At 39.7% G+C, this 72,089-nt stretch overlaps 1 protein-coding gene and 1 non-coding gene across 7 annotated transcripts; one reads left to right on the plus strand and one right to left on the minus strand.

Annotated features, from left to right (window-relative positions):
- Positions 1-11,470: 11,470 nt before the first annotated feature.
- On the plus strand, positions 11,471-45,567 carry MYB (MYB proto-oncogene, transcription factor). Of its 6 annotated transcripts, XR_011258823.1 has the most exons (17): positions 11,526-11,780; positions 16,153-16,270; positions 17,981-18,052; positions 19,551-19,643; positions 19,885-20,105; positions 21,784-22,018; positions 23,246-23,326; positions 23,768-23,872; positions 25,168-25,422; positions 26,336-26,698; positions 28,170-28,312; positions 29,327-29,441; positions 29,532-29,657; positions 30,544-30,654; positions 33,593-33,700; positions 44,440-44,566; positions 45,152-45,567. XR_011258823.1 is itself a non-coding variant. In XM_069599279.1 (16 exons), exons 1-16 carry the CDS (start codon positions 11,758-11,760, stop codon positions 45,266-45,268), a joined length of 2,286 nt encoding a protein of 761 aa, XP_069455380.1. In that variant the 5' UTR covers positions 11,526-11,757; the 3' UTR covers positions 45,269-45,567. The 6 variants fall into 6 exon arrangements, 5 of the variants coding, with proteins under 5 accessions (XP_069455384.1, XP_069455380.1, XP_069455382.1 ...); XM_069599279.1 differs by lacking the exon at positions 44,440-44,566; XM_069599280.1 differs by lacking the exon at positions 44,440-44,566 and having other exon boundaries at positions 11,680-13,540.
- A 7,816-nt stretch (positions 45,568-53,383) lies between these two features.
- TRNAE-CUC (transfer RNA glutamic acid (anticodon CUC)) lies at positions 53,384-53,456 on the minus strand. The gene has a single exon. It is a non-coding gene; the product is annotated as a tRNA-Glu (tRNA).
- Between the last annotated feature and the right edge of the window lie 18,633 nt (positions 53,457-72,089).

Below are 72,089 nucleotides of genomic sequence, written 5' to 3' on the forward strand. Positions count from 1 at the left end.
AAAAATTCAACATGTGAATTGCGATGTTATACCAAAAATGAATGTAAAATATCTTCATAACAATTGTTAATATTGATTTTGCACTGAAATTATAATATTTAGCTATATTAGGTTAAGTAAAGATATTGTTGCAATTAGGTTGTCAGTTTCTTTTTAAAAATATGGCCATGAAAAATTTTGAGTAGACACATGTGGCTGGCATTAAATTTTGTCAGCACTTTCTGAAGGAAGTCAGCCCTGGGATTTCTTTGGAAGGAAAGATGCTAAAGCTGAAACTCCAGTACTTTGGCCACCTCATGCGAAGAGTTGACTCATTGGAAAAGAGTGTGATGCTGGGAGGGGTTGGGGGCAGGAAGAGAAGGGGACAACAGAGGATGAGATGGCTGGATGGCATCACTGACTCGATGGACGTGAGTCTGAGTGAACTCCGGGAGTTGGTGATGGACAGAGAGGCCTGGTGTGCTGCGATTCATGGGGTCGCAAAGAGTCAGACACGACTGAGCAACTGAACTGAACTGAATCTATAGAAAATTCAATTATCTGTGTATCTGGGAAAAGTTATAGATATACAGAAAATATTTCTCTTCATTTTACTGATATATTTTAATTTTGACTGGACTGAATCTCAGATCATTGATTACTAAGACCTTTCAGGGATGCTGCTTTCTCTGAAAGATGCTACTCTTTGAGACAGCCAGACACAGGGCAAGAATGTGGTTTTTTATTTGTTTGCATTGTGTGTGTGTGTGTGAGAGAGAGAGAGAGAGAGAGGTTGGAATGGAAAGACAGGCCTAAAATCCTGAAATTGACATAACTCTTGAATTACAGGCTATGTTCAGTCTTATTCAGTGCTCAAATATTTATGAAATATCTACAAAGTGAAAGTGACCTGTTACATGCAGTTTCTTAGAAACCAAAATGCTGGTCTCTGAAGTGCTTATCATAAACCATCGAATCAGCATCATCAGATTCTGCCTATTAAAAATGCAGATTCCTGGATTCCAGTGAGGCCTATTGAATTAGAATCTATTAAAACTCTGGATATGTTACTTAGGAATATACATGTTGAATGGCAATCCTTAAGCCACTAAAACATGAGACCCACTGTTCCAGAGGACCGGACAGAATGAAACAAAGGTTAAACATAAAGAAAACTCTCTGATGGCTTTGCAGGTGGCTCAGTAGGTAAAGATTGATTCACCATGTGCCATGGAAGGTTTTCTTGAATAGAAGTCTTCTAATCTGAGGCTGGAATGACAAGCAGAAGTTAGTCACCAAAGAGGGATGAGAGGAGAGTCATAAGCAGAGGATCAGAATGAACAAGGTACCTAGGCATAGATTGTCCCTGCACATGTGGGACAGATGAACAGTGGACTGTTAGGAGGGCACAGGAAGATACGAGGCCACAAAGAGTCTTACATAAAATGCTAAGGATTTCTATCTCTACCCTGTAGGTAGGTTGCTTTTTAGGGTGTAGAGCACATTGGTGGATGTGGTAGGAGAGGCATGTGTAGGGGGAAACAGTTTCCAGATGGCACTGATATTCTGGCCCAGAGATACTGCTATAAGCAGGATTTTAAGCAAATGTGAATTAATGAGACTGAAGCCATCCTAACTCTAACTCAGCACAGGAAGCTGACAAGTGTCTAAACTGAAGTGGTGGTAGAAGGGATAAAAAGATGGGAAACTATTGAACAAAGGTTAAAGACGTGCATTTATCAGGAATTTGTGTTTGATTGAATGCCAGGATTGAGTTTGATTAAGAGAGCCTAGGATGACTTCCAAGTGCCTGGTTTGTCTAACTGAAATGGAGATGATGCCTTTCACTGAGAGAGAACACCAACATTTAGCCTATTCTGATTTCAAAACTTTGCTTGGCATGTTCTTTGGAATGAGTCTGTGTGAAACCTGTTGACAGTCTTCAAAAGAAACCAATAAATCCATAACACGGCACAAAATTGTATATGACTAGGCCAGAAATGCATCAGGTTTTGCATTAATAAATTGTTCCCACATTATGTTTTCAGAGAAACCTATCTACTGTGAAATGCTTTTAGGATATGAATCAACATTATCATCATGAAAATTCTGATGTTTACATACTGAAAAGTATCTTTGAATACATAGCAGTGAGTTTTTAAAAAACTTTTTAAACATTAGTAACACCTACTTCAGAGAAAGCAATGGCAACCCACTCCAGTACTCTTGCCTGGAAAATCCCATGGACAGAGGACCCTGGTAGGCTGCAGTCCATGGGGTCGCGAAGAGTCGGACACGACTGAAGCGACTTAGCAGCAGCAGCAGCAGCAGCGGCAACACCTACTTCATATATTGATTTATAGGAAACTGTGAATTTTAAAAAACAATAGTCTGAATATATGAAGTATCTTCTTTCTAAAAGTATTTGCATGAATACTGTTCTTTAATTACCCTATGAGGATGCCATTTCTTTTACTTATTTAAAAGAAAGAAAAAGCATCAATAGGGCTTTCAGAAAAGAAACTACATGTAATCTAAACTAAAACATAAATTAGAATTTTTATACACTAACTTTTGTGTACTTAACATTTTTCAAACAAAATATTGCCTTTCAGTTGCAAAAGTGTTCTCCATCAAGCTCTAAACTAAAATAGAATCAGATGAGCCTTCCAAAGCTCCAAGCAAAGCTAGCACTTTGGAACTTCCTCATAATTGTAGTACAAAAGATTATAAATTATTTGATATAGTTTCTTTAGAAGTTATTTTCTTTATAAAAAGTAAAATATTTGCTTGACAGAACTATTTAAACTAAAGTAAGATAATTCTGGGAACTGATATTTTTCAAAAGCCAAGTGACTATTTTCACCTATTTCTTTAGAACCATTACTAACACCAAAAAGTAAATTAGAATAAATCATCTCTATAGATGTCATGACTTTTGTAATATTAGTTTTATACTTCCACAAATTTTTATATTAATATTTATAGCAATAAATCTAAATGGAAAGAGTAGAGTGATGGTATACTTTATCCCAACAGGGTTCACATTTTAAATTATGTAGCCCACTTAATTTAAAGGACCAAAGAAAATAACAGCTACCTTAAAGCTATTACCTTGTCCTCGTTCTGGTGAAGGAAAGAACTTCATTTTCTCAGACTATGGGTTCAGATAGAAAGTAGGAAGGAAGGGAATGAGGGAGGGAAGAAGTAAGAGAGGAGGAAAGGAAAGGAAAGGAGAGGAAAGACATACTAGTGATTAGAAAAGATGCCAGTTCTTACCAAATGGTTTTCACAAAGACTAAGAAGGCTTTTCAAATTTGCAGGAATTAAGCATTCACTCACTCACTGAGTTTATGAATAATTTCAAAATGAACAACTCCTTGAGGTAAAAGAGTAGAATTCAATATTGCATAAAGATATATTAAAGTAGTACCTCATAAGAAACTCTGGGCTGGATGAAGCACAAGCTGGAATCAAGATGGCCAGGAGAAATATCAATAATCTCAGATATGCAGATGACATCACCCTTATGGCAGAAAGTGAAGAAGAACTAAAGAGCCTCTTGATGAAAGTGAAAGAGGAGAGTGAAAAATTTGGCTTAAAGCTCAACATTCAGAAAACTAAGATCATGGTATCTGATCCCATCACTTCATGGCAAATAGTTGGAGAAACAGTGGAAAACAGTGACAGACTTTATTTTTGGAGGCTCCAAAATCACTGCAGATGGTTACTGCAGCTATGAAATTAAAAGATGCTTGCTCCTTGGAAGAAAAGTTATGACCAATCTAGACAGTATATTAAAAAGCAGAGACATTACTTTGCCAACAAAGGTCCGTCTAGTCAAGGCTATGGTTTTTCCAGTGGTCATGTATGGATGTGAGAGTTGGACTACAAAGAAAGCCAAGAGCCAAAGAACTGATGCTTTTGAACTGTGGTGTTGGAGAAGATTCTTGAGAGTCCCTTGGGCTGTAAGAAGATCCAACCAGTCCATTGGCCACCTGATGGGAAGAACTGACTTATATGAAAAGACCCTGATGCTGGGAAAGACTGAAGGCAGGAGGAGAAGGGGATGACAGAGGATGAGATGGTTGGATGGCATCACCAACTTAATGGACATGACTTTGAGTAAACTCCGGGAGTTGGGGATGGACAGGGGAGCCTGGTGTGCTGCAAAAAGTCAGACATGTCTGAGTGACTGAACTGAACTGAACTGATATTAGAGTAAATAAATAAAGATAAATATACAATAGTAGAGTAGAAATGGAAGAAATAAAATTTAGAGACACAATATGTGAACAAAACAGCTTGAAAGAGCTCCAGAATCAAGTTACCCAAAGGACAATAAACTATACAAACACTAGAAATAAAGCATCACTACTAAGATTAGAACGATGGTATCGATACAGTTTGTGAGGTTATCAGCCTTTACTTGAGCACAGAATTTAATCTATGTAATGGAATCCAATTTGAGAAGAATTGCAGGAATTTAAAGAGGAGGGGTGGGAATTAAAAGTTGGAGGCTATCATACAGTAGTAGAAAGAACTCAGAATTTGGAATAAAGAATCTGGGTTTAATTAATCCCAGCTCTTCAATTCATTATCTGTGTGCCCTTGAACAAATCACTTCACATCTCTCAACCTCAGTTGCCCCCCACCTGAAAATGGGGAAAATAATATTTAGGAGGGGAAAAACACAGGCAGAAAGATAAGAACTGCTATTCAAAGTGATAATATATGGCAAAGCCTTTTGTAAACTCTAAAACCCAAATACAAGGCATAAATATATATATATATATATATATTTTTAAAGCAACACATACACACTCAACAGCTCCAGCTAATTCCTCATCAATTGTCAACATTTATGTGCATCCTTATGCTCAAGATCCTGCTTCATTAATTGAGTATATAGAAAGGCAGAGGATACATGCCTCTACTCTAGTTTATAATCAAAACTCAAGATGAGATAAGGCATATTATAAAAAATAAAGACAGAGAAAAAAGATAAGTAAATAAATAGCAGAGGGAAGACAATGCAGGCCATATGTTCAATAAAAGGCATGAACACAAGTCACAGGTGGGCAGGATGACTGTGGATTAGGGAAGTCTAAGAGGACTTCAGAAGAAAGGCTGGGCTTCAGTGGGGCTTGAGGGATAGAGGCGGGCCCTTATGTAAGCAGAAAGGAGGAAGGAAAGCATTGCAGGCAGGAGGCATGGTGTAAGCAAAGGCCCTGAGATTGCCAATGGTTTTATGAGGAGGAAGTGGAGTGAACCTAACACCAGGAGATAAGGTTGGAAAGGTGGTGTGTTGTAAAGCATGACACTCAGCCAGTGCACCCCACTGGAGCTACATAGGTTGGGCTTAGCCGGGCCCGGTCTGATCGGTTGGTACACGAGCCATCCTCATTATTAAATACCATCACCCTGGGGGTAGGCTGTGTAGGCACAGAGGCCAGAGCAAGCCCAAGGCAGGGAATGCCAAGTGAAGGAGTTCAGATCTTATCTTCTCAACATTAGGGAGCCAGTGCTGGGATCATAACATATGACTAGTTAGAGTGAGGCTGATCCAGCGATGAGGTGAGAATGGATGGGGGAGAGAGATCATAGAGGGGAAAATTAGTTGGTTGGTAGATCATGGTGAAGGCAGGATGCTCTAGGAGAAGGTGGGGGCAATAGGACTAGAACAGAGGCTGAAAATGAGCAAAAATCATCTAGCAAAAGGGCCCACCCTTTCTGCAAGCTCATGGCCTCGCAGAGTGCAATAACAACAAACGGTGGAAACATTGTCAGGCGTATAAAGGTAAAATGGGAGACCTAAGCATTTTGGGGAAAAACAATATTAAAGACTGGAAGCATCTTTCAAGCTCTCTCTTGCAATCTCTGCCTTTTGAAGGTTTAGAATTCGGGGCTCAGAAAAGTTGCCAACTGCTGTACATTTGATGAACCTGCCTTGCCCACTTTGTCATTTCATTACTCCAAGAAGCCCCTAAGTGTTATTGTTGTTGTTTTGGTTACAATTTCTGTTAATAAACCTTGCTATTTTGTTGACTGACTCTGAAAGCTGCTATTTTACATTTGTTACACATGTAGGGGAAGTACGGAAAAGAAGCAAGAACTGGCCAAGAATAGATGTGAGAAGAAATGGGAGAAAAATTACTTCTGTAAACTGGTTTGGGGGACTTTTCCCCAAAAGCTTTGGAAACATAGGACTGTCACTTGGGGAAAAGTTAGTGATTCCATAGAGCAGATTTTTCTGAAGCAGAAAGAGGTGAGGCCTTTGTCTTTTCAACAGTGATTTTCAATCATGTCATTCAGTACCTAGGAGCAAGGCAGAAAAACAACATGGTGTCCCTGACCAGGATGTGTTTAGAATAGAATGGAATAGAATAAATGGAATAATTCATTGATCCAAAATGTTTGAAAGTCACTTCCTAATAATTTTTTTTTTCTCAAAGTAAAGGAAAACCTTTCAAAATCAGTTGACAAAAAACAGAATTCTATCATAAAGGAAGAAAACACGAAAACATTTATATATATATATATATATATCTAGAAACTACACGAAAACATTTATACATATATATATATATATATCTAGAAACTTTCTTTACTTCCCAACAGGTCTCTCCCCCTAGCTCCTACACTGAGTCTCACCTCATCTTCCAACCTCTTAAATATTCTCTAAAGACTTTTCATTCCTCTCTATACAACCACCTATTAGTAAAGCCAGGCTATAGCACAGTTATTGTCTTCATGCAGATAACTCTTAAATATGGCATTCATTCAGCGTTGCCCTGGTAAACATTTAACAACCAGTTTTCCAAGGTAGGGGGAAATCCCTTATTTGTATTTGCCACTTTTTGTTGGGCAAATACGCCAACCAGAGCCATTTCAAGCTCTTTACATGACTTAACACAAAATTGGAAAGAGATGTACATTCACATACATTACATAGTATTTCCTTGATGCAGATATAATAAAGATAAATAACCTCAAGAGCATACCTAACAGTGAAATGAGGTAAAACAATTAGGAAATGATGAGTTTTGAATATGTATTACCTTTAAAAATCTGTTTAATTGTAGGCTTATATAATCCAGAGTTTGGTAATGTCTCTATGTAACAGCACGCTCCCAGTTTCCTCCCAGCACACCACTGTCCCAGCTCAACCTCTCTCCTTCAGGCACAGATACCACACACCTGCTCAACAGTCCTACCCGGATCTCTTCCATAAGAACCACAAACTTAACATACTGAAATCTAAACTCACTTTCCTCTTTGAATCTCCTTAGTGCACACTTCTCTTCCCCTCTTGACTTCCCTATTTCTATTAATGGTGCCTCCAATAGCCATCCAATCAGTTGCTAAATCTAGAAGTTTCTGCCTCTCAATGTTCTTCAAATCCACCCCCTCCTTTCCATTCCAAATAGGGTTACTGTCCTAATCCAGCCCAATTAACTGGCCTCTCCTCCTACTCTTTCTTCTCTCTCTGTCTGTGATACTGTTAGGTTAATCTTCCAAATGTACCTCTCCAATAATGTAGATCTTCCATTGAGAACACATACATTCTGATCTGGCCTTCAGAGCTCTCCTTGCTCCAGGAAATCTGGCCAACTCCTTATTCCCTGTGTTTGGAATACATCTTGTGGTTCACAAGCATGTGCTTTTGCTCACACCTTTACATTCCTCTGGAATATCCTTATTTAATCACACACAAAAACCCCTCACACTTTTTATTCAGTCCTCAGTTCAAATGACAATGAAAATATGCAGGTTGGTTGTCATGGGAATACATATATAAGTTTATGAGAATCTGGAGGCTGAAAACAAACAGAAAATGCCAAACCCAGGAATCATTTAACAATAAAAATTTTCTGGTGGCCATCCTATATGGAGGCTCTATGAAACACATTAAGCACTTGCCCCATTGTTATTACTAAAAGGCTTGTTGTGAACCAACATGAGATTTATCTCAACCTATGGATTTCAATTATACATGCTACAGCTGTCATTCATTAGCTGAAATGATCAAGAATTGTCTGTACTTTACCATTTGGTGTTTACAGTAATTATTTCCCTCTTAATGCTCTGAACCAAATTGGGTTGAGGGGGTGGGAGAAGGTGGGTGGTTAGAGACATTGGGCCCCTGGGGCCTGGTCTGTCACCACCCTTGATAATCCTCATTCATCTTTGGGACACTGTTCACAAGTACTAAAGATCTACCATGTGCCCAGAGTTTCTCAGCAGTCAGAAGAAAAATGCTAGAATATACATCTTTCTTCTGTCAGCCCTTTCCCAATGTTTAGAGTAAAATAAAATGCTTTAAGGGTTGGCTTTCTGGAGGTAGAGAATCATAATGATGATCAGTAAGCAATCAAGAGATTCCTTTTCTTTCAAGTTGCAAATATGAGACTGAAGTTTTAATAGCAAAGGAAGAAAGAATAGGATGCCACAGCCCAGTAGTCACTGGCACCAACGTTCCCATGAACCTAAGTCGTCTTAGGTTTTTGAGAGTCTGATTTCTTAGCCCAGGAGAGGTGAAAGAGAATGAGATAGAGGAAGGCCATGAGAGGCAATGGGCTGGGGGGAAAGTGTTTCGAACCAGCCTGCCTTCACTCTAATACTGAAATTGTCAATGACTGATGCAGAGACAGCTTCCATGAAAACAAAAAACAAACAAAAAAAAACCCTTTGGATGCTTGTTTAAAATGCAGCTTCCTGGGCCCTGTCTCAAACTCAGTGAATCATGGGACAGTGTGTTTTTCATGAGTACACACAGTGATTCAGATTTTAAAGACTGAGGATCACTGGATTAGTATTGGCCAACTATGGTCTGTAGACTGGATATGGCCTTCAAGCTAAAAATGGTTTTTACATTTTTAAAGAGTTGTTAAAAAAATTAAGAAAGGAAAGTAGAAGAATAAGCAACACAACCAACAAAGTCTAAAATATTTATTACCTGGCCCTTTACAGGAAAGTTTGCTGACCCCTGTCTTTTGTTTAGTCACTAAGTTCTGTCTGACTCTGCAACCCCATGGACTGTAGCCCACCACTGTCCTCTGTCCATAGGATTCTCCAGCTAAGAATACTGGAGTGGGTGGCCGTGCCCTCTTCCAGGGGATCTTCCCTACTCAGGGATTGAACACGCTCCTGCTACATGGGCAGGTGAATTCTTAAGTCTCCAAGGAAGTTCAACCCTTCTTTAGTACATTGCAAAAAAAGTCTGCATCTGAATTTTTAGCTCTAACCCAGGCCTGCCACACTAAAACCACTGATGCAGCACAACTTAAGAAAAATGAAGACTCTGATACTAATGAAATATATAATGTTCTCATCTAAAAATGCATTTGTAATAATTATAAGTGAAGGAAGGAAATGTGCAAATATAATTATAGTAAAAATTCTGCAATGTCTTTGAAAATAGATATTCATCCATATAAGAACTTATAACTCCATTTGAGTCCATCCTTTTATATACTTATCAGGTGGCAATATATCCCAAATTAGCCTAGTAAAATCATTGTGTGTATACTTTTTGTCAGACTACACTTGTCCCCATACATATTTTTGTCACACATATGAGGAAAAAAATGTAAACTTCAAAATGTCTGAGAAATGAAAATGTTATAAATTCTCAAAACAACATTTAGGAAAATGATGCACAAAGGGAATAAAGGGAGTAAAATTGAATTTGGTGTTTTCCTACTTAAGAGGAGTTAAAGAATCATAGAGCACTTCCATCTCCTAAGAATCTTGGAAAAGAGACTATGAGCTGACTTCCAGAACGGTTCAGACACTCTTACTGTGCCAAAGAGCATTTGGGAATCATGCCAGTTAAATTCATAAAGTAATCCCAAAGACAGATGCAATTACTTTAAGGGTGGTATCTAGATGTTTGTTCTAGATTTTTTTAATTGTTTATTTTTGATATGGAGAAATAAATTTTATTATAGAATCTAGAAATGAATATTGTCTTCAAAAATATATTAACTTGTCTTTCAAGATTGTGACCTGAAATATCTCACAATAATGTTGTTTCAGTGTTTTTTTTTTCTTTATGGAGAAAGGAATGCTAAAATCTAACTAGACACTAAGACTTTTTGATAAGGTTTTAAACTATATTACAATGTTAAGAAACAATGTGTAAATCACCAGATAAAGTCTTGAAACAAAGCATGCTCACCATTTAATAAAATTATGACTCATATCAGTAAGAAAATGCTTTTTTAGTGAAAAAAAAATGCTTTCTGAGCTAAGTGTGAACTGCCAGGGCACATGGGACACCCACAAAACCCAGTCAGCAGAAGTCTCAAACTCCTATAAGATTAAAGGAAAAATAAATTAGTGTGTATAGAGAATGAGAAAAAAAAAAAAAAGTCCCCAATGGTACAAGTGTATAAACGGAAGTAAAACTAAAACTCCCCTAAAATCCCCCAATCATCGATCCTTATAAATTCAGCATTTATCTTCTCCTTTTAATTGTTTGGGAGCCTCTAGTTAAGTGAACACTAGTCTTTTCGTGATTTTTATCTGGTAAAACAAGAGTCCTAAACTACCCTAAACGTGGGTGCCAATCTCTGTATCACAAACTGTTGAACTTTAAAAACCATGCAAGCACACGTGGGGCTTCCTGAGTTCTGCTGGGGGCTGCTGGGCTGTTTGGAACCCTGTGGATTTTGCAGGTGTGTAGTCCAGGGCGCGCGCGGCATTCTGCATGGACAGAGGTGTGTGGTGGGCACCGCCTGGCCCGGGCAGGGTGGGTGGGGCCGGGCGTGTGCCCGGGTGAGACTGAAGGCATGTGACAATGCGAAGGTGGCGTGTCGGCTCCAGGATCTGGGTGGAGAGTGAAAACTCCGCTGGGGTGCCCCATGTGTGAGCGGTGATAGCTCCAACCCCACTAGTATTCAAGTGTCTCTTGTTATCAAGTTAAATTAGAGATGTTCTTTAAAAACAGAGCAGAACAACAACAAACTCAAAACAGCTAGCCACATATTCTATGCAAACGTATGCTCCCATCCCCTACTACCGACCCCCCAACGCAACGCTCCCCCATCTCCAAGGAGCTGAGTTTTACACCCTGTCTAAATCCAATCTCGAATGCGGGAGTTTCCCTCCCCCCAAGCCCCAGTTCCTTGCCGCCCCCGCGACAATGAGGCAGAGCCTGAAGAGCTCAGTTCTGGGGCCCTGGGGCAAGCAGAGTGGGGCGACTATAGTGCGGCCACCAAGAAGGGGAGGCGGCATCAGTGGGACGCGGCGCGAGCCCGCGCAGCCGGTACCAGGGAGCGGGGTTTGCTCAGGAAAAGGCGCCGCCGCGGCCCCCGGTCGCCCCTCCCTGGCCTCGGGCTCTCCGCCCGCGCGCCGCCCCGGCCTCGCAGCGCGCCAGGAGCCGCACCGCTGCGCGAGAGTCGGAGGGGAGCCGCGGCCCCGCGGGCCAGGCAGCCCGGAGGGCGGCAGCCAAGGCGACCGCGGAGGCGGCGGACAGGGCGCCTGCGCACTGCAGGGGCGCCAGATTTGGCGGGAGGGGGAGTGTCCAAAGCTCTTTGTTTGATGGCATCTCTGTTTACAGAGTTTACACTTTAATATCAACCTGTTTCCTCCTCCTCCTTCTCCTCCTCCTCCGCGACCTCCTCCTCCTCCTCCTCCTCTTTCTCCTGAGAAACTTCGCCCCGGCGGTGCGGAGCGCCACTGCGCAGCCGGGGAGGGACGCAGGCGGGCAGCGGGAGGCGCAGCCCCGTGCGGTTCCCGCGGCTCCCAGCGGAGCCCGGCGCCCGCCGCGCCATGGCCCGGAGACCCCGGCACAGGTAACGAAGATCCCCGGTGGGCGGCCGTGGGCAGGGGCGCGCTGGGCTCCAGGAGCTTGGGGAGCAGGTGGGAATTCGTTCCCGGATCTTCTGCGGGGCTGTCATACTGCGAGGACCCGGAGCCGCTGCCTCGGCAAGCAGAAGCCACTCGAGGGACGGATGAATGGAAGAGTCGGTGCTGGAAATCTATTAGGACGTTGGAAAGCACGCCCTGCGGCTCATTTTGCAAGTTCCACAGGGTACCTTCTCTCTAGGGGGGAAAATAGCAGCACGCTCCAGTCGGGGGCAGAGCGGTGCCCACCAGCCCCGGGGAGCCCACTACGTTCCTGGCTTGATGCCGCGGGTGTCGGCGAGCGAGTTGCGGCGTAATTGCTGGATGCATTGCGATATGTTTGGACTTGGAAGTGCAGAGCGTGTGGCTGATACAGGGGAAATGCCGAATTGTTTAGTAGCTGCAGGTAGCTCATTTAAATTTCATTCATTCTTTATGGAGGCGAAGAAGAGTGTCAGCTGACAGGCTGCTGGAAAGAAGCTTGTAGGGGAGGAAAGGATCTCTACCTTTGCAGATGGTTTTAAGCTCTGGTTTTGAAGGTTCGAATCCATATTCTCTGGGAGGCTTTTATTTCTAGAGCAAACACTACATCCACCCCCACGCGCCCGCGCCGCACATGTCAAGTGCACTTGGGGAGGCTCGCGCGGTGTCGGGAGTGAAGTGCTGTTACATTTTGGCGGATCGGAGGGAAACAGGGAGAGGAGAGGGGAGAGACTGGTCCGAACTGTCACTTGCTGGAGCTCCTGCTTCGACCAGTCTGTGGACTTCCAGGACTGGACGCGGCGGCGCTCCCTGCCAGTAGCCGGGTGCGGGGGCTCGCTCGGCCGCCGCCACGGTTGCAGCTCAACGGAAGGGGACGGAGGCGGGCAGCACCCAACGCCGCTGCCGCGCAACAGGGACGCAATCCCCGCGGGCGCTTCCCGTGTGCAGGAGGCCCCGGCGCGGCGCGCGCACGTGGACGCGGCCAAGGTCGGCGCTCCTCCCGGCGCCCTGCTCGCGCAGCCTTCGGTCGCCCTGGACGGAGAAGGGGACGCGGGGACAGACCTTGGCCGAGACGTGCTGGTGAAAAAAAGTCCCTGGAGGCAAAGCAAACCCACGCTTTTTTCCTCGGGTTGTTTGATTTTCTTTTACTTATTCGTTTTTGCATCGGAGGTCGCCTATCCTCTCGCAGAGCTAGGAAGTTGCAAAGAGCGTGGGTGTGGGCCCTGCAGCAGCACCCTCGGCCGGGCCTGGCCGGGCCGGGGAGCGGCGCCCAGACAAGACCAGGTGGTGGAGAAAAAAAGGGAGACGACTTGGGGGTGCCGCTGGTTTCCTCTGCCTCTCCCGGGTCCAGGCGCGCGGGGCGAGGGTGTTGCCTCTTGAGTGGTTTCACCTTCGCCTTTGGGACTTAACTGTATAGCAGCCGGGGTCATCTTTTTTTTTTTTTTTTTTTCGGGAGCAGAAACTAGGAGGAAGAGGAGGAGGAGAAGGAGGGAGCTGGGAAGCGGTGCTGGGAGGAGGCGCGGGGCAGGTTCCGCGCGCCGAGATCTTGACCGTCCCCGCGGGGCGGGGCCGCGCAGGTTCCCGGCGGCTCCCAGGTAGCGGCGAGGGGAGGTGGCCAGGACGGGCGGGAGCCTTGAACCTGCCTCAGGGGGAAGAGAAACCCGGCTGTGGGCTCGAAGCCGTTTCTTGCAAGGCGAGCATCGACTCGGCAGGGATTATTAACCAGGTCAGCGAAATGAGTCTGAACCCTTTTTCTAGAATCACAGTAGCGGCCACAAGGCACTTCCTCCCGCTCCCCTCCCTTTTTCCCAACCCCCAACACTTCTTTTCTTTTTCGTTTCTTTGCACGGTTTGTTTCCTTGACAGAATGTAACATTCATAGTCGTACTCTTGTAACCACACCAGGTCTAGCAGGTGGGGAGCCGGGTGCATCAAGCTTGAAATCAGCCTTTGAAAGTCTTCTGACTGTTGGGTCTGAGATCTTGTCAGAGCAGATAAAGGAAAAGTTATTTCAGGTCCTTAGTAGAAATTAATCATCCTACTTAGACGACCGGGTCCGTTCAGAGCGAGGAAATCGCATGCAAAGCTCAAAGGCAAGACCCGTGCCTCGCGTGCTAATGGACCCTGGAACTGACAGTGTGCCCAGCCCTGGGCTAGTAGCCCTGCTTGCCTCTTCAATGGCCTCTTCAGGACCTGCGGAAGTCACACACCCAGGTTTCCCCCAAGACTTTGCTTGTGCACATCTCTGATTTTGCACGTTTCTGCTTAATTTTTAGACTCAACGAAAGATCTGGAATTATCCTTTATTCGCATGGAAAGTACCGTAGAAGTAGAATCCAAGCCCTTCTGTATAGGCGAGGAACTGAGGTCGTGAGAGAGAGGAAGTGATTTGTCCAAGTCACGCAGCTAGGTTGAGGCAGAACTAGGACTGGCACCTTTACCTCCAGAAGCCTAGTCCTTAGTGTCTATGCTCTCTCACCTGATGTAGGCTGCCCTCTATGGGCGGCCGAATTTGTTGCTTATTCCTGAGTGTTCAGCTGTTGCCAAGACAGTGGTGTCGGATTACTGGTTTGGAACTTGTAGTTCTCAGTTCTGAAAACCTGATCTCCAGATCCAGCGAGACCCCCAAGGTTAAATTCAGCTGAAGCTATGACTCCACTTGCAGATGACTCAGGCTTTCTTAGTATCCCGGATATTTCACAAGGGTGCCACTTCATCTGGGGGGCTTTCCAAGGAGTTCTCTATGAACCTTTCAAAATTCCTGGGATTATAATAACATTTTTTCCACCTTATGATGCTTGTGTTTTTTATTAAAGGAAAGCTACTATAATTATTAATCAGAAATTGTTTAGAGCCCTTTGTTGATAGTGTGAAACGGGATCAGGCTCTTCTTTAAAAGGATAGCCCTAAATGAAAGATGGTTATAGATTATATAGTTCAGTGGTCTTTTTTTGTGTGTGTGATGACATTTTCAATTTGGATCACATCCTGCTTGTCACCATGAATCCTGGACCTTCACGTTGTTTTCCAAAATAATAGTTTTAAATTATAAGAACCTCAAATTCAGGATTTGGGGGAAATAATTTTGCTGGTTTGTAAGGGATGGGTAATACATACTTGTAAGTTGCTTCTGGAAGACCAGATAAGAATATACATTATATTTTTTAGAATAATGATTTGCATTATGATATTGCTTTATATAATTATTTTTATTGTTCTTAATTTGATGGAATTCTCAATATTGCAATGATAAATTTTTAGTAACTCTTTAAAGATAGTATAATTTTTCCTTGTAACTTAAGTTTTGTAAGTAAAATAATAACTAAAAGTAAACTGGCTGTAAAATGACTCATATCTATTTTAGGGATACATTCATCATTATATGATTAATAAATATTGAGTATAGAGTTAGTTCAGAAGACATCAAAATTTATAGTTTTGGTCAAGTAGGTAAAAGAAAAAGTTCTTTTGAAAACAGTAATGAGTTCCTTTTAAACTCATCTGGGGAAATCCCTCAGTTTTGAATTAGGTGCATTTTAAGATCTTTCAAATACCATTCAGTCTGAGGTAGAAAAAAACATGAGTAAGTAAGATTCTGACTATCATGTGCCCTAAATTATTCACTTGGTTACTCAGGAAACAGGATTGTAAACATGGCCACAGGTTGGATCAACCTGGTCTGGAGTCTAACTGTTTGATATAAATGTTATTTGCAATGCAGTTTGATCACTTGATCACTTATCCTTTCTCAGGTTTTTAAGTCCTTTCCTCTTAGATTCTCTTAATCTTCTAATCTTTAAGAGATGACTATAATTGTATTGTTGGGTGTATTACTTCTTGAATTTTTTCCTCCTAATAAAACACCAGTCCCATTAAGATAACACAATTGAGTTGTTTATTGTATTTGGGAAATATTATTTAAACAATGTGACGTATGCCAAAGATTTTGAGTGTACTTATATAAAGGATGTGGGCTCTCATTCTTTTTATTGTCTTTAACATTAAGTTTTAAACCTAAACCTTCATTGGTTGGAAGGTTGCCAATTGTGTCATTTGTCACTGGTCTAACATTAACAGCAGGTTTAAACATGCAGCGCAATAGAAAGTGCCAGGTCCTTTGCTGTATCTGTGGATACCAATAACAGCAAAACTCGTTTACAATCCCAGAGCAACAAAGTGCCAAAAACACTCTTGTTGTGCAACTTTTCAAAGGTTTATCTTTGTAACCCTGGAAAAGATTGTTGAGGAGTTTTGGTGTAGGTTTTGGTGTAAGTTTTGCTTGGTGTAGTTTGGGTCCTCTTGTTTCAGTAGATATCTGCCCACTTTTTATTTCTGCAGCATCTACAGTAGTGATGAGGATGATGAAGACATTGAGATGTGTGACCACGATTATGATGGATTGCTTCCCAAGTCCGGAAAGCGTCACTTGGGGAAAACTAGGTGGACGAGGGAAGAGGTAACTAATTATGTAATCAAAACGTGGGGGAAAAACATGGAGTGGTTCCATTTGTGAAAAACAAAATTTCAGCTAAACTACAGGTGTTCAAACTTACTAGCAGGCTCTCTGGTTTCTTACCCTAGCCTGCCTGTGCAGTGTGCTTACCCCTTACCACCCCGCTATATGGACACCGTACCATCCTTTTTCAAACTTTTTGCAGTTGTTCGAATGTTCTTGTCTTCTCACTTTATCTGTTTTTCCCTCTGCCTATTCTGTTCTTGTCATTTTACTCCACAACTACTTCTTCGTCACTTGTGAGACGTTGCTTCTTCTGTGACACCGTCCCTGGTTTCCCTAGACATGTTGGATGTATCCTCCAACCACTGGGTGCACATTCGTATTTATTGTTGCTGTAACATATATGCCTCTCCCTGCAGACTGTGAGTCTGCTGAGGGCAGGGCTAAATATCTGTTCATTTATGTGTTCCTGAACCCAGTATTGATTGCCACAAAGTGGAATAATAATAAATGTTCCCTGAACCAATGAATAAATTGCTATTTCCAAAAACAAAACAAAAGAATAAAGCAACACCCATATAACTTGTTGTAACAGGTTCATTTAACATTCTTGGCATATAATGTTACCCAGAGAAATATACCTGGGTGTCTGTTCTGAAAGTGTTAGTCACTCAGTCTGTTCTGAGAGCATTCAGAAATGGATGGAGATGTGTCTGCTTTTCACCTCTCTTTTTCTGCGAGCTTATCAAAAGCTGGATCTTTTCAGGAATGGGAAAATGCTTAGGGGGCAAAATTATTAATGTAAGAGAAAAGTTGCTTTTTTCTTTCAAGTCCTCAAAATTTGCAACTGATTGTAGAGGATTTCATGTTAGAATAAATTATATTGACTCTTCTTCAGTTTCATTCTGCCCTCCTTTACTTAAACCAGACCTCTCATTGACAGGCAGGCAGGATTTCCAATGAGGTCCATGGGAAATGTATATTTTACCTGTGGAACTTGTGCACACGGATTATTCTTAGAGATTCAGAAGTTCTGATGGTACCCCTGGTTTCCTAATTCCTGTGTCTGTGTTATACCATGGGGGTCACATCATGTGTGAAAGTTACCTTGGCAGCAACATGAGGATTCTCTTTTGCTTGAATATGTTTAGGAAAACACTTGTGAACTGAAAGATACCATCCTGATGTTTAGTGTCTTCTGTGTTCTAATCAATTTGGTCTCATTTAAATTGTGAATATATTGATACAAAAACTAAATGATTTTCTTATATCATACCTTCAAGTTTAATTAAGAAAAGTGATCCTCCACTTTTTTAAATGAAGATATTAAACTTAGTAAATATTAGACTAGAACTTGAGCTGTTTCTTATTGAGATCCTATCTAATGCCATAGTTCAATATCTATTAAATCAAACAGTGGAGTTCATATTTTTCCCATGAAGTAGAAGTTTTAAAAGTCACCAAGTGTTAAACATTAAATGTATCAGACATTATGCTAAATGTTTTGCATAATTAACTCATATAATTCTCAAATAATCTTGTTGACAGACGCTATGATTCCCATTGTACAAATGACAATATTAAGGCCCAGAAAAGCTAAATGATGTACCCAAGGTTATATAAATCATCAGTAGTTGAGTCAAGATTCAAACTCTGGTCTGAGTTTACAGTAAATGACTAATATCCTAGGATTACCTTTAAATATCTTAGGATGAAAAACTAAAGAAGCTGGTGGAACAGAATGGAACAGATGACTGGAAAGTTATCGCTAATTATCTCCCGGTAAGTTAGTAATTTTTTCTTTCTGTAAAAGGAAATCTTCTCCCAAAGATTTAAATAAGATATCCTAGGAGATGATATTAAAACATTACACATGTGCTTATGTGTAAGAAGTAAGGGAGAAATGCCTATCCATAACTTATATTTCTATTGTAATGCATGTAATTAAATTTCTAAAGATATTATTAATGGATTTTTTATAGCATATCTTAAATGCTTCCTTCTTACTTTATCTTTTCATTTTTAGGATAATATAACTTAGCAATTTGATAATTTGTTGTATGGTAGATGACTAAACTCATATTTCCCCCAAGTCTGCTTTTCTTCAATTTCATATCTTTTCAATAGCCATAATTTTGGTATCCTGATTTAAAATTTTGGAGCTCCTTTAGACTTACCCGGCCCCCGCACCCTGTCCGCTACACAAAGCCAGGATTAAGGAATCTGGGAAGCCTTTGTTCATTCTCCTCACTGTTTTACATGTTTGGCCTCTTTCCTTCTTCCCTGGACAACTGCATTGCCTGCTTGTAGCTTTTCACTTTCTCACATGTCCCAGACACCATTGGTAGATGGAGCTTCATAAAATGCAGCTTTACCTTGCTTTCCAAAACGAGGAACAGTGACTTCAAGTCTCACACATTAAGTAAACTGCCTAGACCTGACACATGGAGGCTCTTCCATATGCCTCAACTTAATAGCCATAGTTCTGTTTCCTACTTCCTCTCTGTAAGCAGGTTTGGTTGAATTCATTTCTGCTTTCCCTTCTGAGAACTTGTGTCCCTGGTGATGCCACCTCTTAAAATGTTCCATCCATCCTTCACAGTCTATGCCAAGACCTTTTCCAGACTATTTCTAAGGAAACATAATTTCTCCTTCTCAGGAGGAGACACTCCTTTTTTCCACCCCAATATCATTTTGCTGTGGTCTCTTCTTGCCTGTGAATCAAATTTCACCTTCTTAGTTAACTATATGTTCGTCTTTTACTACTTACATGATTATAAGCTCTTATAAAATAGGGCCCCTTTTTTTTTTTCATCTTTGTTTTTTCTGCAATATTAACACTTTGGTCCTAAATTGAAGCACATCTCTTAGCCTGAATGAAAATCAAACTTATGTCATTTAGAGTGGTCCAACATCAACATAAAGGTCCAACATCAATATGAAATCTCTAGGAAGTCTTAATTCATGTGGGTACTTGCAAAGCAACACACTGAGATTAAGGTTACGTTAAATTGACAGCCAAGTATGCTGTGTGACGATCCTTTCGATCACATAGCGGAACTATTTCCCTCAGGATGGAGAACTTCTAATTTTAGATACAACTTTGATGTATTCTTTTGTATGTTCTTTAGCTATAAGTAATGGGCTTTCCAAACATGCCCTAAAATGTTTGTGAATGTTTTCATGGTATATTGCCCCTGTGTGATTTATATGACAACAGTATTCATGTGCTTCACATCATGTCTTATGTGACAGTGCATGCTTCATCTTATTTGCCTAGAATCGAACAGATGTGCAGTGCCAGCACCGATGGCAGAAAGTACTAAACCCTGAGCTCATCAAGGGTCCTTGGACCAAAGAGGAAGATCAGAGAGTAAGTTCTTTATTCGTTGGTGTGTGAATCGCAATTATGAATAGCCCCCAACATTGTTGAATGTTTCCCAGCTTGAAGAAACAGGTAAAGTGTGCAAATAGGAAGTTGAGGTCTCCATTCCCATATTTCCCATGAATGAAAGAAGCTTTTTAGAAATTTTCTAAAGATAACATGAAGAATGATTACGCTGACTCATTACATAACATTAAAACATAGGTTATTTTTGTGTGTTTATCTGAAGGTGATAGAGCTTGTACAGAAATACGGTCCGAAACGTTGGTCTGTTATTGCCAAGCACTTAAAGGGGAGAATTGGAAAACAATGTAGGGAGAGGTGGCATAACCACTTGAATCCAGAAGTTAAGAAAACCTCCTGGACAGAAGAGGAAGACAGAATTATTTACCAGGCACACAAGAGACTGGGGAACAGATGGGCAGAAATCGCAAAGCTACTGCCTGGACGGTAATAATATGTCAAAAAATATATTGATTGGGAAGAATGAGGGAACGGGTATGGAACATTCTGTTTTAAAATGTATGGTGAGTGAATTATGTTTTATTGATGGTGTATGTTTCATTAGATAAACCAGATCCATAGCTTTTAAAACTGGAAGAGATTTTAGAGGTTATCTGGTTCAGGACTTCCAGAATCCACCCGATGGTGAGCTTGAGCTAACTTTCCTCAGCTTCAATTGCCCCATTTCCAAAATGGATTATAACCTACTTTTCAGGGCCAATGTTAGTACCAAATAAAATATATCAGAGCACTCTGTAAACTTCAAAACTCTAAACACGTAGAAGAAAACCGAGGGTTAATAGTTTGGTCTGAGTTCATACAGCTAGTTGTGACCAGAAGGAGTTCAGGTACCATTTTCCTGATACTATGTTCATTTCATTATACCACTTGGCTTAATTTTTTTCTTTTGAATAAAGAAAGGCTGTATCTCTAGAATTATCATACTGCTTTCAGGTTTTCAAATAATGTTGTTGTTATGCTTTCTTTTTCATGAACAAGGCATAAAAATGACCTCATTTTGAGGGATATCTTTGGAAGCTCATTTTTGTCCCACTTTCCCCATTTAAACAGTTTATAACAGATGTTTAATTGGGGAGATACTATTTATTATAAATCTTCATAAAAATATCGTAAGATAGGAAATATTTTAAATAATTTTTATAAAAATTCTTTTATTCTTCAGCTTCATGACCCAAAGTGGAGAAAGGGTCGTTTCAAAGAAGGCCATGCCTCTGATGGTCTATTCAGTATTCTCTTGTGATGTTCTGAAGCATTTCCTCTCTCCTGGTCCAGTATAAGCTCAGAGAATTCAAGAGGTTGATAAAGGGAGGCCTTTTCTCCCATATGGTCTGAGAGGATATGTTGTTGATTCTTTTAAAGTTTTAAGGGGCGATTGAACTTCCTCTTTCTTTAGCATGCATTCCCCCACCCCCACAGAAATAGTAAAAGAGAGGCTTAAAACGGTTTTGTTCTTTTTTTTTTTTTTGAATTGAGAAACTGTTTTCCTGAGAATTGAAAAACTTTAGTAAAAATGCTTTGCAGTTTAAAAATATATTGGGAGTTAGCCTCTTTCCTTTCTGGATGCCATTTTACATTTTCATCTCTGCCCGCTTTGGAACAATTTCGGGTGGCTTCTGAAATGTGGAAGGATTTTTTACTCAAAATCTCTAACTAGTACTGTTCTAGATAAAGAGTGGACATTGAGGCAGCAGCAACATCATTATTGCTCACCCAACTTTAGTGAGTGCCTATTGTGATGTGTATGTAGGTCCACAACTCACAGGAATAATTTTCTAGAACAACCAGGACTTTAAGTTGTATTAGAGTCTTTTACCACAGTCAGAATAAACATGAAGGGTATTGTATTGAAAATACACTTAACAAGGAAACAAATGTCTAAAAGATTTCAAAATTTGTATAAAACTATATAATTTCCATATTATATAATTTAGAGACTAGTTAATTGGGGTAGCATGCTTTTAAGGAGGTAGGGAAGACAGAAGCAAAAAACACTAGTACTGGACCAAAAGAAAGGTCTCTGTTAGAAACAGTTTTCTGTCAATTAACTGTAATCTGAGTTGAAATTGTTGTTTGTAAAATGAATATGTGATATATTTCTGTGCAGAACTGATAATGCTATCAAGAACCACTGGAATTCTACAATGCGTCGTAAGGTCGAGCAGGAAGGTTATCTGCAGGAGTCTTCTAAAGCCAGCCAGCCACCAGTGACCACAAGCTTTCAGAAGAACAGCCATTTGATGGGCTTTACGCATGCTCCACCTTCAGCTCAACTCCCTCCAACTGGCCAACCCTCAGTTAACAGTGACTATCCCTATTACCACATTTCTGAAGCACAAAACGTAAGCCGTTCCTGAGCGTTCAGTTTAATGAGAGAGATGGTTATTTTATTACTAGTTCCAGGTAATAATGATAATTTCTAGTGAATACTTAGTTTTCACAAACATGATCATGATCAACTGAGAAGGGTAGGTGTTGTTATCCCTAATATGAATCCAGAAATGAGGATGTTAAGTGATTTGTCCAGGGTTACACAGCTCATAGAGATTGTCCAGACTAGAATCCAGGTTGTTTGGTTTTAACTTGCTGCTCCAAATCTAATTGGAAGTTAGCTTTTGAATGTAAATTTACTTAACAAGGTATTGCTGAAGAAGAATGAGGGCGTGGAGGTGCAGTTGTACCTAGTACTTTTCTCTGCCAAAAGAAAAAGTGAGTGTAATATTACATTTACAGGGGAAATAGTTTGACACTGAAATTTAACAGATGATTGTAAGTTCAGCTCTGGTAGTGATCTAGCTGAAAGGTCTTAATTTATTCATTCATTCAGTAAGTGTTTACCTTCTTACTGAGAATCAAGAGCAGTTTCATGACTGACATCTGATGTTTTTTATCCTGCTTTGAATCAGTGTGATTCCTTCTTCATTTCTTGATATTTATATTTATGGAAAGAAATTTTCATAATGGGTAAGAAAATAATAAAGAGAAAAAAGTCAAGACTGCAAGACTTGAATCTTAAAATTAACAATAATAAATGGTGAAATTTATCCAAGAATTCAGAGCTCATAAGCAAATTCTATGCAAAACATATTCCCAAGCAGTTTGTACTTTCTCTGTCTATTCGTAAATTTGACTGCAGACTTTCCTGAAAAGTCTCAGATGAATGAACTATCCTAAGAGCTGCTGTACTCTTTTCTAAAAAACTCATAATAATTCACAGAAAAATATTTTTATTTATAAACAGCTAGTGCCAGCTGTTTTTGGCATCAAAACTTCTTTCATACACTCATGAATGTATTTCAGATTATATTTTTGTTTCTAGTTTTCTCTAAGGAATACTTCCTGTCATAATTGATGAGCATTAAAAATTTTTTTTCACTATGTTGCTTTAATATTATTAAATGTTTGGCTAAAATTTCAAATTAGAATTGGATTTCATTTTGCTTTGTGAATTTTATCAGAAAAGTGCTTTTTTTTCTTAGTCTTAGAGTGAAACTTGAGGAAGCCAGCAAGTCCCCTGAAGCATGTGTAACCATGAATGACTCGGCCTTTGTTTTGCATTTTTGATGTAGGTCTCCAGTCACGTCCCATATCCTGTAGCATTACATGTAAATATAGTCAATGTCCCTCAGCCAGCTGCTGCAGCTATTCAGGTAAGCCCACTGTAAGATCATTTCATAAAGAAGCTCATTAGCTGCTCAAGGCACAGCTCTGGTTCTTTCATCCAAACACTTATTTCCACCTGATCCACTGAAGTTAAAAAAAATGGGGGACAGTGAAAAATGGGCGGAGCTCTGGCCAGCAGTCTACACTTCCGGATTGAATTAGCATGGGAATCTCTGGTTCTCTGATGTTGAAAGTTGAAACAACCCCTCTGTCAGCATCTCCTTGAGCCTCATGTTTCACATCCCTCCCTTATGTCTGGGATAGCATTCACAGAGATTTCTATAGTGGCCAGATTCGGTTGGTGTTGGTTCCATGCCAGGGTTCTCTGGGTTCTGTGTGGTCCCTTGTGAACCACAGGCCATGACCATTGTGTTTACAGCTACCAACCAGGCCTTTGTGTTTTTTTCTTGCTTAACTTTTCATTTCAGAGACACTATAATGATGAAGACCCTGAGAAAGAAAAGCGAATAAAGGAGTTAGAGTTGCTTCTAATGTCAACTGAGAATGAACTCAAAGGACAGCAGGCACTTCCAGTAAGCTGTCACTGCATGCTTGATCCGAGCAGTGGATAATGGCTTGACCCCAGTGTTCTTCTATATCTTTTCCTTTATCTTCTAACTATCACACTAATCAAGACTCCATATATCTACTAACAATGTTTAAACACTAGAGGTTGCTTGTAATAAAATGCAATCGGTATCACAATGTGTGTTGACTAACTTGGAAGTCGTCCTTTTGTGTTGCCGTAGAACCTCAATATACATTTGTGAGTCTCTTCCTCAATTTTTTTTTTCTTCAGAAGGACTATAATCAGTTTAGTGAGTAGCAGAGAAAAAACTGAAAATTTGCAATTTTTTTTTGCAAAGCTGTGTGTCTGGTGCCTATTCATTGAATTTTTTTCTATTACTTAAGCTAGATTTTCATATTTATCATTTCAAACATAATTTGATGTATGCCCAGTATATCCATGTAAAATATATATATATATAAAATCTCTCCATAAATAAGTGACCCTCTTTTGTTTGCATGCACAAAAGCCGTGTGGACCATTATTGAATTTTGACATCTTTTCTAGTGACTGGACGACAAACTGGGAAAGCGGCTTGTACTTTGTAACATATGTAGTTAACCAACAAAGAGAATAAAAGATACAATACCCAGTAGGTATCCTCAGGAGTAGATTTCTTTTTGGTTAAATAATAAAATGATTATGTGCCTTTGATGGTTCGACCACTTTTTAACTTTGTTAGTGTTTTGCAATTTCTCCTGTTGCGTGGTCATGCCGAAAGGAGACTTCTGTTAATTTGCTCTTCTGCTTTTGTAACCACGTTGATTTGGCAGCTCTTTACTGCATCAGTGCAGTCTGTAGCATTAAAAAGGAATAAAAGACACAAGAATATACACAGATAAAAGAAACTTTAACTTTTGAATCTTCCAGCCCTTATGTAGGTTAGGGTGAGAATAATAGCCCACTTAATTCACAACAGACATTTATGGTCCTTTTGGAAATTATGTTCAAGTAGATCTTTAAGACATTCCATGTGAGAGTTGTTCCTTGTAAGAGAGTTCCTCTGTTTATAATTTTAACAAAATGATGACAATGGAGGTCATCCATAGATGACAGGCTATATACCACTACTAAAAAGTGGGGTCTTGCATTGATGAAAGGAAACATCTTGACAACTGTTTCATAGGCGCAAGTTCTGGATGATGCAATGGCTTTTATCTTTCCTCTAACAGCATCTGATACCTTATGCAACTTCATTGCTAAGTTCCTTCTCCCTTTCTTCTCCCTGCTCTTTCTTTATTCCCCCACCCCCCTCCTTAGACACAGAACCACACATGCAGCTACCCCGGGTGGCACAGCACCACCATTGCCGACCACACCAGACCTCATGGAGACAGTGCACCTGTTTCCTGTTTGGAAGAGCACCACTCCACTCCATCTCTGCCCGCGGATCCCGGCTCCCTTCCTGAAGAAAGTGCCTCTCCTGCCAGGTGCATGATCGTCCACCAAGGCACCATCCTGGACAATGTTAAGAACATCTTAGAATTTGCAGAAACACTTCAATTTATAGATACTGTAAGTAGAATTTTTAAGGCAAGTTAATGTTTTGGGAAGAGGAATTAGGAAACCCACTTCTCAAATCGTGGCCATTTTCTGTAGTGAATATTGTGTTATTAGCATATAGTAATATAAACGTATAAGTGTGACTTTACTTTTCATGTGTATCTTCAATATCTGATTTCTTAGGCTACCCACATAAAAGGTAGCTTTTCACACATTTCCTTCAAAATGCATATTTATAAAAACAGTAAAGTCAATGACCTTTAAGTAGAGCTTGGGCTATAGGAGTATTTGGATTATTTTAAACTTTTTTTTTTAACTTTGTTTATTCCTTTGTGTTTTCCCAGAACTGTGCTTTGCTTTTGGATAGCTCATTAAGAATTATATTAAGAAATACTTAGAACTTAAAGCAATCTTCCAATGTATTTGCAGTGGTAATAAGTTCATTGGTGGTACATGGCTTTCTCTACAAACATTGATTATTGATTACTGGTCCCAACTAGTTCACTGACACAAACCATCTCTGGCGAAACAAACTTGAATTCAGCATCAGAAAAGCTGACAATTCATTTCCTTTGTTTCCCAGTTGATTAAAAAGTATTTATTGCATCCCCATCAGACAGAGGATGAACATTGCCAAGATGTGCCACCCAAGAGGTGTTCTTTTTGCTTTGAACTGCATGCAAATGATAGAGTACTGGGAACTTCCTGCAGTGCCCGGGAGGGCCAGCCTCGAGGCAGCATGGGAGACACCCCATGCCCTGTGCCAGAACAACTGTTTCAATCTCCAGGCTGTTTCACAGGAAGTCTAGCAAGGGGGCCAGGTGTTCTCTTTGCATTCAGCATCTTTCTCAGTGCTGTGTTACAGGTGATGGCACACACCATGTACACACTGTCTCAAAGTTCTGTGCCTCCCACATTGTTTCAGGATGCTTCATCATGGGGTGATCTCAGCAGTTTTGAATTGTTTGAAGAAGCAGATTTTTCACCTAGCCAACACGATGCAGGCAAAGCCCTCCAGCTTCAGCAGAGAGAGGGCAGTGTGAATAGACCTGCAGGAGAGCCTAGCACGAGGGCGAACAGACGCAAGTTGAGTGAGGGTTCACTTGACCTGCCCAAGCCCTTCCCTCCTGCAAGGCCCAGCACAATTCCACGGGTCATCCTTCGAAAAAAGCGGGGCCAGGCCAGCTCCGTAGCCACTGGACACTCTAGTTCCTTGATACTTGCTGACGTCAGCAGTTCAACTCCCAAGCGTTCCCCTGTCAAAAGCCTACCATTCTCCCCCTCACAGGTAGAGCACAATTTCTGCACAGCTGTTACTAATTTTCAACAGACACCTGAGCCTTAATAATCTAGAAACTAATCCTTTGGAACAAATGACTAATTACTGTTGTCTTCACTGATTTTGTTCCATTTGTTGCCTCTAGCTATTGCTAAGTCATACTGCCTCCGAGAGTTTAGGCTGTCTGTAGACTTGACTGATGATTTTGTCATAATTCTCTCTCTGACTTTCTGGTGATCTGAAGGATGGTTAGTTGCATGGGATGTGCATTTACTTCCTTCCACACTGGAGTTTAACATTTCTATTTCTTCCTTGTCTCCCATCCCTTCCCTCCCTTTGAAAACTTTAACCGATTTTCTGTCTCTTTGTTCACTTATTATTACATGATTCACTGACCCAGGGGAGGAGGGGACCAAATGTTTAGATAACTTTGAAGTGCAACTAAGCAATTTAAAGGTTCCAATCCATCTTTAAGTGAAAAAATTTTGGAAGAAAATGAGGAACAAATGCTTAAGAAAAATAACGTACATTTTAATTTCACTTTCTCAACATTGGCTCTTCTGAGTCATGCCCTAATATTTTATTAGCACATTTTTTTTTTGCCAATGAATGTTCTTATTTCATATAGATTTTTAAGGCATAGAAATTATAATTCTTATCAAAGATTGTGTTTTTTAATGTAAACATTTGAAGTTAATTTGGCACTTTAAAACATTTTTCCAGTTATGTCTGTTGAGTCTGTTTTAAGAACAACTCTAAGTGTGAGCAAATGATATGCCCACTAAAAACCAATCTTATTTTTCATTTGTATTTTCCAAATTCTGTTCTGGAGTATGTTAGTTCTGTAAGACTTTAATGATACTCCAGAAAAATACCTAAATATACAGGTATATAGGTTTGGGAAACACTGAATTGAACAAAATTAAGGCAGTTTCTTTACTGCAGGATCTCTCAAAGTTTTAAATACACTAATGTGCATTATGAATTTCCAAGAGATTGCAGTATGTTTTCCTAATTTGTTTTACCTTGAAACCATTTGAGGAACACCTATTACTTTCCTAGAACATCAGTGTTTTGAGAGATACAGGTTATTACTCAAGAATTTTTCACATAATGTCAATTTTATACAGTGATGTTTCCTAGATGACTAAAGAGAAAAAAAAGTATGAAAAACAATTATTACTTTCCAAAAGAAGTCACTTCAACACTTTTAACATTAATAAAATGTGCATCTCATTCTCTTTAGTGACAGGTGTCATTTATTGAGAATGTTTTCTTAGGATTTTGCAAGTTTTTTTTGGAAATCATATTCCAAATCTTGGGTGCTAAATTGAAATAAAACACTATGTGCTTGTTAACATCATTGTTTCATATAGTGGGTCAGTAAAACATACCTATTTGTTAACATCGATTTTTAAATTGGGCTGAGTAAAGAATCACTGTTTAACTTAAGTATTTTTTTCTTTCTTCTCGTATTTAGTTCTTAAATACTTCCAATAACCATGAAAACTTAGACTTGGAAATGCCTTCTTTAACTTCCACCCCACTAAATGGTCACAAATTGACTGTTACAACTCCATTTCATAGAGACCAGACTGTGAAAATTCAAAAGGAAAATACTATGTAAGTCCTTGTTTCAAGAAAAAGATTATTTATTTTATTTACTTATAGTTAATTAATAGAAAATAGTCCCCAAGTGTTTGATCTACTTATATGTGTATAATTTTACTGATCCACTTCTATGTACATAATCATGTGTATTTCCACATTGAATATGTCTGTCCTGGACGTGTTAGAGCTACCTAGAGGTGGAAGCGGGGGAGAATAAACTATCTTTTGTAGTTCACAGTTTCCTATATATCTAGAGGAAGGTTTAATATAACTTTTCCAGTTTTTCTGTTTGTTCAGTAAGTCTTTTTCATTGAAAACAAGATTTTCAACATCCTTTCTGCTCTAATTATAAACTTTGGAATAAGAATAAGTATGGTTCTTTACTTAGTTTATATTTTTAAATCTTATTTTTTCTTTCTGAAATTTATCTATCGAATGGACCTGTTTTGCCATCCCCAGGAAAAGTATATGATTAAAAGCCAAGGAATGATTAAGCCCTTGTTTTTATTCAATAAAGGCTTAACCAATTCAAAAAAAAATGCCAGAGAACATCAATATGAATTGTAATACACCTTTTAAAAATGCAATTCTGTTATTTCTGATACCATAAATATATTTTAGAAACAGTTTTTAAAACCTTTTAGTTTTCAGAGGTTAGCATGTTTTCTGTTGTAGATAGATAAAAGATAATGAATAGATAAAGTTGATTTGTAAGTGACATCAGATCATCATAATGCTTATGTTCATTTTAAAGGTTTAGAGTCACTACATGTATTTTCAGAATGATTAAAGAAAGATGAGAAATATTTTAATGCTCTTAGTTTTGGGGTATGATAGTTTGAAATATTTGGAAATACATGATAGACATATTATCTTTTCCTTAATAATACATATATGATCCATCAGCATACTCTATATCAATAAGAGTTTATTGTATTTAGTAGAAGAAATTACATTTAATAGGTAGAGAAACATAAAGGACATATGATCTTTCATATTGAACCAATTCTTGTTTTCTTTTTAAAGCTTCAGAACTCCAGCTATCAAAAGGTCAATTCTAGAAAGCTCTCCAAGAACTCCTACACCATTCAAACATGCACTCACAGCTCAAGAAATTAAATATGGTCCCCTGAAGATGCTAGTAAGTTCTAGTAAATTTCTTGGGTTTAGTTGGTTTATTAATACAGATAGAAAATTTCCTCTGATGCAATGTACCCAATCTTTCCTTCAGCCTCAGACACCATCTCATCTAGTAGAAGACCTACAGGATGTGATCAAACAGGAATCTGATGAATCTGGGATTGTTGCTGAGTTTCAAGAAAACGGACAGCCTTTACTGAAGAAGATTAAACAAGAGGTAAACGTGGGATCCTTTGAAAAGAACAATGCTGCTGCCTTTGTTCCTTGTGAGCAGCTTGATGTGTCTGGCGTGGGCACTGTGTAACACCATGTTTCATACAATATTTTCATATAAGATGCTGTTAAGAGGTACTGCCAGGCTTGGCAGCACATGCATGCCACCTTGTAATTGGGAAGCCAAGCCACTTCTATTTCCTTCCTGTTTGAACAGAGAAGATGCTAGAAAGTATAGAGGAAAGAGAAGGAAGCAGCTTTGTATTGTACTTTTTAAAATCACTGATATAAAGTTGGATAGATGACTGACTGATACATAGATGTTTAATTGTTGGATATCATGGAGAATTGAAACTAATAAAATAATGGTTTCTTTAATTCATAGTGTAAAAGAAAGGGAATCTAACTTGCCAAGTTCAAAGTTTTAGCTTGATGTCAAGAAGCATTTCCAGCAGGTTAGATACCAGGCCTTTTGAATTTATTTTCATATAAGGATAAGAGGTTGAGAGATTGGCTAGAGATTGACTTTTTCTTCAGCTTTACTGAGATATAATTGACAAATAAAATTATAAGGCATTTAAAGTGTACAATGTGATTTTTTTTCAATGTGATGTTTTGATATACATGTACTTTGTGAAAGGATTCTCCCCCATTGAGTTAATTAACATATCTATTACCTCACATATTTACCTTTTTTCCAGTGATAACATTTAAGTTCTACTCTCTTAGCAAATTTCAAGTATACAATATTGTATTATCAGCTATGCTCACCACGTTACCCATTAGATCCTCAGACCTTATTCATCTTACAGAAATTGACTCTTGAGTGTAACTGTTTCTTGGGAAGTTCTAGCTCTAGAAACAACAAAGCACTTCCTGTTTGCTTTTAGGTGGAATCTCCAACTGATAAAGCAGGAAACTTCTTCTGCTCAAACCACTGGGAAGGGGATAGTCTGAACACTCAGCTGTTCACACAGGCATCGCCTGTGGCAGACATGCCAGTAAGTACACCCCCATGTTATAAGATGTTGGTGGCTCACAGAATTCAGTTGTGTGGCATGTGGGGCCATTGTGGTTTTGCCACTCTTTCGTGCATCATACTTCTCAATATTCTCTCACATGATTATTTTCTTATGATCGTTAATGTTGAGTATATGATGATATTTTGTTCACGTTTTGGAAATAGATTCTGTTCTACTGCAGACTTGTTTGTTTATTCAAGTTGAGAGTCCTGGCCGCTTAAAAAATCTATGGCATGGAAATACATATTTCCATGAAAACAATGCTAATTTTTACATTATCTTTTAATTTACTTATTTTTCTTCTAAAAGTAGTACAAGTTTCTCCTACTATTTGAAAGTAGAGCATTCCTGTGAAACCTTCGGTGGTGGTTTAGTCACAAAGTCATGTCTGACTCTGGTGACCATATGGACTTTAGTCTGCCAGGTTCCTCTATCCATGGGATTTCCCAGCCAAGAATACTAGAGTGGGTGGCCATTTCTTTCTCCAAGGGATCTTCCCAACCCAGGGACTGAACCCAAGTCTCCTGCATAGCATGCAGATTCTTTACCACTGAGCCACCATAAAGCAAAGAAGTAGTTTACCTTAGGACTTATCTTACTAACAGGTGCAAAAAATAAATCGAATTTTAGAAAACAAAACAAAGAAACAAATAGAAACAGACTCACAGATACAGAGTACAAGCTAGTGGTTGCCAGAGGGAAAGGGGATGGGGGGAAGGATGAAATAGGTGAAGAGGTTTAAGAGGTACAGACTCCCAGTTATAAATATTACACAGATATAATGTATAGCACCTGGAGAATCCCATGGACAAAGGAGCCTGGGTTGGCTACAGTCCATGGGGTCACTAAGAGTCGGACATGACTGAGTCACTAACACTTTCATTTTTTGCTTTTACTATGTAGCACAAGAAAGATAGTATTTTATAATAACTGTGTATGATGTATAATGTATAAAAATATCTAGCGTTACACATATTGTATATCAGAAACTAATATAATATTTTAAAGCAACTATGATTCAGTAAAAAAATGAATAAAAATAAGTAAATTGAGATGAAGATGCTCATACCAGTTCTAAACTGTGGCACTTGGTGCTGAGATGCTGAGTGTACTACCTGGGGAAGGAACTTGGTGGTGCCACTCTAACTACTCAGGGTATGTGCTGCCTCTATAATAGTTGGCTGCAAAACAAAAGCAAAAATTGTCTTTGGATTTCTATTGGTTAGCCGTTCATGAAAATAACTACTAATGTAAGACTTTCATCAAAGTGAAGTGGTGTGAGGTGAACTTTTGAATAGCAGGGGATACCTGTATTTCCTCCTTGGTAAGTTGTCTCCTGTTTGGTTTTATGTAGCATCTGAGTGTGTGCATGCATGCTCAGTCCTGTCCAACTCTTTATATGTAGTCAATGCCCTTTATCATACACAATGTTGCATTGCTTTGGTTACAACCATTTTTTTTAATAGACTATTTTTCAGAGCAGTCTTAAGTTAGTAGCAAAGTTGAACAAAAGATACAGAGATTTTCCATGTATCCTCACCCTCACATATGCACAGCCTCCCCCTTGGCAACATCACCCACCAGGGGGTTACATTTGTTACAACTGATGAGCCCACATTGACACATCGTCACCCTAAACCCATAGTTTACCTTAGAGTTCACTCTTGGTGTTATACATTCTATGAATTTGGACAAATTTATACTGATGTTTATCCACCATTATAGTATAATAGAACCTAGTTTCACAGCCCTGAAGGTCCTCCATGTTCTGTCTAGTTATCCTTCCCTCCCCCTCAGCTCTGGCACCCACTGATCTTTTTAGTCTATAGTTCTGCGTCTTGCATAATATTATATAATTGGAATCATGCAGTATGAAGCTTCCTGACTAGCTTCTTAACATGCTCTTAAATGTTTTCTGTGTCTTTTCATAGCTTGGTAGTTGTTGCTTTGTTTTCCTCTTACTGCTAAGTCACATCAGTCATGTCCGACTCTGTGCGACCCCATAGACAGCAGCCCAACAGGCTCCCCTGTCCCTGGGACTCTCCAGGCAAGAACATTGGAGTGGGTTGCCATTTCCTTCTCCAATGCATGACAGTGAAAAGTGAAAGTGAAGTCGCTCAGTCCTGTCCGACTCTTAGCGACCCTGTGGACTGCAGCCTAGCAGGCTCCTCCACCCATGGGATTTTCCAGGCAAGAGTACTGGAGTGGGGTGCCATTTTGAAAGTTTGTAATTTGTGAATGATTACCCTTTTATCTTACAAAGAATCAGAGGTAATAGCAATTGCTAATATTTATTCAGTGTGTACAAGGTGGTGATTAATAGTCTCAGAGCTTTCGGTGCATTAACTCAGGTATCTAACCCTCACAAGTACCCTACAGTTTGGTAGCATTGTCATTTCCATTATACTAGTAGGGAAACTGAGGCATGAGGAGGCTTAGTCACTTGTTCAAGATTGTATCGCTTATAAGTGGTGGTTCTGGGTTAGAACTTTGGTTCTAAATTCCATTCTTTTCACCTTTAAACTATACTACCATTAATCTGTAACTCGAAAAGGTTTCTTACCATTATATGAAATGAACAGTTCTCTCACCAGAGCTTAGTAAATCTTTCCTTTTAAAGATATGTCTTTATTAACTCATTTAGCAGATGTTTCTGAGTGCCCTGCCTCATTCCTGGAACTGTGTGGGGCCTCGAAGCTTTTTGTTTTAGTGATGGTTGCCAGTGGGATTAGGGTTAGTGCAGAGTTGAGTTCTCCATTTAGCTCATTGGGAAGAGAATTTCTGGCAGATACCTGCATTTTTTTTCCTGCTAATGTGTGTCAACTCATAGTAATCTACTCTTTCAAGTGTTAGAATTCTGTCAGTCCCCTTATTATCCTACCTCGTTTCAATTTCAAATTATTCTCTTTTCCTTTAGAATATTCTTACAAGTTCCATTTTAATGACGCCAGTATCAGAAGATGAAGACAATGTTCTCAAAGCATTTACAGTACCTAAAAACAGGTCCCTGGCAAGTCCCTTGCAGGTAATTACTATTCCAGCATTGGTATCTAAAAAGTCATTCACTATAAAACTTAAAAAAAAACCCATACATTTTAGACGTAGTGAAGTGATGCTTTTAAATAACTCCCAATGTCTAAAAGACTCCTCTAAGATTCCTTGTTGCCATTCATATGAGACTCACTGAAAATTTTTTTATTAAAGCAAGCTTCCAAAGAATGATGAAGTGAAGCATTTCTTACTGTGACTAAGATTGTTAATCACATGTGACAGTATCTCTTTCTTCTCCTTTTAAAGGTTTTATTAAATAATTGATATAGTTAACTTTTAGTTTCAAAATTTTTACTTTTTCTGTTCCTTCACTAAGCCGTCAAAGCTCAGACCTTGTTTAGATTTTCAAAGAAGTTTGAAATTAGATAGCTAGAAAAGAATTACAACGTATTTGACTATCAGAATGAGAAAGTCAACTGTCAGTGTTATGTGGCTAATCTCTAGTTGAACATCTGCTCTTGGGTTTTAATATCAAAAGAGATTTCCCTTTTTCTAAAGTAGGTGTATGTTGATGAAATACAACAAGTTCCAAATTAATCCTGAACCAAACGTAAATAAGAATGCAAATTTGCTCCCTTAAATTATTTACAGCGGTTCGCAACATTAAATAACACAATACCCAGTCACCTGCAGAGCTCTCCCTTTCATCCCCACCTTGCCACACTGAGGGAAAAACCATAAACCCTGGAGCATACAGAGAACTTGGATTCGGAAGTGAAAAGGCATATTTGTCCTGTGAGGGAAGGCACCGTATGAGACGGTATGATCTGAAAGAGTGTCCTGTTCCTGGATGGGCTTTCTTGTCACTGCGGTAGGCCTGCACTCTCCAAATTATGAGAATCTTAAAACTCCCCCCTTTAAAGCATTTGTGATGCTTAGCATTATTTTTAAGAAATGCAAATACAGCTGGAAGGGCTGTAGCCATGCTTTGTGTCTTAATTCCATCAGATTGCTCTCCTTGTGGCTTCTGTCTGATCCAACTGCTTTGATGAAAGGTGACCACTGACTGGAGTGTGGGCTAGGGAAAGACAGTCCTTGAGGGAATCCAGAGTCTTTCCTGAGTTGATCAAGCCTGGGTAGAAGTGTGAAGAAGACTCAGAATATGGCACAGAATTGGGAGATGAGGAGAAGAACAAACTCTGCATAAGGGGGAACCCAGAAAGAGATTTGAAGAATGCAAAGGTCACCCATTACCAAATTTTACCTAGAGCTGCTCCTAGATTCAGAATGAAAACGCTTTTTTTGTTTGTTTTTCTTGCCTTCTTTCTCCCTGAATTTTTTGGTCCTGGGTTTCCAGAAGATAGGATTTGGCTAGTGCTATTAGTGCATTAATTAAGCTGTTTTGTGTAATTTTGTCACCTAGACTAGGATCTGACTTATATTTATAGTAGTATGAAAAAGTGCCTTCTAAGTGTAAATTGCAACATGTAAATATATTTGGGGACAGTCATCATTATGAAGTTGAAAACCCCTGGTTCTTTCCCTAAAACTAAATCCTAAAGCTTTTGGCCTAATCAGATAGTGTTCAGCAAAACCTAAATCTAAACTTTTATGCAAATATAAAATATATTGAGCCAAACACAGTACAGACATCAAATATGTATTACATAAAATTTGGCAACAATATCAGTGTTTATAAAAATAGGTTGGCTAATTCTTACCTTAAATGTTTTAAAGCTATTGAATTTTAAAAAAATATGGAACTTTATTATCATTGTATTTTATTTAATGAAAATATTGGGTTGGCTAAAAGGTTTATTCAGGTTTTTCCATAACATCTTATAAGCAAACTTCTTGGCCAACCCAATATTCCTCATCCTTGAAGCTCAGTATTAAGTAGTAGCTCTGTTTTTATTAGCTACTTTATTATCTGTATTTTCTAGCATATCAATGAGTCATATTTGGTACTCTTCAGATTCTATCATTGTATACTGAAGTTAAGCCACCTACATACATCAAATGGTGAAGGTAACAGTTGTCAACTCCACCCACCTAAATAATTGACACGACAAGCTGATTTCGGAGTCCATGTTTTCATATACACTATATGGTTTTACTGATGTACACCACTCAAATATATTTTAATAACTTGCTATAATAGATAACTAATTCATTTTAAGAGTGAACGGCACCTACCAAGTATCTCCTTCATTTTGTGTCATGGAAACCTAGCTTCTAATACCATAGAAATATATGATTTCTAAAATGTTTCAAATTAGAAAATGCATCAGGTCATTCTAAATATTCAAGCATATATTGCCTATATTTCATATAAACCTGACTCAACAATATTTATATAGATTTTTAAGCAATTTGGTAATCTTTTTCTTAAAACTGTTATGATCTATCATATATTTTCATTGATAATTCAACTTGACCTAATTGGGCAGATTTTTCATGCATGGTACTATTGAACATATTGTGTACTCGTCAAATGACCTGGCTATTCAACTTGAGCACTTTATATAATCTAGAAATTTTATAATTTGTACTTTTAATAAATATATCAAATGTTAAATGGGATTTTATCCAAACAACCTAGACATTTTGTTAGAGTGCATTTAATTAAAACAACTAAATTTGACTCCTAAAATATTTTAAAATTCTGATACTTGTAAAATATGGAATGTTTGTCAGTTGAATACTGCAAATGATTGTCCATATAACTGACTAAATACATTTGCTTAGGTACAAGAAAAGTTTATTGAAGACTAAACTAACAGTGCGATTCTGTGTTCTGTCATTTCAGTGTTAATGATCCCTGGCTTAATTATACCCACAACACTTTAAACAGAGAAGTTATTGTTTTGAGGCCCCAGATATTGGGATTTTATAGTTAAGAGTCTAATGCACGTGTAAATTCGTATGCTTTTACATATGTGTATGCATGCGTGCCGACTCACTTCAGCCATGTCCGACTCTGTGACCTCATGGACTGTAGCCTGCCAGGCTCCTCTGTCTGCGGGATTCTCCAGGCAAGAATACTGAAGTGGGTTGCAAGGCTGTCTTCCAGGGGATCTTCCTTACCCAGGGATTGAACCTGTGTTTCTTATGTCTCTTGCATGGGCAGGAGGGTCTTTTACCACTAGCGCCACCTGGGAAGCCCTGCTTATACATGAATACATGTAATAGCTACGTTTCCTTCCTCTCTGCTTGGAACCAGCCATTTCCCCAAGGTGCTGTGATCTTCTAGTGGGAAATGATATGTAGAGACCAAACTCAGGCTGCTAGATATGCCCGTGTGTTATGTGGGTTGTCATTGAGAAGCAAATAATTTTAATAGCTTGAGCTTTCCCTGTATCCCCTAGTCCATAAGCTATAATGCTTAGAGGCAAGTATAAGCCATTATGCACAAACAATGTTATATTTGTTTTTTTAATTATTTATGCTTAATTTTTTTAAAAGGAATTTGCAGCAGCTGCAAAATAGTATAGTTGGATTTCTTCTTCTTCTTTTTAGTTGCCTTAACTTTAAAAACAAACAGGGACAGGACTCATAATAAAAATGTTCTGAGACTTTTTTGATATTTGTGTCTTTCAAGTAGCTGAGAATATGTGAGATTTTCAGATCATTGTGCCATTTTCTCCATGTTGTGTAGTGGTAGAGAATGGAGTCTAGAAGCTTATAAAATGATCACAAATGAGGAAATAGATATTCAGCTTAGAATACTTGCAGTTTGGGTTGGAAAAGACAGGGTCACTGTGGAACTCTTCTGGATCCTGATGTTTGAAAGTTACTCTAAAAGAGCCCAAAACTGGCAGGCAGACACACACACACACACACACACACACACACACACGCACGCACACACGTGCCATGCACAGAACTCCCTCAGTAAGGAGAAAAGACCTGCCTGTGCTTTCGATTTGCTTTACATTTTGAAATAAATACATTTTGCCAATAAACATTTCCTAAGGTAAACATTTTCATTGGTAGATCTGAAACTACACTTAAGTTAAAAGCCTCTGAACGTGTGTATTTTTCTCTTAAATTATAATTTTCTTTTATTCCTGTTTAAAACCCAAATATAAAAGATATGTTCATATGCTTTTTACTCACTCTCTTTCCTCTTTTTTGTAACCACAGAGTGACAGCCTTAAATTTTAATTTCCTGGCTTGGCTTGTCTTCGCCTTACTTTTTTTTAAAAGTGAGTTTAATTTAAGTAAATTTCTCAAGCTATTAATACTTAAACACATTTGCACAGTATCAAAGAATCTTACAGTATTATTGCAAGCAGCTGAAACTCACTTTTCCAGTTCCATGTGCTTTGGATTGCTCCTAACGTCTTATGAATTGTTTATGAATTTTTCAAACAATGAGGCAAACCCTTTTTGCTTGATCGGCATGGCTAAGAAGTGTAATACGCTAGCATGCACACAACAGGCACCTGGGTTCTAATCCAGACTTCCCCAATTTCTAATTGCATGTTTTTAATTAGTTCAAACGAAAATGCTCATCTGTACACTGGGGACTATAGTTTGTCCTCCATGTATCACACAGGGTTGCTGTGAAGATCAAATGGATAGAATATTACTTTCAAAATGACAGCACACTTGCCAGTGTACATTGGTGGTACCTATTTTGGATAGTCCCTGTCCTTAGACACGTACGCAAGGAGGCTTCACCAACAGCCAGGTCCGCTTGCACTGAGGTGTATTATTTCCTCTCACGTGTTCTTTCTCATTCCTTCTTCCACTCTGGCAGAACTGTGTCAGTGGCTCACCAAAAGAGATTGCTGATTCAGCTGATTCCTGAAAAAAAGTTAGTCAGATCTCTTCGGTATTATGGAGATCAAACAACTGATTTACTGGTCTCTATTTTTCTGCTGCCCTTGTTGGCATGTCAACAGACAGAGAAACAGTCCATCTCCGTGTGACATAGATCTTTCCAGGCATTTCTTAGTGTTGGTATGCTGTTGTTGACCTGCTGCCCTGGATACCTCTGTGTTCACTTAGTTCTCCCTTGGGTCACTTTTTTTCCACTTGCCCTGGCAAGGTTTCATATAGCTGTTAGTAATATTTCAGCAGACTGCTTTCAATATATCTTATAAAATAACTTTGCCATGTATAGTTTTGAGATGAACTAGAAAGGCTAAATGAGTGAGGAAGGAAAGTTGAGCTCAAATTCAGAGTGCCCTACCCCAGAGAGTACAAGAGCTGGATTTTTTTTTTGTTTGGTTGGGTTTGGTAAACACTGTAATCTTGGATTTTCCTTGGGCCAGCAAAGGTATAATCACTTTAATTGGCACTTGCTTTAATCTTAATAGTTAAAACTAATACATTACTAAGGAAAGAGGTTTTCTTCCAAAAAATTGTGACACCTGAGGTTATGTGATTAAAACTTTTGGGAAATCTGTCAACAAGTAAGATGGAAAGATCCCTAGAGACGCTGGGGACAAACTCCAAATTTGGAGAAAGGCCATTCTTCATAGTAATTGTTAACTTAGGTCTGGGTGGCATGTGGAAGCACTAGTGGATGGGGCACCCCCCAGCACCATCTGTACCTTTGATCCCTTAACTTTTAGGGCTCTTTTCTATGAAAAGTTATCAATCCTGAAGTTGGGCTTATTTGATTGTTTTGTGCAGCATTTATGCATAAGAAAAGTTTGATAACAACTAACCTTACCTCAGTGACCCTTCATCTCAGGTTTATTCTTGACTTTCAAGATACAACTAAAGATTTCTATGTTATCTCTTATAGTGAATACATTTTAAAAGATGCCTCTTTGAGAATGAGTTCTGACTTTTAGAATTTTAATTCTGTGGCTTCCATGATAGCTCAGTTGGTAAAGAATCCTCCTGCAAGGCAAGAGACCTGGGTTTGATCCTGGGTTGGAAAGATCCCCTGGAGAAGGGAAAGGCTGCCCACTCCAGTATTCTGGCCTAGAGAGTTCAATGGACTGTATAGTCCATGGAGTCGCAAAGAGTCAGACACGACTGAGCGACTTTCACTTCACTTTCACTTTAAAAGTCTTTTCTATGGATAGATTAAATGGAATAATCAAATAATTTTTGTCTTTTGGATACCATCTATGTCTGCTATTATTTTAAAAAAATGAAACAGAAAAATGTAAAACCATCTCATAAGTTGCTTTGGTTTTACAAAATCATTCTTTTATGACTTACACAAGTTTCTTAAGAGCTTTGTAAATTGTACAGCACATACCCTGCCAAGGCTGTTGATATCAGCAGTTATTGTGTGAAGTTGCTCTATGAATGTCACAACAATAGTGGTTCTTGTTTAGCATGATGAAAAAAACCATTCATATTCTTAGTGAAAAATATGAAGATAATCTAATTCCGACAGAGAATCACCTGTGGACATGGTTTTATCTCATTTGATTTCTTCAGTTTTCTGCCGAGGATCAGAGTATTTATTTAAAGTGCTTCAGCAGGATATCCCAGTTAGAGCTCTGACAGTCTGTTTACAGTTCATCTCTGCCCAGGGGCGATCAGAGGTACATCGTGGATAAGTAAGATGACTCACGGGCAAGAGGAGGAGGATGTGTGGCAGGATTATTAACTTTGAAATGAATTAGGGTAGAGTGACATGTCTGCAACAGCACCATGGGTTAGTCATTTAACAAGGATTCAATGTGCAGACATTCTTACCAATTCTTTAGTGTAAGTGAAACTAACATTTAAGGAGAGGGAATAAGGAGGATGCACAAGGATCTATTTGACAGTATTTTTTTTAAAAAAAATCCTTCTAGCAGGAAGACGTTTAATCTTCCTTTGTCAAAACTATTCTATCTGCTTGAAAAGTTGGCCTAGGACCCCAAGGCTTCAAGGTAAGGAGGGAGAAAGAAATGGCAAGAAGAGACAGCTGCCCTTTTGGCTGGTGGACTTCAACATTTCTTTTCTTACCCACTACTTGACCTTCTGCTCTTACTTTGCTTTCATGAAGTACGTATGTGATTGCTCTGACCAGTTTTTCCATTCATGGTTGTAAAAAGTATTAGCTTTGTACTTTCATGATGCAGAAAAGGAGCTGTCCACTCAATGCTCGCCTTTTTGTTCCGGTTTGTTTTTCTTGCACAGAGTGGGTACTGTGTCCTGGTGTCTGTCTACACTGGGAGATTTAGGTGTTCCAAATCACCTTGTCCGCTCTCAGCTATGAGCCTCAGGACTTAGGTGCCCCTGAAATGCTCTGCTTTCTGAAATTTGGATATTTCAGTTAATTTGATTTATTTCTTCATAAATTTCATTTCTACTTGGGAGAGGCTGATTGAATTTTTTTCAAAAAAATAATTTAAAATATAGGGTATATTCTTTGTATTGATCTTGTTTTAAATATCTGGTCCTGGAGGAAGAGCCAAACATGAATAAAATGATGAGCCATCTGAGAGATCCAACAAAACATGACATTCAAGTTGAAAATATACTAGGGGGTGATAATTGTACTAGATTTTCCTGAACAGACATTGGAAATTCTGAATTAAGTATCATATTGTCAAGGGTCAGAGTCTGACTTTTATTAAGAGGCATTGTAAAAGCAAGCATGTTGTTATTTAGTCACTAAGTCGTATCCAACTCTTTGCCACCCCATGGACTATAGCCTGCCAGGCTTCTCTGTCCACTGGATTTCCCAGGCAAGAATACTGGAGTGGGTTGCCATTTCCGTCTCCAGGGGATCTTGCCGACCCAAGGACTGAACCCATGTCTCCTGCCTTGGCAGGCAGATTCTTTACCACACAGCCAACCTGGAAAGTCCAAAAGCAAGCATAAGATTCTTTTAATATGGTACTTTAAGATACTTAATTTCATTTAATATAGAAACTTATTCTGTATTAATTGAAGCATAGCTAAGTAGAAAAATTTTTAGCTAGAGAAAAACATAAACAACCCTTTCTTCCTTGCTCCTCACTTTTACCTCCATTTTCACTTTTATTCTCCTTTCCCTCTCATTTGTTTGTCTGTATTCTTTCAAAACATACATTTTTGAGTTTTGTGTGTATCTTTATTTTATGTTTACATATAAGATTAGTGTATTAAAATATGCTGCATCGTTTTTAGTCATCTGATGTTATTATCAATGCACTTTGTTCTGTGTACATCATTGATTCTAAGCCCTGCATAGTACTCATGGTGGACAGCCATCATCTTTAATTATTCACTCTCAGATGGTAGTTGTTATATGTCATATTGTTATTTTATGTCACATTGTCATGTGATGTCACATTGTTGTTAGATGTCACATCATATATGTTCTATGTGTGTCACTACAAACACAAGCTCAATAATTACAATGATTCCATTCAATTTTATTTTGTTAATTGGGTTTCTTGTGTCATTTTGGTGTTCCAGTGCTGCACTGAAAAATGTTAGCAACAACATGTGAGCAATCAACTAAACTAAAATATGGGATTTGAATGGACAGATTTACACCAGAGATATATATATATTTAATCCACTTCCTTCAAACTAGAGTTCGTTGTTGTTTAGTCGCTAAGTCATGTCCGACTCTTTGCAACCCCACTGACTGCAGCACACCAGGCTCCTCTGTCCTTCACTGTCTCCTGGAGTTTGCACAGATTCACGTCCATTGAGTCAGTGATGCCATCTAACCATCTCATCCTCTGTTGCCCCTTCTTTTGCCTTCAGTCTTTCCTAGCATCAGGGTCTTTTCCAATGAGTCAAACTACAGAAACACCATTTATTCAGAACTGTATCATAGAATGCTTAAACTACCCTGGTGATTTTATTTAGAAAACATGAAATGTGACTCAGTATCAGAAGTCAGCCCAGAACGGATGTCATCTTTGTCCTGTCGTTTTGTGATTCACAGTTACAGGAAAATATTATGATAATCAATCTTGCTTATGTAGTATTTCAAGTTATGTATTCAGCCTCTGAGCCTTGAGAGTAAGGCTCAGAGTAAACTTGTGTAAACTTGGATGGTACCTTTATGTTGGCAGTGAGATGGCACAACAGATTGGGCCATCTCACAAACTGGGAAATCTAGTTTGTGGCCTGTGAAAGTTTACAAGTTAGAAACATGGCTCTGTAAATCTTATGTCGCTGAAACTTTGTTCCAGACCCTAGGCAAAGAAGTCCCATCACCGTACAAACACCATATTCATTCAGAATTATCCTACCTCTCTGTTAAATAGTCTGATGACTTTAACACCTCATCTCAGTGTTTCTTCCTGCATTCTAAGGCTCTGCTGACCAGACCACACAATTCCCACTCATAAGAACTCTAAACAAAGCAGCAACTTACACTCATTAGGGCCTGGATTCACATTCCTACTTCATCACTTCTTAGCTGGATGACTTTAAGGATGTTGCCTAAGTTCTCTCTTCCTGTAAAATTGCCTGCTCTGTAAAACAGATGTAATGAGCCTTACCTAATCCACAGGTGTTTGTGAGAATTAAATGAGATGATACATGCAAAATACTTAGAAACATGAGTGGTACTCATGTTTAATCCACTTACTCCTTCCTCTCTGTCTCCCAGTCCCTCCCACAAGCAATGTACAAATTGCAGCTTCCTGACTCTTTCATGTTATTTTGCCACGTGGGTTACCCTCTTTACCACCTGTCGATCTCAATCCTGCCTATTCATGCCTTTGCCTAGAGCATGGCCCTGGCTGTTCCTTGGCATCTTATCTCCTCTTCATCTGGCTGTGGCACCACAGACCTTTCATCTGCTGTCATCACTTCACCGGTGTCAGGCGTTGGTTTTGTCTCTTAAACAAGGGTCTCTACCTCCGGGATCTCATGCTTGATGATCTGAGGTGGAGCTGTTGTAATAATAATAGAAGTAAGGTGCACAGTAAATGTGATGTGCTTGAATTATCCCTAACCCATTCCCCTGCCCATGGTCCATGGAAAAATTGTCTCCCATGAAACCAATCCCTGGTGCCAAAAAGGTTAGGGACCACTGTCCTGAGGGACACTTGAGGCTCTAAAGAGCAGAGGGCTTTCTTTTCTTATTCTTCTTCTGTCCATGAGACACATCCCACTTGGATATAAATACTAGGAATAGCTGTGCTTTTTCTAAACCACTGACTTACTTTTGAGCTTATGGACAGCAAGTCTTACAACTGCTTGTGTTTCTGTTTCCCTCTTTGCATTGACTGCTAGAGAGCTCAGAGTTAGTTTTGAGATTTACATCTTGTTGGTGCATTTTGGTTTATGGCAAGTATTTTGAATCGAAATCTCACCTCATCTTTGTATTGTTTATTTTTTCCACATTTATTGGTGACCCACCTTTATCTATGTTTTAAATCCTGTTCATTTATAGTCATTTTGTAAGCATCTTCAATACTCTTGGGAGCTAAGTAGGGCAAACTTAAGGCTCTAAGGAGCAGAGGCCTTGTACAAATATTGCATATTTTGGTTTGAAGCAGCATGGAGGGCAGATGGCTTCCCTGGTGGCTCAGCAGTAAAGAATCTGCCTAGGATGCAGGAGACGCAGGAGACCGAGGTTAGATCCCTAGATTGGAAAGATCCTCTGGAAGGGGAAATGGCAATCCACTACAGTATTCTTGGTGGAAAAGTCCCATGGATAGAGGACCCCTGTGGGCTACAGTCCATGGGGTCAAAAAGAGTTGGACATGACTAAACACGCACACATGGAGGGCAGGTAGGAGCTGGGGCTAGGCAGAAGACAGACACAGGTTCAAAACCATTCCACAACTTCCCCATAGATTGGCTTTGGGCAAGTTTTCTGCACTTTCTGAGTCTCCATTTCCTGCTCAATTAAAGAGAGAATGAACCCCCACCCAGGGTGGCTGTGCTGTGTAAATGAGATCATGTGTGTGAAGAATCTGGATCCGGATGCTGCCTGTGAGATATTAGTTCCATCCTGTATCTTTCAATGCATCTTTAAAAAGTAAGCTATTCTAATAAATAGATATTACTTAATTAATTGCTATTTAATTGATCAATATCCATTTTAGTTGATACATTTAAATATTCATAACTAAACTTAAATGTAATTAACTTGATTAAAAATATGAACTATGTTTAGTAAGTGTTAATCAATTCTAGCACCTATGGGAGCTTCTTCAGTGGGCAGCTCAAGCACTCACCAGTTCGCTCAAAGAGTAAATGCCCACAGCTCCTTAGGTATGTGGGGGACTGGACTCATTCCTGTCTCCAAGTCTGTAAAATCTGCTAATAGACAAAAAGCACTCAAACATGAAGATACGGCTGGATCTTATCATACTGCTTGGAGTGGGTTTTCTCTCTTCACGACAAACAATTTCTGATAATTAATATCACTTAAGAATGCTGAATTCCTGGTTGTCAGAGTGAAGATTTTATCTGACAAAGGCTCCCCCGTGTCTCCTACTTGCTATCCGGAGGTCAGCAATTTTTCCTGCTGGGCCAGGTGGGGTTGGGAGTCCATCCGTGGGCTAAAGCATGTGCTTCCCGGTCTGACCTTGCCCTTACCCTCTCTCTCCTCTCCCATTAGCCTTGTAACGGTGCCTGGGAATCTGCATCCTGTGGGAAGACAGACGATCAGATGACAGCTTCCGGTCAGCCTCGAAAATATGTGAATGCCTTCTCAACCCGGACTCTGGTCATGTGAGACGTTTGCAGACAAGCATTATGGTTTTCAGAACACTTCAAGTTGACTCGGAATATAGCATTCCTCTACATGAAACTTTTCATGAATGGGAGAAGAGCCTATTTTTGTTGTGGTACAACAGTTGAGAGCAGCACCAAGTGCATTTAGGTGAGTGAAATCGTATGAGATTTCACCCAACTAAACGGATTTTTTTTTTTAATTAATAAGTTTAACAGTTTTACCTAACTTATTAGGTCATGGATTGTAGTCAGTGGTTAAGTATCTTAATGCAGATTTTTAAAAAAAAAAAAAACATAAAATGATTTATCTGTATTTTAAGAGGATCCAACAGACCAGTATTTTTTCCGTGATGAGTTTTTTGAAATTTAACGCACAAAAAGGTACTCCAATATTTCACTTTTCTCAATCACTAAACACAATGCATTACTATAAATGTTGGCTTCACACCGTGGAATAAGTAATCAATATTGTAAATGCTCATTTATGGTCAATAACATTGGAGGTACGTTTATTGTACCAAACCATTTTATGAGGGTTTTTTGTTGTTGTTGTTAGCTTGCTTTAAAAATTATTACTGTATGAAATAGTTTTATAAAAAAATTATATTTTTATTCAGTAATTTAATTTTGTACATGCCAAATGAAAAAAAAATGTGTTTTGCTGCTATGGACTTAGCCTGTAGACATGCTGCTAGTATCAGAAGGGCAGTAGTGCTTGGGAGGGAGAGAAAAGAAACTTGGTGTTAGGTAATTGACTATGCACTAGTATTGTCAAACTTTTTTATTTTTTATATATATATATATATACATACATATATATATATACTTTTTTCCTTTTGTGATACATTGGAAAACTTATTTGGGAGATTTTGCATTTGTGGTTGTTTCTTGTTTTTTTTTTTTTTTTTTTGTTCTTGTTGGTTTATAAGAGGATGCATTGCACTTCTTTATTGGGAGATCTGTGTTGTTGATGTCCTGTGTTTGTTTTGAGTTCAGCCTGACTGTTCTTTAATTCAGGGCTTATGTGTTTAATCAGCATTCCCCAGAGTCCTTAAGTGTATGGTCTCAGAACTGCCGCACACAACCTATGTGTTTGCAGCTGGGATCGATAGCCAGTTGCTGCCTTAAGAACCTTTGGTGCAAGATGGCTGGTACTGAACTTTTGATATGACAGTGTATTTACTGCCTTGTAGTGAAATAAAGCTGTGCCCTTATTTTACTTACTTTTGACTTCTGTCTTACTTTTGATTGTGGACAGTAGTTGTACTTTTAGGAAAATGAAGTGAACAAAGAGCGCTTTCCTCTGTTAATAACTGGCACACCATCTGAACTTGAAGAATTCAAGAATTGTAACTTTGAAGAAAGAACAGGCAAGCCAAGTTAGTTCACAGATGATCATATGCCAAATGACAGCTGGGAAGAATCTTCCAAAATCTAGTTCAGAATCTTCTAGAATCAGTCAAGTTTCCAGAAGCATTTAAATTGGGATAAGGCAAAGAGAGTTCATTTACAAGGGTACCAATACCAGATGTGGACAGCGGGTGGGAGGACAGCGATGGTAGGGCCTGCACACGAATGCAGGCCTGAAGAATAATGTCATGTGGAGGGGAGAGTCACAGAAAACAGGAGCCTTTTTTAAAAAAATTATTACTTATTTATTTGGCCATATCACACGACATGTGGTATCTTAGTTCCCCAACCAGAGATCAAACCCAGGCCCTTGGCAGTGAAAACACAAAGTCCCAACCACTGGACCACCAGGGAATTTCTGTAAGCAGGAGCCTTTAAGAGGAGCAGTGACCTTTGGAATCCTCACAGGAGGAGAGCCAAGGGTAAGCCTTAACATTAAATCCCCATATCCCTCCCATCAGACTTCCCTGGTAGCTCAGCGGATAAAAAATCCACCTGCAGTGCAGGAGACCCTGGTTCAGTTCCTGGGTCAGGAAGTTCCCCTGGAGAAGGGATAGGCTACCAACTCCAGTATTCTTGGGCTTTCCTGGTGGCTCAGATGGTAAAGAATCTTCCTGCAATGTGGGAGACCTGGGTTCAATCCCTAGGTTGGGAAGATCCCCTGGAGGAGGACATGGCAACCCATTCTAGTATTCTTGCCTGGAGAATCCCTGTGGATAGAGGAGCCTGGCAGACTATAGTCCATGGAAGCAGACACGACTGAGTAAGCACAGCACAGTGCATCCCTTCCATCTCTACCAAGGGTCCCCATTGGTAGAACCAGCCAGAAGCCAGAAGGCATGGGAGCACCTGGATGTAACAGCTGGTCAGTCACATAGGACAGAACCAGAACCAGGACATTTTTCTGTTGGGGTAAGGACAAAGCAACCCAACGGAGTCATCCATTCTGGGCAACTTCCTGTTTTATGGATGAATTTCCACTGGCTTCCATCTCTCAGCTCAGTGTTCTCACTGTGGTACAATATCCCTTTCATATAGGTTCCTTACAATTTCCTTTAGTCACTCCTTTTCAGCTCAGACTTGGAGTTCTCATAGGAAGTGATGCAGTTGGTATTCCTAGAGCCAAAGATTTGTTGCCCCTAATTACTAGTCTTTAAGACTACTTAGTATTCTTTGGTTCTTTTTCTAATACATGATAACACATCACCCCAGTATTAGGAAGATTATTATAGTCATGCACCCTCAGAGTATTTCCAGGTGCTAACTCTGCCACTTACTAGGAGCTTGAACCTAGACAAGTCACTAACCCCTCTGAGCCTTTTTTCTCCATCTGTAAAATGAGTTCATTCCTACATGCTCTCTTGTTAAACATGCACTATATAAAAGTTTGTTATTACATAAGCTTTCTATAATTAAGTGATACAGGCTGTGTGATGTGTCAGATGTTCATCTGGTCCATAATGTGCATTGGCAGTTGTAGAGTTCAACTTAGGGGTCATTGGCTATCTGTTGAAATAAATTAGTGGCAAGATTGAGCTTAGCATTCTAGAGAACTAAAATAAATATTTACTTTTGCAATAAATACATAACCTAATAACTAGAGACTAAAAATCTAAACTAATGAAAAGAAGTGTAAATTCAGGTTTTATGATCATATAATACCCATTTTGCAAGTACCTCTAAAACCTTTATCTATCCTGGACATTTTTTAAATCCTCTTGTTCTTTATAGCAGAGGTTCCAGTAGTTAAAATAAATGGAAGCAGTATTATTTACTCTCCAAAAAATCATTGTCCCTTTGAGCCACTACATGTAAAGCTCGGATCCACATCTGGAGAGTAGGAAAAACATTGAGAATATTTTAAACTATCTCTCAGCCACTAATGGGGCTGCTAATTCAAAGTAAGTAAGATGTACAAGAGAAACTTATTTTTCTGTTTAGAAGTTATGCAAAATTAGAACTGCAAGCAACCTTCAACATCATAAGGGGCATCCAATAAGGGATTCTCCACATTCCATTTTAGAACAAAAAATCAGTTTTGGAGCCAACCAATCTTGGCTTAAGTTCAGACTCTGCCCTTTAGCAGCTCTGTGACTTGGTAAGAGTTTTACTGTAGCTCTCTAAACTTCATTTTACATATACTGAAATTAAAAATACATCTCAAGGTTGAGGAGTATTGTGAAGATTCTGTGAGATAGTAAATGCATTCTTGCATCTGTGTAAAATATTGCCATTCTTATTGATGAGGTACCAGTGAGGCCCACATCCTTGACTGTGTGTTGAATTTGTCCTTTGCATTAAGTGAAAGTGAAAGTCGTTCAGTCATGTCTGACTCTTTGTGACCCCATGGACTACATAGTTCATGGAATTCTCCAGGCCAAAATACTGTAGTGGATAGCCTTTTCCTTCTCCAGGGGATCTTCCCAACCCAGGGATCAAACCCAGGTCTCCTGTACTGCAGGTGGTTTCTTTACCAGCTGAGCCACAAGGGAAATATAAGTTATATTTAAAGAGAAACTTTAAATATATATTGTACTCTTTTTAAAATATTCCTAATCATTCAAAATATTCCTAAATATATTTAAATATATGTTTATCCTTCTTGTACAAATTATGTGAGAAATATAAGGTGTATTTTCCTTAAACACGTAGGTTTCTAATTTGAAAAAGAAAACTGTCTAGCAGATAAAATGTAATGGGCAGATCCGTTACACTACACTGAAAATATAAGTTTGGTGCTTAGTTTTCACCTTTCATCTTGCTATCATAAAATAAAGTCTTTCTTATTCTCCATTTTAGAAGGCAAAGGAAAGCAATCAGCTAAAAGCCAAAACTTCTGGGAAATAAACTTGTATACAATTATATATACTAATTTTGGAAACTGAAGCAAGAAGAAGCTGGACTGTAAATCTTAGGAAACTTGTCACTGTTTTAGCAATAAATAGGTTAAAATTCTTTTTAATTAACACTCAACACAAATGTTCTTGATGCTATGTGGAAACTGCAGAGACTGATATCTGTCTTATGGACCATATTTCTCTTATTCAACTAGTATGTATTCAGCACCTATTGTGTGCTAAGTGCTGTGTTTGAGGTTTAAGTTAGAACAATATCGGTTAAGAAATATCTGCCTTCTGTGAGGTTCAGATGGGAGGTACAGATGCATAAATATGTTCATAATAGAGGTAAATAACAGAGACCATTAGAGAGCACCTGATCTAGACTTGGAGGAGCTACATGGATTTCCACAGAAGAATCTAGCAGGACTGAAAGCCAAGCTAAGGAGGGGCAGCACGGTGAGGGTAGCATCTGAAGATTACATCTGAAGATTGGGTGTTTTGGGGAGAAAAACACCCAACTGCATGACTTGTCTTACTTTAATTCATGATAACAAATTGCAGATGGGCACTTAGGTAGTGGTACTGCCTGAGGATATTTTCTAGTATATGTTTTTCTCTTCCTCTGGACAACCATTTCATACCACTTTCTTGCAGACCTCTCCATCCATCACATCTCCATCTAGTTCTAGCTGATACCTTGACCCATACATCAGTGACAAAATAGAAGTGTTCTTCCCACACCAAAGCCATCCACAGACCTGCTCATATCCTTCCTTCCTTGTTAGCATGGATGAACACTCCTGGCAGCAAACATGGTCTGATCCTTCTATTTGATCTCTGTAACCCTTGTATCCTCTAGATCTCATCCTGCAGATACTACTTTCACCTATATGTGAGTGTCTTCCTTGCTCCTGAATCATTCTTACCATGTTAACATGGTGTATATCTGCTAGCAGTAAAATAATAACACTCCTTTTATCCTGTATCATCATCACACAGCCCCATTTATCTGCTCGTCTTCTCAGCAAAACTGTTTCAGTTCAGTTCAGTCACTCAGTCATGTCCTACTCTTTGTGACCCCATGGACTGCAGCACGCCGGCCTCCCCGTCCATCACCAACTTCCAGAGCCTACTCAAACTCATTTCCATTCAGTTGGTGATGCCATCCAACCATCTCATCCTCTGTCACCCCCTTCTCCTCCCGCCTTCAATCTTTCCCAGCATCAGGGTCTTTTCCAATGAGTCAGCTCTTCGCATCAGGTGGCCAAAGTATTGGAGTTTCAGCTTCAGCATCAGTCCTTCCAATGAATATTCAGTATTGATTTCCTTTAGGATGGCCTGGTTGGATCTCCTTGCAGTCCAAGGACTCTCAAGAGTCTTCTCCAACACCACAGTTCAAAAGCATCAATTCTTTGGTGCTCAGCTTTCTTTATAGTCTACCTCTCACATCCATACATGACCACTGGAAAAACCATAGCTTTGACTAGACAGAGCTTTGTTGGCAAAGTAATGTCTCTGCTTTTCAATATGCTGTCTAGGTTGGTCTAGACAAAATCTAGATAAGTTTTCTTCCAAGGAGCAAGCAAAACTGTGTAAGGGATCTTATACAGTTTTGGTCACCACTTCCTCTTCTTGCCTTTTCCCATAGCCCAGGCAGCACGAATTTCCGTCACCCCTACTCCCCTACTCCTTTTCATTGTCACCAGTGGCCTGCATGTAGCTGAATCCAGAGGTCACTTCTTAAGCCTCATTTTACTTTTCTTACTGGCAGTCTTCAACAGAATTGACACCCCCACTCTCTTGAACCACTTGCCTCTCCTCACTCTAGGGTACCACTCTTCCAGCTTTCTTCCTTCCCCACTGGCTTCCTCTGCTGCTATTCCTCCTCTCCTTGGGCCTGAAGTTGCCCTTTCCACCTCTCTCTACATCATTCTCTCCAAGGGTTTTTTTCTTGCTGTTGCTTTTTTTTTTTTTTTTTCTTTTGGGTGCTCTGTGTGGCATGCAGGATGCAGGATCTTAGTTCCCTTACCAGGGATCAAACATGTGCTCTCTATTTGGGGAGCATGGCGTCCTAACCACTGGCCTCCTAGGGAAGTCCCATTACTGCTATTGCTTTAAATACCTTTAAATCTATCTTTAAATACATCTCATTACTGCTGTTGCTTTAACTATATCTCTATCTTCAACTCTTACCTGGAAGTCCAGACTCCTGATTTCTATTCCATGTTAACATCTCTCCCCATCAACCCATGAGCAACTTAAATTTAGCATGAATAAAACAAAATGGGTAATCACTTAGGGCTCCTTTGTTTTCTCACATGCAGTAATTAGCACTAACTTTTAAATTAATTTCTTCATTTCTCAAGGTAAAAATTTAAGCATCATCCTAGATGTCTCTCTATACCTTCTCACCTCTCTTAAACCCATGGGCTCAGAAAGACCAGTTTACCTTGAAAATATATCTTAACATGTACACTTTTCTTCATTGTCAGTAATGATAATATTAATAATAATAAAATATGTGCTCACTACGTTCTAGAGAAGAAGGGAGAAAAAGGGAATGTTGCTGGCAGCAAGAAGAATGGTGATCTGAGAAGAAGATCTGAGAGGTCAGAATGAGCAGAAACTAAAAGGGAAACCTGGGAGGAAGACGTAAGACTGGAGAAGGAAGTCCTATGAATATTCTTCAAGGTTTTGAACCTTGTCCTTAGAGATATGGGGGGGTCATCGAATGATGTTAGTCAGGGAAATAAGATGATTAATTTACACCTGATTTACAGAAATCATTCTGTTCAAATCCCTTTTTCATACATGGTATAAACTTAAACCTCAGGTTTGCAGGGGCCAAATGATAGCAGAGTCTCAATTTTATACCCAGTTAATTGGATTTTACATAGTACATTTCCTACTGCTTCTTAATTTCAAAGGAATGTGCTTTAATCCCAGAAAATCTTATTGAAAAATATCCTTTGATGTGAAGTGTATAAAAGGGGTTTTCATATCTTATCATATAAAAAGTAGTTCAAAAGAATCGTTTGCATAAAACACTTTTCTCCTTTAAGAGCAGAATATTTTCAGCCAACAATTTATCTAAATGTTTCCCTGCCGTTTTCAAACATCAAAACTTCAATTGACTTTAAAAAAAAATACTTATTTTATTTATTTATCCACTTGCTGTGCCGAGTCTTAGTTGTGGCATGTGGGGTCTTCCATCCTCGTTTCAGCAGGCCAGGTCTTGTGGTTGCAGCATGAGGGATCGTTAGCTGTGGCATATGAACCCCCAGTTGCAACATGTGGGATCTAGTTCCCTGCTGCTGCTGCTAAGTCGCTTCAGTCATGTCTGACTCTTTACAACCCCATAGACGGCAGCCCACCAGGCTCCACCGTCCCTGGGATTCTCCAGGCAAGAACACTGGAGTGGGTTGCCATTTCCTTCTCCAATGCATGAAAGGGAAAAGTGAAAGTGAAGTTGCTCAGTTGTGTCTGACTCCTAGTGACCCCATGGACTGCAGCCTACCAGGCTCCTCCATCCATGGGATTTTCCAGGCAAGAGTACTGGAGTGGGGTGTCATTGCCTTCTAGTTGCCTGACCAGGGATCAAACTGGGCCCCCCTGCATTGGGAGTGTGGAGTCCCAGCCACTGGACCACCAGCAAAGTCCCCAAGTGACTTTTAAAAATAAGGCATAATCCTGGATTTGCCTGACATTTTTGCCCATTAAGGAATCCTGCCAATATTCTCTTACGGGCGTCTTCAGTTCACTTTTACAATTCTTTTATTATGCTCTTTAATCTAGAACATATTCTTTTTTCTTTTTTTTAAAGTTTGTTTATTTATGTCCCACCACACACTTTACAGGATCCTTAGTTCCCCAACCAGGGATTGAACTCGGGTCCTCAGCAGTGAGAGTGCTGAGTCCTAACTACTGGACCACCAGGGAATTCCCTATTCTTGCAGTCCAATGGTTTTCAAACTTTGGGGGTTTCAGAAACACACTGAGAACTTATTTAAAATAAAGATTCTTGACTTCACCCAAAGGGATTCTGATTCATGAGTCAGGTGTAGGCCTTGAAATATTTCAACAAGCTTCCAGGTGATTCTAAGGCAGGTAGTCTGAGGGGTTCACACTAAAAACCCCACCTTAGGAAAAGCCTTGTAGTGAAGTGAAGTGAAGTCGCTCAGTCGGGTCCGACTCTTTGCAACCCCGTGGACTGTAGCCCACCAGGCTTCTCCATCCATGGGATTCCCCAAGCAAGAATACTGGAGTGGGTTGCCATTTCCTTCTCCAGGGGATCTTCTGCACCCAGGGATCGAACCCAGGTCTCCCGCATTGCAGGCTTATGCTTTAACCTCTGAGCCACCAGGGAAGCCCCTTGATGGCTTTACTTACAAAAAGAAAAAAAAAAAAAGGTTTCCCCCTTTGAGATAAAAGTCAGTATTTCTAGCCAAAGATAAGGAAAACAAAGGTCACAGCAGCCTGTGCTGTGGATGCACATTCTGGAATGGGCTCAGCACAGCAACTCTTTACGATTTCATGGGCTGTAGCTTACCAGGCTCTTCCATCCATGGAATTTTTCAGGCAAGAGTACTGGAGTGGGTTCCTTCTACTCCCCCAAACCTGTGCGTTCCTTCTAACCCTCCCCATAGCTTTCAATTCCAGTGGAGTCCATAATTCTTCATTAAGATGCCCACTGGTCTATAGAATATTAGAAAAAATATTAAGCCCATAACTATAAGAGTTTCTTAAATCCAGAGAATTACTATGTGATAGATACTGTTAATTAAGGCTAACTTTGGCCTTCAAGAGCCATCTTTTGTTTGATTTTTACAACATGTAGGAAAGCATACTTTTATACACAGTGTATCTGAATCTCTTTAATAATATGATTCTATTGCACATAATCTATCAAAAGGGATTTTATAACTCAAGAAGTTAAGCATATTAATAAAACAAAACAACAACACTTTTAATCCAGAAGCCCCTGGTTCTAAACCAGTCTCCAATCAACTTACCGAAAATTCTTGTTCAAATCATTTTACACCTCTGTGCTTTGGGATTTCTGTATAAATGGAGGAAGTATTTAATCCTGTATATAGTTACAAAGCACACAGAGGTCCTCAGATCAAAGACAAATACAATTCAAAGAAAGCTTTAGTAACCCAAAGAATCTGGAGCACTTAGCATAGAATTGTTGGGCTTTCTTGCTAGAAAACATCCTCTGAATTGAATCTGAAAGTTAATAAATCACCTTTAACCTGTTTCTGGGAGTGGATGTTAAGGACAGAGCTAAGATTTTTTTTCACTCACCTAAAGAATGTAAATTCATTCACCTATTTCTTAATGGTCCCAAGGACCTAACAAAAGGAAGACTCGCCTTCCCTTCATTGGTCAGTTTCTGAATTAGTGCAAGCAGTGACTGATGAACAGCCTGAAGCACACCGTAAAAATGGTTATTATGTAAGGTGGTAGCCACTTGGCTTTACTTAGATCATCCCAAACCCATTTCCCTCCCCTGTTTCAAATCTTCCAGAATGAAAAGACACTAGAAACATGTGTTCTGGTTAAATATAGTGCACTGAAGACATGAATTAATGACTCCCCACCAGGAAACTCCAAATGACAATGAGTGTGGAAACAGGGGCATAAGTAAACAAGTCAGAGAGGATAAAAAACAACAGGTACCAGACATCCACCACTAATCTAAGCCACTTATCCAACAAATATAAATGGAACTTCTCAGGTAAGACAGAGTTCAAAACTACACATAATTTGATATATATAATTTTCAAATTACTGGCAGAACAATATTATCTTGGATATCCCCAAGGTACTAAGAAAATGGCCTGTTTCAGACTCCTCTCTAAATCTTCACAACCATAATCTTATTTCTCTAAATTTAAAATGTCCTTTTTTCATGTTTTAACACTTTACATCAGGATATATCTTTCACATTGTCTGATTATTTTCTTTCTTTGAAAATTGCTATTAAATCCATATAGCCATATAGCTGATGATATCATAAAATAAAGGAAGAAAACAAAAGTTTCAGAAAGAGCTCCCTAGCTTTAGAGTTGAAATTAGAGATGAACAATAGGTGTTCAACATCCCCACAAACTTTGTCCACTTTTCCCAGGCACATCAGCACCACATGCTTAACTATGGCTCATGGGTGGGTACATGTCTAAGCCACTCCATGGTGGGAACTCCCTTTATCTCTAGCATCTAACCCAATGCCCAGCATGTGGTAGGTGCTCAAGAAATTCATCTTGGGAAATTCATGTATGAACATGAATCAGCATCCTGACATGATCTTACCTCTGGCCTATTGGTATGACTATGGTAACCCACGGCATCTCTCTGGGTCTGTTTGCTTAGCTACAAAATGAGTTTGGATAAACATTATCCTCAATGGTGAAAAATTGAAAGCATTTCCCCTAAAGTCAGGAACAAGACAAGGGTGTCCACTTTCACCGCTACTATTCAACATAGTTCTGGAAGTTTTGGCCACAGCAATCAGAGCAGAAAAAGAAATAGAAGGAATCCAAATTGGAACAGAAGAAGTAAAACTCTCACTGTTTGCAGATGACATGATCCTCTACATGGAAAACCCTAAAGATTCCACCAGAAAATTACTAGAGCTCATCAATGAATATAGTAAAGTTGCAGGATATAAAATCAACACACAGAAATCCCTTGCATTCCTATACACTAATAATGAGAAAGTAGAAAAAGAAATTAAGGAAACAATTCCATTCACCATTGCAATGAAAAGAATAAAATACCTAGGAATATATCTACCTAAAGAAACTAAAGACCTATATATAGAAAACTATAAAACACTGATGAAAGAAATCAAAGAGGACACTAATAGATGGAGAAATATACCATGTTCATGGATCGGAAGAATCAATATAGTGAAAATGAGTATACTACCCAAAGCAATTTACAAATTCAATGCAATCCCTATCAAGCTACCAGCCATATTTTTCACAGAACTAGAACAAATAATTTCAAGATTTGTATGGAAATACAAAAAACCTCGAATTGCCAAAGCAGTCTTGAGAAAGAAGAATGGAACTGGAGGAATCAACTTGCCTGACTTCAGGCTCTACTACAAAGCCACAGTCATCAAGACAGTATGGTACTGGCACAAAGACAGACATATAGATCAATGGAACAAAATAGAAAGCCCAGGGATAAATCCACACACATATGGACACCTTACCTTTGACAAAGGAGGCAAGAATATACAATGGAGTAAAGACAATCTCTTTAACAAGTGGTGCTGGGAAAACTGGTCAACCACTTGTAAAAGAATGAAACTAGATCACTTTCTAACACCGCACACAAAAATAAACTCAAAATGGATTAAAGATTTAATGTAAGACCAGAAACTATAAAACTCCTAGAGGAGAACATAGGCAAAACACCCTCTGACATACATCACAGCAGGATCCTCTATGATCCACCTCCCAGAATTCTGGAAATAAAAGCAAAAATAAACAAATGGGATCTAATTAAAATTAAAAGCTTCTGCACAACAAAGGAAAATATAAGCAAGGTGAAAAGACAGCCTTCTGAATGGGAGGAAATAGCAAATGAAGCAACTGACAAACAACTAATCTCAAAAATATACAAGCAACTTATGCAGCTCAATTCCAGAAAAATAAACGACCCAATCAAAAAATGGGCCAAAGAACTAAATAGACATTTCTCCAAAGAAGACATACGGATGGCTAACAAACACATGAAAAGATGCTCAACATCACTCATTATTAGAGAAATGCAAATCAAAACCACAATGAGGTACCACTTCACACCAGTCAGAATGGCTGCGATCCAAAAATCTGCAAGCAATAAATGCTGGAGAGGGTGTGGAGAAAAGGGAACCCTCCTACACTGTTGGTGGGAATGCAAACTAGTACAGCCACTATGGAGAACAGTGTGGAGATTCCTTAAAAAATTGCAAATAGAACTGCCTTATGACCCAGCAATCCCACTGCTGGGCATACACACTGAGGAAACCAGAATTGAAAGAGACACATGTACCCCAATGTTCATCACAGCACTGTTTATAATAGCCAGGACATGGAAACAACCTAGATGTCCATCAGCAGATGAATGGATAAGAAAGCTGTGGTACATATACACAATGGAGTATTACTCAGCCGTTAAAAAGAATTCATTTGAATCAGTTCTGATGAGATGGATGAAACTGGAGCCAATTATACAGAGTGAAGTAAGCCAGAAAGAAAAACACCAATACAGTATACTAACACATATATATGGAATTTAGAAAGATGGCAATGACGACCCTGTATGCAAGACAGGAAAAAAGACACAGATGTGTATAACGGACTTTTGGACTCAGAGGGAGAGGGAGAGGGTGGGATGATTTGGGAGAATGGCATTCTAACATGTATACTATCATGTAAGAATTGAATCGCCAGTCTATGTCTGACGCAGGATACAGCATGCTTGGGGCTGGTGCATGGGGATGACCCAGAGAGATGTTATGGGGAGGGAGGTGGGAGGGGGGTTCATGTTTGGGAAAGCATGTAAGAATTAAAGATTTTAAAATTAAAAAAATAAAAAACTAAACTGTTAAAAAAAAATGAGTTTGGATAAGCTCAGCTGCAGGCTCCTTCCAGCTGTAACTATCTCTGAGTAGGACAAGTCATGAGGATGTGGCAAATGGGAAACTACAATGATTTTTTTAAACTTTTCATTTTGTGTTGATATATAGCCAATTAACAATGTTGTGATAGTTTCAGGTGATCAGAGAAGGGACTCAGCCATACATATACATGTAGCCATTCTCCCACAAACCCCCCTTCCCATCCAGGCTGCCATATAACATTGAGCAGAGTTCCACGTACTATACAATAAGTTGTTTATCCATTTAAAATATAGCAGTGTATATATGACCATCCCACATTCCCTAACTATCCCCTCCCCCTGGCAACCATAAGTTCATTTTCTAAGCCTGTGAGTCTCTTTCCGTTTTGTAAGTAAGTTCATTTGTATTTCTTTTTAGATTCCACATGTAAGAGATGTCATACGATGTTTCTCCGTCTCTGACTTACTTCTGTCAGTATGACACTGTCTAGAGACTACAGTGAGTTTAGAGATCTTACTTGACATGTGTGTTGGTCATGAAGGTAATGCATTTGATAAATGTTATGGGCTGAACATATGCCTCCACTCCCATTTATGTGCTGAAGTCCTAACTCTCAGTACCTCAGGATGTGTCTATATTTGTAGACAGAATCTTTAAAGGGATAATTAAGGTTAAAGGAGGTCATACCAGTAGATTCTAATCCAATCAGACCTGTGTCTCTATAAGAAGAAATGAGAACTCACACAGAGAGAGATACTGTGAAGACCCAGGCAGAAGATGGCCAGTGACAAGCCAAGGTCTTAGAAGGAACCAACCTTGCCAACACCTGGTTCTCAGACTTCCAGCCTCCAGAATTGTGAGAAAATGAATTTTTGCTGTTTAACACAATCTGCAGTTCTTTGTTACGATGACCCTAGCAAACTAATACGGTAATATTTGCTAAACATTAATTGTATAGGAAGGGAAAAGTATTTCCCACACTTTGGGACATCTCCCATCTCTGTCCCCACACCTCACAACTGCTGTTTAAATGGGAGTCCTTCTATTCCAAGGAACTCAGCAACACTACATTGTAGCACTTGCAAACTGCTTGACATATGGAGGCTCTCTTTGTGTCTTATAGCTAATTTGTATAACTTTACTTAAGTCAATAGGCAGCTGTTTCATCATGCAAAAGTCTTAAACAACTTTTATCTAACACTGTTATAGAAAATTCATAACAGAGAACTGGAGGTGGCAAATTATGGCCCCTGGTCAAATCTGCCTGTTTTAGTAAATACAGTTTTCTTGGAACACAGCTGTGCCCTTTCGTTTACATGTTGTCTCTGGCTGATTTCCTACAACAATGGTAGAGTTCAGGAGAGGTAGGAGACACCATGTGGCCTGCAAATCCTAAAATATTTATTAGTAGGTCCTTTGGAGAAAAGCTTGTGACCCCAGCTCTTGAGAAAAGTAATCAAAAATCACAGTAGCAGTTCCTTTTTTTTTTTTTTTTTTTTGCTGCACCACACGGCTTGTAGAATTTAGTTCCTCTGACCAGGGATTGAACCCACCAGCAGTGAAAATGCAGAGCCCTAACCACTGAACCAGCAGGGAATTCTCAGCAATTCTATTATTAATGATGAAGATAATGGATTTTGCTTCAGTTGAACAAATTGAGTTTATAAAAATTTCTTTATTTCTGAGCCCTTTGGTTGGGTGTGCCAAGACTGCTTTTGTTTGGGAGTTGAGAACATTCAATACGTTAAACTACATATAATTACCAATATTTGACAGAGTTTGACCTATAACTATGGCAGCTTCATGTGACTCAATCTAAAACTTCAACCTTCTTCAGCGTGCTCAGTTTCAATTCCTCTTCTTCCTAGTCTTCCAACTATCTCAGTGGTTCTCAAGCTTGACTACATATTACAGTCACCTGGAGAACTTTCAGAACATTGTTGCTCAGGTCACAGGCACAACTAATTAAAGCAGAGCTTCTAAAAGAGGAGCCCGGTGTTCAGTACGTTTGGGAAACAGCCCAGCGTGACTCCAGCGTGACTGAGCACATTGAGTTAGGCTTTAGCAGCTCAGAGTTACTAAGAGCTGTTGGCAATACCCAGGTGTTGGGCATTAAGGACTTCTTCCACCGAGATAGAAGAATGGCGGCAACGGAATAAACGACTGACGTTATCACTACTACAAACCTGAACCTGAGTTAAATCACCTGGAGGGCTTGTGAAAACACAGATGCTATGCCCAACTCCCAGAGTTTCTGATTTCTAGGCCTGAGGCCAGGCCCAAGAAGTTGTATTTCTAACAAGGTCCCAGGTGATACTGATGTTTTTGGTTCAGCATTCACACTTTGAGAAACACTATACCATTACAGGGGGCTTCCTTGGTGGCTCAGCAGTAAAGAACTCGCCTGCCAACTCAGGAGATGCAGGTTTGATCCCTGAGTTGGGAAGATCCCCTGTAGAAGGAAATGGCAACCCACTTGCCTGGAAAACCACACAGAGGAGCCTGGAGGGCTACAGTCCATAGGGTCACAAAGAGTCAGACGTGACTAAGGCGACTGAGCACGTACTATTACTGTCTACCATGGCACAAAGCCTAGGTTCTAGTGAGTCCTTTGTGAATGCTTGCTAAACCAGATAAATGGGAGAATTGTGACAGAAGGTACAGTTGATGATTTTTCTCTGTGCTAGAGGCTAAAGATATAGCAATGAATAAGTTAAAAAGCCTCTGTCCTCATGGAGCTTCTGCTCTAGGGAAAATACAGATCTTCAAGAGCAAATATGAGTACTACAAAGGAAAACATCAACTGCTGTAGCAGCACACAGAAATTCTCTGCATACTGGTTCCTAGACCTCTGAAAACCCCTTTTAAATTCCATGTTGCCACGTTCTGTCATCCTGAGGTCAGCTGGAAGAGATACAAGAACATGACACTCAGAGAACAAAAATGAAAGAGAACTGGTGGATAAATTTTAAAAAAGAGCAAAAAAGTGTATTTGACCAGGAGTCAGATCTAGGTTCCTACCTTGGTCTTGTTCCCACTGTATTAGTCAGCTCAGTCTGCCATAACAAAATGCCACAGACTAGATGGCTTAACAGAAATTTATTTTGTTTGAAGTCTGGAGGCTCCTCACAGTCTGGAGGCTGAAAGTCTGAGATCAGGGTGCCAGCATGGTCAGGATTTGGAGGTCCTCTTCCCATCTTATCAATGGCCACCTTCTCATGGGTCCTTCCAAGGCCTTTCAGTGTGGGTACAGGGAGAGAATAAAAGGTCTCTTTATCTTCCTCTTCTGAAAAGGCCACCAATCCTGTCAGATTGGGACCCTATTCTGAAGACTTCATTTAACCTTAATTAACTCCCAAGAACCCTGTCTGCAAATACAGTCACAAGGGGGCTTAGGGCTTCAACAGATACATTTGATATAAACTTTGAGTGGACATGACTCAGTCTATAGCAACCACTGACTACAAATACAGGTTTATAATCAACCATAAAATTACATTGTCTCTAATACATCTGAGATCCTAATACTTCCTAGGAGGAAAAACACAGAGGTATGAGTGATACGGCTCATTTCTCTGCTCCTCTCTCACACATAGAGCTTCTGGGATGCTTGGAATGAGAGATTGTCAGCATTTTTCAGTTGTCTGAGCTGCTTAAGACTATAAAGACCAGAGACTTTCTTCCGTGGTGGACCAGTAGCTAAGACTCTGCACTTCCAATGCAGGGGGCCTGGGTCTGATCCCTGGTCAGAGAACTAGATCACCCGAGCTACAGCTAAGACCTGGTGTAGCCAAATAAATAAATACATATTTTTTAAAAGACACATTCAGACTCAGATGCTTCAGAGAGCTAGATGGTTATGGGACGTCAAGGCAGTTGTGATGGCCCAATTGCCCTAAGTAGCCTTCCATTCCCAAGGTTCCGTGGCTGTTCTCTCCCAGCCACTCTGGTTCTATAGCTCTTCCCTCCATGAATGTCCAAGCCCTGGTCCACTTTTCTCACAATAGATAGAGCCTCATATTATCTCTCTAACAATAAAATGACATGATTCTTTTGTCCTAGGCTTAATTTTTGAATTATTTTCTGCTGTTATCGGAAACACTCATTTTATAAGCTAGGGTCCAAGTAATCTTGTGCTTGGTGAAATCCATAAATAACAACCACATCTATAATAACCTTAGGTCAAGAAGGAGTTTTCCTTACTCTTCATGCTGTAAGACAGTTGCTCAAGTTCCTCCAGAATTCCCTCTTTCTAGTTCTCTAAACACTCCCCTCTGAATGCTCTCTTGGTAAGCAGTGACATTTGTTTATCTGTTTATCCCCCGAAAGGATGGTTGTGGTTTTAGTCGTGGGGGGAATCAGTGGGCTTCACTTACTGCAGAAGTTCCCAGCAGCCAGGGTCACGCAGCCACAAAACTCCCCACAAGATTTATAAAAACTCTCTGCATACACTGGAATTTCTGGGCCTCCCAAAGCCATAGATTTCAAATCCATTTGTAAGACTGGTTCCTTTTGGTTCAATACTTGTATTTAGTGAATAGAACAAAGTATAAAGTAGCATGTTCCAGAGACCAAAAAAAAATCAGTTACCAGCCTATGTGGGCATTATGGTTTTAAAACAATAGTGGATGGATTATTTGTAGGGCCTTTCTTCCAGACTCTTGGCAGCACCTTAACTACTTTTCCTTAACCTCCAGCTGTGTCACTCGTCTGGAGTTGCCTCTCCTCTTTTCTCCAACACTGTGCATGTTTTTTTTTTGAGCTTTCTGTGCTCAGTGATCTTTACCCTTAATCTCAGGGACCTGGCCCATTTGGCAGAGTCGGGTGTTCTCCTGTCCTTCTATATCCTGTGATTCCATGATTCCTTCCATGGTTTTTTATTTTTGTTTCTATAACTCTTGAGAAGAAAGTCCAAACTTTCTCTAAGAAAGTCCCTTCTTTAAGAAAAGTCTTTCTCTAAGAAGAAAGAAAGACAAAAAAGAAGGAAAGAAGGAAATAAAGGGAAAGAGCCAACACATGACTCAGGATTAGAGCTGCAGTGAAAAAACATCCTCTAGGCCAGTGGGTAGGAGTTGCATTCTTGCCAACCCTTCCTATTAGCAGGCAGGCAATGCCTCCATTCAGACCACTTAAGTCATTTTGAAACTGATTGCAGTTGGCTGTTTTATTGGCATCTTCCTTCGAAGCTGGCTTTCAGATCATCAGTGGTTTTGTCTGCAGACCTTGGTGCCAAGGTGAGATGACAAACCTTTGCTCACAAAGCAATGTTCTTAACAGTGTTTTGTCTTGGGCTACAGCACCATCCTTTTAAAGGGGAATACACAAAAACTGGTTGGAGGATGGATAAGAAAGGATAACTGAGTAGATGATATGGTAAAGCAAGTATTATAAAATGTAAATTACAGAATCAAAATGGGTGATTGCTTTAAAATTTTTTCAACTTTTCTGAATATCTAAAATATTCACAAACCAAAAGTTGGGGGTGGGGAGATGAACACAATTTTAGCAGTGAGGTTAGCCTGAAAGATTATCATAGAGGTGGTTTTTAAATTAAATGTTACATTGCTATAATAATTATTTCTCTATTCAATATTTTCCAAATAAAAAAAATGGATGTTATGGAAGAAGAAAAGTTTTTAACATTTTAAAGATCTTAAATGAAACATACTGTCAAATTTCAAACCACTAATTATTTATCAGGCTTCCTAAGTGGCTCAGTGGTAAAGAATCCAATGCAGGAGACCCAGGTTCTATCCCTGGGTCAGGAAGACCCCCTGGAGAAGGAAATGGAGATTCCCACTCCAGTATTCTTGCCTAGAAATCCCATGGACAGAGGAGCCTGGTGAGCTACAGTACATGGGTTGCAAAAGAGTTAGACATGACTGAAGAAACTAAAAAACAACAGCGATCATTTATTAACATGTGGGAAAAGCCTGGGTTTGGCTGTCAGATGGTAATGGGAAAATAACATACCAGTATCATTAAACCAAGTGACTTAATCTCTCAGAGCCTTGTATCCTTATGCATAAAATGAGCTGGGAGGGCAGGAGTGAAGAATAATGCCCACATCTTACAATTTAAAAGTTATAAATGTTACTTAGAAAAAGAAATCCACTATTAGCATCACAAAAACTAAAGTGACATTTATGTTTTTCAGATATTTTAGACACCATCCCTCCCCTCCACCTGCCCCCCCACCCCCCCAGTTGGCCAATGCTATGTAATGTAATAGCACTGCTGGAGCCTTTGGGAAGCTTAGACATTCAGGAGGCTTTTAATTAAACACTTCATTTTTCTTCTGGAGCTTACTACACATTTAATGTGTGGTTGGTTTTTTTTTTTCACTTTTAGAGAAAAAAAGAGGGAAATAAAATATTGTGATGTTTAGCTGTAGTTCTTAAGTAAATTACCCAGAATCTATGTGTATCTATCACAGAAAGAAAATTTGCACATTATTGAAACAAATGAAATATTTTTGCAAAGCTCCTGAAGGATATCTTTGTCCCAGATCCCTATGTAATATTACTACTAAAGAACAGGGAGTGACTTGCCCTTTTAACCTGCCTCAGAAGAGAAATAGAATTATGATAGTATAACAAAGCAACTCCAAACTTAGTGTCTTTAAATAACAGCTGCTATTTTTTTTTCTTGGGAACCTATGCTTCTGCTGATCTCAGCTGTGCTTCCTCAAGCACCTAAAATCCAGCTATGTTTCTGGATTTGGCTGCATGGGATACAGGACTTGTTCACTTGTGGTTCCAGAAAGTTCCAAAAGAGCAGGCCAGCAGGCACAGTCTCTGGAGACCAGGCACGATGTCACCTCTTTCACATTCTATTGATCAAAGCAAGTCACAAGTTCAGCTGAGAGTCAGGGAGAGGGAAAATAGGCCCCCCATCTTGATGGGAAGGGCTACAAAGTCACATTGCAAAGAGAGCCAAATAATTGTAGCCACCTTTGCAATCTATCAAAGCAACCAACACATCCATCACTTTTACCCTGAAAGATGCTGCTGAAAGTGTCAGGATATCTTCCTCTTTAAAGAGGATATGCAGTCATGAACCAAATCCTCTGCTTTAGGACTGACGATCAAAAGTTGAGAGCCCTAGCTATGAAAACTCAATGTGCTCCCATCTGCCAGAATGGCTACTGTCAGAAAGACAAGGAATAAGTGTTGGCAAGAATGTGGAGAATAGAGAACTCGAGTGCACTGTTGGTGGGAATGCAAATTGGTGAAACCACTGTTAAAACAAACAAATAAACAAACAAACAAAAACCCAGCATGGAAGTTCCTCAAAAAATTAAAAATAGAGCTATCGTATGATCCAGCAATTCTACTCGTCGATATAAATCCCAAGAAAATGAAAACACTGATTTGAAGATACATGAACTCCAATATTCACAGCAGCATTACTTGCAGTCATCAAGATAGGACAGAAAGTTAACTGTCCATGAACCAATGAATGGATAAAGAAGATGTGGGGTGTGTGTGTGTGTGTGTGTGTGTGTATAATGGAATTTTACTCAACCATAAAAGAGAATGAAATTTTACCATTCTACCAACATGGATAGACCTGGAGAGTATTATGTTTAGTGAAACAAGTCAGACAGAAAAAGATAAATCCTGTGTGTTTTTCTCTTATATGTAGAATCTGAAAAATAAAACAAATGAACAAATATAGCAAAACAAAAGCAGACACAGAGAACAAACTAGCTGTTAGCAGAGGGGAGAGGACTAGGGGGACAGGCAAGACTGGTGAAGGGGATTAAGAAATACAAACTACTTTGTATAAAATAAGTAAGATACAAGGACATAATGTATACCCCAGGGACTATAGACAATATTTTATAATTACATTATATGGGATATAATCTATAGAAATATCAAATCACTATGTTGTACACCTAAAACTATGATACTATTGAAAGTCAACTATACTTCAACTGAAAAATAATGTGATGATATCTGGATATTTTATATTACTTTAGATAGAGATTAATAAGCAATAGATAGCCTTATGGCTAGTCTCTGAGTCTCCTGATGTCATGAAATTGATGTCTTGATGTCATGGTTTATCTTTTAATAATCAAAATTAGATCTAATGCAGAAAATAGGATTATACCTGCATTAGAGAAAGCAATGGCAACCCACTCCAGTACTCTTGCCTGGAAAATCCCATGGACAGAGGAGACTGGTAGGCTGCAGTCCATGGGATCACTAAGAGTTGGACACGACTGAGCAACTTCACTTTCACTTTTCCCTTTCATGCATTGGAGAAGGAAATGGCAACCCACTCCAGTGTTCTTGCTTGGAGAATCCCAGGGACAGGGGAGCCTGGTGGGCTGCCATCTATGGGGTCGCACAGAGTCAGACACGACTGAAGCGACTTAGCAGCAGCAGCAGCAGCAGACACAAAAGTTATCTTTAAGAGTTTGCCAGCACATTAACATACATGTTACAGGGTGTACTCCATCAGGGTCTTGAAAAATGGTTTTTCCCTAGGTGAGATTGTGAAAGGCCTGGGATGCCTGTTTTCCACAGGTCTCATCTCATGAGCAGTATTTGCATGGAATCTTCTGGATTGCTTTAGCTAGAAACAATCTTTCTCCCCTCCCATGCAAAACATTTTATTTTTATCTCTTTTAACACAAATTTTTCTATTATCTTTTACATACATAGCTCTTCTTCCTCACAAGACTTTCACATCTTTTTGTATTCATCTTTGAGTCTCTCATAGTACTTTATAACATACCTCCTTGATATTAGAGCATACGCATGTACTCAATTGCTTCAGTCATGTCTGACTCTGCGACCCTATGTAGCACACCAGGTTCCTCTGTCCATGGGATTCTCCAGACAAGAATACTGGAGTGGATTGCCCTGCCCTTCTCCAGGGGGTCTTCCTGACCCAGGCACTGAACCCATGTCTCCTATGTTTCCTGCATTGCAGGCGGGTTCTTTACCCACTGAGCCACCATGCTACTGCTGCTGCTGCTGCTGCTAAGTCGCTTCAGTTGTGTCCGACTCTGTGCGATCCCATAGACAGCAGCCCACCAGGCTCCTCCGTCCCTGGGATTCTCCAGGCAAGAACACTGGAGTGAGTTGCCATTTCCTTCTCCAATGCATGAAAGTGAAGAGTGAAAGTGAATTTGCTCAGTCATGTCTGACTCTTAGCGACCCCATGGACTGAGCCACCATAGCAAGGCTGTTAATTAGTTGTACTGGGCATTCATGGCTGGAATCCACTCTGAATGCTCAGTAGCCATGCTGTACCATTGATAAGCACACACACACATATTTAATTAAAGAATCTGTGGGCAGTGAATGCATCATTATAAGGGATTATCTACTCCAAAATGCCTTTCTACCAAAACATAACTAAATCCTATATAAATTTATACAAACATAATTTTTAAAGAACTTTTTAGTCTCACAAGAAAGTAAATGAAATCTCTAAATCTTCCACAAAACTCAAAGGAGACATAAGATGAAGAAGCGTAGCAGACAAAAATCCAAACAGTGAGCTGCAAATATCTCCAAAAGCTGAGGTTGCCCTAGGAGAAACTACACATCCCAGCTGTGAAAGTTTCCACATTAATCCAAGACCCTCAAAGAGGCTGAAGTGCTTCTAAGTTGGTAGCCATGGTGGACAGAATTCCAAAGATGACCTCTCCCTCAGGATGTCTGTGCCCTAGTTGTTCAATCGCACATTCACCTAGGTGTTGCTCTGAAAGGATTTTGCAGCTGCCATTAAAGCCCCAAGTCAGAGATTCTATGGGTGGGCTGGACCCAGACACGTAAGCCCTTTAAAAGCAGAGAATTTTCTCCAGAAAGTAGCAAAAGAGGAAGTCAGAAAATGTGATGGGGATTTACACTCCTTGTTGGCTTTGCAGATAGAGCAGGGCCTCATGCCAGGGCCAGAGAGAAGTCGCTAAAAGCTGAGAAAGGCCTCCACCTGACAGCCAGCAAGGAAATGAGAACCCCTAAGCAACTGAATTCTGCCAACAGCCTGGATCTGCTTGGAAGCAGATTCTTGCCCAGAACCCCCAGATAAAGCTGACTTGGGCCAACACCTTGACTTCAGCCTGTGAGGCCCTAAGCAGAGAACTCAGTCAGAACCTCCTAAACTGCTGACCGCATAACTGTGAGCTAATAATTAGGCATTGCTTGAGGTTGCTAAGCTTGTGGTAATCTGTTGTGCAGCAACATATGACTCTGTAGTTTAAAGGTGTGAAGTTTAAAGAGGAGAGGGAATATGAGTACTCTATTCTTGAGAGCTGGTTATAAGGAACACTGTCATCAGGCAAAACCAAGTTTCAGTTAAGGCGCAGAGGTGGAGGCAGCCTTAACGTTTGCCATATGCTGTCAAAATGAGAAGATGATGTGTTCAACAGAAAGATGCTGACAGGCACCATTATCAAGTGTAGGGTCTGACTTGCACTCCTTTCTTTTTTTTTTTCTCTTTCTTTCTTTTGTAAAATCAAGCGATAGGCAAATAGAAGTTTCCTTATTATAAAGATAGTTTTTCTGTTGATTTCTTTCAGTTTTATTGAGATATAATTGACACACAGCACTTCAGCATAGCAATTTGACTTCCATACATAATGAAATGATACCTCAGTAAGTTCAGTGAACATCCATTTTCTCATATAGATATATAAAAGAAAACTAAAAAAAATATATTTTTTTCTTATGGTAAGAATGCCTAGGATTTACTCTCAACAATTTTCCCACATAAAATACAGCATATTATAACATTTAATATGTTGTACATGACATCCTTAGTACTTATTTATCTCCTAACTGGAAGTCTGTACATTTTGGCTGCCTTCATCCAATTCACCCTCTCTACCACTCCAAAGATGGGTTTTCATAAAGCAGAAGATAACACAGTCAGAGGGAAATAAAGTTTCCCAGATCCCCAAAAGTTTCCCAGATTTAGGGACATTTACCTACAACTGTAGAAGATGACTGCCATCTTAGAGTGACGATTCTGCCAGGCATGAACTCCTTTGTCCCCTCTGCCTGGCTCTGCTTACCAAGGTCAAGGAACTAGTACAAAATGATCCCAGAACATTCTTGAGTGTTTTCCGTAAGATGATGGTATTTCAAAGTAAATGTCCCAAGGGAACCCGTCTTAGACTCAGCTGCTGGCTGATCTGACATCCACACCCAGAGGGGCTTCTGTGACAGAGGGGCCCCTGAAAGGGCTCAGAGAATAGAGTATGAGGCGCATGTGAGCACAGGTCCAGGACTAAAACACACCTGTAGGTATTTACTGGATGCTGCCACTATGGGCCTGAGAATGTTAGGCTGCTTAATCTTCCTAACACAATGGACTGTGTGTAGCATGAGGACAGGGCTGCTGAAGGGTGCAGAGTAGAGAGAAGACAGGAGCTTGCCCAGCTGTCCTGAGAAGAATTTTTTTTTCCATTTGGACACATGGCAGAACTGATAAAATATGCAAAATCAGGTAAGTGAATTATGGAGCATAAGTTGTAATTTCGCTGATCTTGCAGCAGCATAAAATTCTATCAGAGAAGTACTATTACTTAGGTGATGCTCAGGGCCAGATGATAGTTCAAGGATACCATCTTTCTCTGTTCTGCCCACTTGTTTTCAGGACCTCTCTGTTCATGGGGACATTTGCACAGCTACAAGTAGGTGCTCCACCTGGCATGTACTATTTTTTTTTTTGCTTCCTTATTTATTGACTTTATAAGCTGTGATTTTGTATCTGTGTTTACTTGGGAAAAAATCCAAACAGAAGAGTCCTGGTTATTGTTTTTCTCACACATGTCTAAAGGATTATCCATCAAGGCAAGCACTGTTGCCAGGATGAGTAATAAACAACCTGTGAGCATTTAACTTTCATAAACAGAAGTGCTTGGATGACGTTAATAGAAGGTGGGGTTGAGCCATAAAGAATTCATGACTGTGGCTGTGAACCCCTGAAATTATGTACGATGTTTGGAGTAACTGTTGCTTCCCATGGAGAGGGCCTTTAGCATTTGAGGGTTCTTCTGTCTGGATGATATTAGTTGAGATTTTCTTTGTGCAAATGGCAAGGGTGGAATAAACTATCTGAACCACAGCTTCTATCTCAAGCACACCTTGGAAGTTTCTGAGATGCCTCCAGATCACATGGAGGTGGAGACTGTAGCCTTTCAGGGTTGTCTTCCCAGCTTCCTGTAGGTCAGCTTCAGGCTCATCCTGACAAGCTTCCTACCTCCCAACCCCATGTGTGAAAATCTCAGAGAGAAACTCATGGACTCCAGGGGAGTCCATGCTGGCTTGCGCCAGGTTCACTAGCAGCAGAGCCTGTGAAGGGGCTCTATGTTCAAGTCATTTATAATGAAAGTGCCCTCAGGAGAAAAGGAAGGAGGGAGCAGGACAGGGAAGAGGAAGGAAGCCAAACAACAATATAATTTCAGACAAAATTCCAGCTTTAGCTGGATCCTATGGGGAACCTCTGGAGTGCAAATAGCATTCAAGATTTGTCCAGACATAGGGCAAGTTTGTCACACTTTTAAACTCGCACAACAGCTGGTCATTGGCTAAAGGCCACCCCATTCCAGATGCTTCTGACTCTCTGCACTTGCTTGCAGATGTATGAAAGCAAAATATCTCCAGTAGCCCCATTCAGGCCTCAGAAGAGAATCACAGATGCAAGCACTTAGAGGCAAAGTGCACCAAAGCCAGGTCATGGGCACACAAAAATAGATACCAGAGAGGATTGGTGCAAAGTTCCAAGAATTTCTGTTACATGTGGCTTTCCCAGGATGAAGTGCTGCACTCAGTGTCTTGGGAGTCAATGCATCTTCATTTGATTCAGGGATTTTCTCTTAAGCAGTCACTGTGGTCAAGTGTATGAGGTTACATAAATGCTGTCTGCTGCTATTTAGAGCTCGCGAGCAGAGATGGGGGAAAGAACGTGTGTGCATGCTAAATTGCTTCAGTCATGTCCAACTCTTTCTGACCCCATGGACTGTAGCCCACCAGGCTCCTCTGTCCATGGGGATTCTCCAGGCAAGAATACTGGAGTGGGTCGCCATGCCCTCCCCCAGGGGATATTTCCAACCCAGGGATGGAACCTGGGTCTCCCGCACTGCAGGCAGATTCTTTACGTGTGAGCCACCAGGGAAGCCCGAGAAGATGGTATTATAAAGGATACAATAATCTCCTCTTTATAATACTTGTTCCTCTAAATAATAACTGCTTGTAGAGATGTCATTTAGAATGAAGAGTTTCTAATGGAAAGAAAAAGCTCTGGAAATTATCAAAAACATTCATAAATAAAATGTACTTAAACTCATAGCGATGTTTGAATAAAGACAGATTTCTATAGAACTGATCTGGCATATTATTTTCATTATCTTGATCTACATTTCAGGAAACAAAACATGCCTGAAATTTGTTGCTGAGGGTATTTTATTTCTTAGAAAATGATGTTTGTAGCTAAGAGGGTAACACACTCCTTTCTGATTTTAAAAAAGGCAAGTTTGAAGTTGGAAAATAAAGTCCACTATTGTGACTTACTATTGATTTCAAGAGTATACATTTCAAACCAAAATACTGCAGAATATCACAAAGTAAATGTTTCTTCAGCTTATTTAAAAATCTGTACTAAGACAGTTCAGTCGCTCAGTCGTGTCCGACTCTTTGCGAGGCTTCCCTGTCCATCACCAACTCCCAGGGTCTACCCAAACCCATGTCCATCAAGTTGATGATGCCATCCAACCATCTCATCCTCTCTTGTCCCCTTCTCCTCCTGCCCCCAATCCCTCCCAGAATCAGGGTCTTTTCAAATGAGTCAGCTCTTCGCATCAAGTGGCAAAAGTATTGGAGTTTCAGCTTCAACATCAGTCCTTCCAATAAACACCCAGGACTGATCTCCTTTAGGATGGACTGGTTGGATCTCCTTGCAGTCCAAGGGACTCTCAAGAGTCTTCT

This window comes from Ovis canadensis, chromosome 8 (assembly GCF_042477335.2).
Source record: "Ovis canadensis isolate MfBH-ARS-UI-01 breed Bighorn chromosome 8, ARS-UI_OviCan_v2, whole genome shotgun sequence".
Taxonomy (NCBI): Eukaryota; Metazoa; Chordata; class Mammalia; order Artiodactyla; family Bovidae; genus Ovis; species Ovis canadensis.

Coding starts and splice junctions, on each gene's coding strand:
- MYB (XM_069599279.1), top strand. CDS start 11,758: ATGGCCCGGAGACCCCGGCACAG. Junction 20,106..21,783: donor GCAAAGCTACTGCCTGGACG/GTAATAATATGT, acceptor ATTTCTGTGCAG/AACTGATAATGCTATCAAGA. Junction 33,701..45,151: donor CCCTGGCAAGTCCCTTGCAG/GTAATTACTATT, acceptor CTCTCCCATTAG/CCTTGTAACGGTGCCTGGGA.